Source organism: Ixodes scapularis, unplaced genomic scaffold (assembly GCF_016920785.2).
Source record: "Ixodes scapularis isolate PalLabHiFi unplaced genomic scaffold, ASM1692078v2 ptg001631l_1___fragment_2___debris__unscaffolded, whole genome shotgun sequence".
Lineage (NCBI taxonomy): Eukaryota > Metazoa > Arthropoda > Arachnida > Ixodida > Ixodidae > Ixodes > Ixodes scapularis.
The window spans coordinates 2358-74446 of NW_024610180.1; the positions used below are offsets into that span (position 1 = coordinate 2358).

The following is a 72089-nucleotide window of genomic DNA, read 5'->3' on the forward strand; positions in this document are numbered from 1 at the left end:
CCATCTTCTGTTTAAGTAATGTTCTGGTCCAAGAATATATTCATGATGAAGAAAACAACTGAAAAAATGCCTAAATGTGTAAACTTTTAAAAACCCCAAGCCATATGAATTTCAGCAGCAGTTGCTTATATATTCTGTCATGACAGTGTCCTCAAATGAAATGTGAATAAACGTTAAGTGTTTTTGTTAACAAATGAGGAAACAGTTACCTCATTTTGTGAATTTCGCTTGCTTGAACTTGTAACAGTTTTGACCTTGTCTTGAAGATTGACTTTCGAAGAAACGCTAGAAACGCATCTCCTAACTTGGCGACAAACAAAAGAAGAGACTGAAAAACTTTAAGAATCTCCTTCCACAAGTACACTTCTGATCACAGCCATTTCACAAATTGAATTTGTTCACGGACCCTGCAGCCTTCTACTTGTCGTAGTCGATAGAGGCTGAAATGACCAATGACCAACCGACAACCAAAAGGTTTTAATTGGACTTTGCGACATAAGAAATTTAACTAGCAATGAGGCAACGCAGACGAGATTTTAGTGGCAGGATATCTGTCACAGTGTGATCTTGGTGGAGAACTGCACACCGTTGCTGTACATATGCTGCCTGTGCGCTTGTTTATAGTTACCATTATGTGAGCCTGTTGAGGCATTTGACAATATTATTTGACAGGCACAAAGAACACTGGCCAATATAATGAATGCAACGACAAGAATGTGTAGTAATTAGAAACACGTAAATGTGAACCTCATTCGTGTACTGCTCAACACGGAGAAACAACAAGCTGGATCGCATAGCAGCGGCCATGGCACGCTAGTCCTCATACCATCTGTTGTTGCTAGTTCACCTTCTTTCGTCGAGGCACGACCACCAGGATTTTTTTGTCATCGCGCAGTCATTTTATCTTGTACTGTCCACAACTCGAGACAACCCCTAACATGCCCTGGGGCAGAGGATAAAAAGAAGGAACCTACTAAACCCTGTGGAAACATGATAAAAAATACTGCTTTAAAAAACAAAAACAGGCCTTGAGCCTATAACCCACGGAAAAAAAAAATCGTTGACAACCTCAAGCTTCCAAGAGCAGAACGACATAAAGTGAAAACATTGCGAAGTTTTTTCAAACACATTTCCATGCTTTATTATTGTAATTGATTCTTTCATTTTAAACCTGTGGTAATATCTTTCCTTCAAAGCTATTTCAGTGAAAAACTATAAACGGCACACAATTATTTTATAAATTTTGACATTTACAAGTGCCGATTCTTATTTTTATTAAACGTTTAGGACGAACACCTGCATTAACGATCTGTATTCAGCTGTGCTAAAACGAATGGTCTCATGTAATAACTGTGTGCCCTCATGAAACACTAGTGAAATAGCTTTGACTGAAGAAAATACCCATAAGTGTATATACTGAAGAAATCAATAACAATGAGGAAACCTAGAAAACTGTTGAATGCCTTCCTTTTGTTTTGAAATCGATTGGAAGAGGTTTCTTTGCATACAGTTATTTTGGAAACCTACGTGATATCCATCTGTTTTTGGAATCATGATGTTGCGCATGATATATTTTTATTTCCTTGGTGGAAATCTCAAGGGCATTCTTTGTTGTTTGTTCAATCAAATTTACCCAGACATTAGTTGATTGCTCCTTTGCGTTCATTGTCCGTGGGTTTGTTAGGGGTTGTGAACATTATAACGCTATAAGCTCGACGAAGCAACTACCTTTTGGAAGTGGTGGCAAGGAAAAGAGGAATTGTAAAGAGTGCCTTTGAGTGTTCCCCCACGTTTCCTCTTTGGGACGCGTATGAATTTTTTGGTCCACTAAACCTCAGCTGTGTTTGAAACTTCTCTGCGTTTGTGTCATCATTTAGAAAATAAGTCTTGAATAAATTAATATTGTTTAGAATGTACTAGCTATCTTGCACCCTAGTTGTTTTTTTATCACTAATAAACGAGTGTAGGATTTAACTATAAGCACAGTGTAAATGTATAGCAATTAATAGTAGCATAGTTTGTTGACAAGTGCTGATTATTGGACCAGCTGGTAGACGATTATTAAAACGAGATCGTGAAGAATATGGGAACAGAGGATATGAACACAGCACAGCGCTGCGTTCATCTCCTCCTTCTTGTCCGTGCCATTCACAATCTTTGTTAATTCGGGATGGTTTCTTTAGGGCCACGTCAGCTACGTCACGCAACCGTAGCTCAGCTGCAACCGGAATACCACTACCATGGTATAAACCGCAGTTCGCGTGTTCCGTAAAAGTCTGGTGAGTGGTGTACATTGATGCCGCGAGAGGTGATGGAGGCGGAAAGGCTGTTTAAACCAAATTGACAACATGGATTTATAGCTTGGAAAGGCGACGCTCGCGAGACTACTAGAGTCTGCAGCAGTTTGTGACTCGCAGGTGAACTTCCTCCCGCAAAGCCCTCTACACTTTCCAAATTAGCAGCGGGCACGTTGGAGAAAAAGAAGCCAGCAATCGTAGCAAGCAGAGGGTATTGTTGGAGGGAGGCTTGTACTCTTATTCTGAATCTGCAAAAGACCATAGCACAGTTTTGCCAAAGCACAAAAGTATGACCAAATTTTTTTTTGATGGCACTATGTAAACGTTCGCTTCCCAGTTAGTAGACCATGTCATCTGGCGAAATCTGGTAAAATGTGGGAGAAAATGCGTGATGGAATCAAGCAACTGAGACCACTACCGGCGCCAGACTAAAATAGGCATTGCTTAATCGCGCAAACAGCCGATTGATTAAAGCAGAACCGTAGAGCCAGACATCGAAAGGGCCAGATCAGAATATACAGTTTTCATAACAGCAATCAGCGAGGAAGTGTACATAATGGACCATTGTTATTTCATAGAAACTGACGTGTTCCAAGCGCATGAAGGATTTTTGTCAGACAACGAAAATTTCAACAATTATATTTTGCGCAGTTCGTAAGCGTTGCGCAAAATATTTTTCTTCTTCTCAGAAGACATTGCAACGTGCATTAAAGCATTAATGAACTGAAAGTAAGGTAGCAAACGAGATGGTGAATATTAAGAATTACAAAATGTCCGAGAGCGCTGATGAAAGCGACATATACACTAAAAGGTGTATGTGTAGTTTGATAGGTGAGACATTGAAAATCTGAGATTATAGGCCAGACATTTCCATGCATCTGTCGTGTTTGTCTTTAGTCTTGGGGTTTTTTTTCCTTTGTGATATCCACAGTCCACTGGTCCGATTTGTTTCACAGTGACTTGGTCACATCGAGCACTTTGAGAAATGTGTATATGTACCTAAACCTGACTGAATTAATTTACTTTTTTTTCTCCCAAAATTTTGCTCTGGATAAGAATTGTAAGTAAAAGTTTTGAAGACAATTTCGTCAAATCTGGTGAAATTTGAATACCAGTTTTGTGTCGGAGTCACTTTTCCATCTACCAACCCTGCTATAGCCCAAACACGGTCGAGCTTTTAGTCTTCCTACGAGACGCCAAAAAAACCGCAAGGAACCTCCAAGACATCACCAGATCATTAATCTTTAGAGGTTTAAAAGAAGCCTGACAAGAAACCAGCCGCGACATAAGCCTGAACAACGTACATTGCCTGCTGTGCCGGCTGCCACAAACAATTGAACAGGCGTTCTTGCATTGTTGGGATGCTATATTTTGAAGGATGTTTTACAGCACACGCTCAAAAAATACGTGTGCATTGATCATTGCGCCATCCGCTTTCTCCCTGTAGAAACGGGTGTAAATGTTTCATACGATTTGTTTATGGCCTTAGGCTTGTATAGACTGTGAATATCACTTATTGCTGTATGGCGTGTTGAAGTACGCCCTAACTTGGCATACTTATTTTAGTAGAACTTGTGCTACAGATCCACAATGTATTGGAACGTAGTCAGACCTCACCCGAGTTGATCGGTCCGTTAGATGCTTTAATAGACATGAAGGAGTTTTAACACTGAAAACGGCTCTAAGCATGGGCACGTGATGTATCTTTCAGTCCTAATGTGTGTTTTTCTCACAATAAAGAAAACAAAAAGACGTGTCGCGCAGCGGCTATCGCACCAGGCTTGCATTCCGCTGTCTCCGGTTCCATCCCATTCGAGTTCTTACTGCTTAGGGTGTACCGCGGTGCTATTGTGAACCATCATAGCGTTGGCATAAAATTTATTGTATTTTTAATTTTTATTTATTTTTTTTATTTATTTTTTTATTTATTAAACCTCAAATGCCCCAAATAAGGGGTATTACATGAGGTTAGTACGAAACATCAAAACATTTCTTTGATGAATCCCTTGAAAGGGGCGGGGTTGGAGTGGAGCACGGCGTCGGTGGACAGATCGTTCCAATCCTTCGCTGTCTGGCAGAAATATGAAAAAAAAAAGATTATTGAAAACGAAATTATAATGCAATTAAGTGCAAAGGTGCAAGCGAGCTGGACAACAATGACTACAATAATTCCCGGTAAAGGGGAACAAGAGGTAAAACAGAATATAGTTCTGTGTTGCCAAAGAATAAAAGTATGACCAGAAACTTTTTTTTTTCATTTGGTGGCATTTAGGAAAGGTTCGCATGCCAGTTAGTAGACCATGTCGTCTGGCGAAATCTGGTGAGATGTGGGGGAAAATGCCTGATAAAATCAAGCAAGTGAAACCATTACCGGCACCGGATTAAAATAGGCATTGCCTAATCGCGCAAACAGCCGATTGATTAAAGTAGAATCGTAGAGCCAGACATCGAAAGGGCCAGATTAGAAAATACAGTTTTCATAACAGCAATCCGCGAGGGAGTGTACGTAATAGACCATTGTTATTTCAAAGAAACTGGCGTGTTTCAAGCGCATGAAGGATTTTTTTGTCTGACAACGAAATCTTTCAACAATTATATTTTGCGCAGTTCATAAACGTTGCGCAAAACTTTTTTCTTGTGGAAATCGTCCTCTATGTTATTCTCTACATTTTTCTTCTTTTGACATTTGTCACATTTGTCCCTCTTGTTCTCCTTCTCCAGGGATTATTGTCGTCACTGCTTTTTATCTTCATTTTTTTATATATATTTCTCCCCGCATATTAAAAACTATCTTAATATTTGTTGTCACTTTGTCATCTCGCGGTAGGACAGAACCGCGAAGACCAAACAGGCAGGCAGGCTACCAGGGTAAGAACGCTTTATTCCGGGTAGGCATGAAAGTATATATAGCGCTGCCACGGGCCAATGGCAAAACAGTTAATAAAACAAACAAACAGTAGAAACAGTATCGTCATGCTTCGGTGACGCTGCCGAAGTGATAACAATATTGAAACAGTCTTTGCGCATCACTGCTGATGATTTATAACTTCTGTCCATAAATACTCATGTTCTTTTTCTCCACTCCCGCAAACGGGCGCAAAGTTACTTGGCGCGATCTCAATAGGGTGTGTTGAGGGCTTTTATTTTCGCGTTTCATATTTTTGAAAAATGGGGGAGTAGAACTCGGGCGGCTATTCTTACACCTGAAAATCCGGGGAAAATCGGGCTGTTCAAGAAGTCATTCCGGAATTCGTGTCTTGGCGGGTTATATTTAGAAACAAAATCAGCTAGTTCACATAAAATTAACTATAGCTTGTCGGTTTGAGTGTGTTAGTATTTTTACTAAGACTAAAAAATTTAAACAATCTACAAATAATACGCAGAAGCATAGTGTTTGAGCTCACATAATATTTCTTGTCTCCCACATTTTTGTTTTTACTTCTACATGAAGTCTATATGGATGGCTTACGGCCCGGCTCAGGCACCACTTTTAAGCATTTCACCCCCACCGTACTGCCCAGGTTTTATTTCCCCACGAATGACCTGAGATCATGGTGGCAAAAGAGCAATTCAAATCCGTTATAAAAAAATTTAATTTCCTCTTGAAATAGCGCAGGTCCTTTTATAACTTCAAACATTGCCGCCGCGATATTTGTTAGCTAGGGTATCGCGCAATAGCCTGATGCCAAATGATCACAGGGTCAGTACTGAGCTTCCACGGAATGCTTCCAGCCTCCAGGTACAATTTATGCTCGTCTGGAAGCGAAAATGTGTCGGTTGTAACGCAAACGAGAAAATATATGTGTTCTTCGAACTAGCAACTTAGGGGACAAATGTAACAGTGATTTTAGAACGTCTACTAATTTCCAGACTTTCAGGTGGTTTTCGGCTCCAAGGAAAGTGGGTTTTCTCGTAAAAATCGGGCTAGCCGGGTTTTTATCAAACTCGTTGCGGGTGCAAAATTTGGAAATATCGGGATTTTAGCCGAAAACAAAAGACCCTGGGTATGATTCATGGTGTTTCTGCTGCCATTTTACTGTGGTATCATATAAGAGCTATCTGGAGGTCCAGATAATATTTAAAGCAAGGCAACATGGCACTTCAGCTAACAAAAACGTGAACAAGCTTTGTAATATGATTATGGTTTTTGGTTCCCATTGCCAAAGTTGACAACATACGCCGATGCACAATTAGATAAGTGCAACCCACATATCTATAAATGGCTTGTAGAATACGTCTGCCATGCTTATGTCTGAAGCCTACCGGTAACGTAGTGGAAGGTGAGATGTTCCACGTCAACGAACGTCTCGTGACTAATGTCTACGCTGTCAAGCGCCCAGGTCAGATTTCAGCATAAAATGTAGGCTTTTGATTGTAGTTTGCCATTAACCCCTACATCTAAAAGGAGCTTTTTTACTTTTAGAAAAACTTGCATCGCCGTGACGCATTATTATGGAGTGCTGGCAGTATTTTTTAGCTACACGTGAAATATAAATATTCACTCTATATCTATGAAGACTGTAGTATAATATGAAAAACACCACTGACCGCCGGAGGACAGACGAAATATTTTCCTTGAACACATGTATCGGCAAACAATTCCATTTGTCAATGGTTTTTGAGAAACATAAATAAGCGAAGGTATCAGTGTGACAGGGGTATGGCTTGATTCAATGTGGTGTCTTGAAGCCTGTTGAAAATTCCTCTGTATAAAACTTACGATACGTATAGCCTTCACAGCTATCATTTTAATAAAATATTCTGGCGTGCTAGTTGGCTATACATACTAAATTACATATAATGCTGAGACAAGAACAGACTAAGAAGTGGATAGGATAGGTGCTAACTCAGAAAGGACGGGTTTATATACAACGAGAAAGAAAAGGTGAACGAAGTGGCTGGTGTTGAAAAAGGAGAAGAAATAATTCTATTTTTAGCCGGGGCGTTCTAAGAAAGAAACTTCTTTTTTATTTATTTATTTATTTATTTATTTGCTTACCCTGAAGGCCTGAGGCATTATAGAGTGGAATGGATTACATTTCATAAGATAGTACAACATTGCGCAGCTACCAGTATAGACATATAAGAGGCGCCTAATCATACAATATTAGCTAAGGCGTTCTTGAAAAGATTGTGGTCTTCGATGGCTGCCGTAGGTGCGGGAAGGCGATTCCACTCACCTGATGTGCGTGGGAAAAAGGACTGAAAAAAGCGTTAGTTTCTCAGAGTAGAATTCCAACCTTAAAAGCATGATCCAACCTGGATGAGGTATACTGGGGAGGTAAAATAAGATCGTGGCGCAGATATGGGTGATGAAAGAGCTTGTGAAATAGACATAGTCGAAATAACTTATGGTGAGATGCTAAAGTTGGTAGGTTGGGGCTAGATTTCATTGAGCTTATGCTGGCAGTTCTGTTATAGTTAGATAGGATAAAACGAACTGAACTATTTTGAACCGTTTCAAGTGAACCTATTAAGTTTTCTTGGTAAGGATCCCACACAGATAAAGCATATTCAAGTTTTGAACGGATTAGTGTTTTTGTATAAAAAAAGTTTTATGGACGAAGGGGCTTTTGAGAAGTTACGCTGGATGTATCCAAGCATTCTGTTAGCGTTGTTAATAACATACGAGATGTGATCGGTACAGGTGAGATCGGCTGTAATATGAATACCAAGGTATTTGTAGTGTTGCGATCGGCCTTGGCCGGGGCCGCGTCTCTTCCTTCGGCCTCTCTCTGAGCCCGCCCGACCGTCTTGTTTAAATCGGAAACCATCCGTCTGAGCCGTTCTCGGTGCTGTTATGACCCGTCTCGATCTCCCTGTGTTCGTGAAAATCGACCTTGCATTCCGGTGCGGACGACGACCAAGCCAATGTCGAGAAGGTTGGCGTGCGATCCGAACCCTTTTCGTACGTTCGACCGAAACCGGAGAAGCGTTTCTCTTGGGCTCAAGGGCATCAGAACCGACGTTCCCGTCGGTGTGCTTTGTCTACGGCGCCTGCCTTGCGTATGCCTTCCCCGAGAACGTTGCCGTCGGCGTGTTCTGTCTACGGCGTCTGCATTCCACGGAGGCGTCTGCATTCTACGAGAACACCAGGCAGAATCCGACCCTGAACAGATGGACAGTCTGTTGTGTCTACCATACGCGAGACCCTCCTAGTCGCCCTCAATTCGGAGAAGAACAACGACCGAGCATCGGGGCCGAGAGGAAGAGGCTGACGTCGAGGCCAACTTTGGAATGCGGCACGAACCAACCAATGGCACGGCAGCTCCAGAACACCAATTTTATTATATAAGGACCTGTTCGGCTGCCCATTCTGTGCTCTCCGACGATGTAGAAACTTCTGTGTATATGTAATTAAACAGAGTTAATCGTGAGAAACCCTCCCGTCTCCTGCTGATGTTCCTGCCTGGAGTCAGTTTGCGATCCGTGTCTTCGCCTGGCCCTGCCTGAGGCTGCCTCGGGAATTCCTCGGTCGCAACAGTAAGAAGTGACGGAATCAAGGGCACGGTGAATTAGAAAGTAGGTGGGAAATCTATTTGCTTTTAGTAGGGTACGTTGTTGGGCTAGTTGGTTCATCTTAGTAAAACATATAAAATAGCCCAACAGAAAGACAAGGACAAGAAGTATACAGCGCCTGTCCTGTATACCTCTTGTCATTGTCTTTCTGTTGCACTATTTTATATGTTTTACTATTTGCTTTTCTAGATACCCGCATATATTTGCATTCATTAACGTCTAGGTCCATATATCACGGTTTGCACCATTCAGAGATGGCATTAATGTCCGAATAAAGGTTAGTTATATCATCTTCGCAAGCTATTTCACGAAAGACCACGCAGTCATCGGCAAAGAAGAGAATCTTAGAAGAAACGCAAGAAGGTAGATCGTTTACGTAGATAAGAAAAAAGGACCAAGAACAGAACCCTGCGGCACACCGGAGGGAACACCAGTTGGCAGCGAGTTAGAGTTGTTAGCTGAAACAAACTGTGAACGGTTCAGAAGAAAACATTCGATTCATGCGAGATGTTTGTGATCAAGGTTAAGTTGGTGTAGTTTATATAGTAAATGTTTCCGGCATACCTTGTTAAATGCTTTAGAGAAATCTAAAAAAATGCGATCGGCAAATGAGGAATGGTCAAGAATTAGGTTTAGTTTATGCGTAAAGGATACCAACTGAGTTTCAGAGGAGTAAGTTTTGCGGAAGCCATGCTGTGAAGGTGTGAAAAAGCAGTTCGATTCAAGAAATGTAACGAGATGCGAAAACAGAATGTGTTCAAGATGTTTACAAGGAATGCTGGTTAGTGTAATGGGTCGGTAATTGGAAGGAGAAAACTTGCTACCTGATTTATGAAATGGAATCACCTCCAGACCTTCCATTCACCAAGAAGATAACCGTTGTCAAGCGACTGCTGAAAAATCTTAGAACATATAATAGAAGAATAGACACTTGCACTTTTCAAAAACTTGGGATTAATTCAATCGCATCCAGGAGACGAAGAAGGTTTAAGTGACCTAATGAGGCTCTCTACACCAGTAGGTTCAATGAGTATGGGAGACATGACAAGGCAGTCAAAGCCATGAGTATCGGGTATCGGGACACCTGAAGTTACAGAAAAGTTGCATGAAAACATTTCATTCAGCACCACTGCACACTGGCTAGAAGGAATTACGTTTCCAGTGCTGTCAACTAAATTGATCGTATCCTCATCTGTTGGTTGTATAACACACCAAATTTTTCTACTGCCGTTTATTAACATTGATGGCAAAGTGCTTTGAAGAAATTGTTCCCTAGCGTTTTTAGTGCAGCTACATATTCGTCGGAGGCTTGCTTGTAAGCAGTCCAGTGGGCACCGTTACCAGATAGTTTAGCTGATCTATATAAGCGCTTCTTTTTGTTTGATAAACGTTTTAGGTTACGGCTATACCACGGAACGTCACTATTAGATATGATGATGAAAATGGGAATGTATTTATTCGTTAAATCATTCACTTTAGCCTCAAAAAATGGCCCAATTTCTTCGTACAGTGCGATTATCAAAACCATTTAAACATTATCAAGAAAAATGGACAGTTCATAATTAATTGCTTCGAAATTTGCTTTTGTATACTACTAATATTTTTTTAAGGTTCTTTGGTCGTGACAAGCAAATCTGGAAAGTAAGCAAACAGTGATCGCTTAAGCCAGGCCAGTAACTAGTCTCGGATGTCAAAACAAGATCAAGGGCGTTCGCGACAGATTGTGTTGTCCTTGTAGATTGCTTAATAAGCTGTGTAAAGGAAAATACAGAGCACAAGTTCAAGAATTTATTGGCTAAAGAGGAGACGGGGCCGTATACTGGGCGGTTCAGTGTTCCATGATATACGTGTTCAGAATGTTAAAATCGCCAAGCAGAGATAAAGGAAGCGTGGGGTATTGAGATGAAACTATATTAATTACATCAAGAAGTTCATCTACAAAAATTGTTAGACTAATAGGACTAAAACAGAGTTGATCAAAACAAAAAATAGTAAAAATTAAACAAATGTAATGAATTTGAACTATATACGATTATATGTTTAAGAGATTGAAAACAACCTCTAAACCGTGAAAGACGAAAATAAGATTGAAACAATTAAGTGATCGCCCATAGGTCGCCGATCAGTGCCTCGTACAGCCTATTGGCGACCTGAGTGATCGAGAGTGTCGCAGTGGTCGGCCTTCCACGATTGGCCGAATGCTGACTCTGACCTGGGCAAAGGATTTCTCATCGACAGAAATAAGAGTAATGCAAGAACTTCGATTTTCGACGGTGTTGTTTGTGTTGGTTTAAAGCGCATTGATTTCCAGCTTCCACCATGCTAATTACAAACACCACCAAACTTGTTGTTCAGAAAGGAATGACGTCACAAGAGGTAACCATAAGAGGGCAACACCCAGACATCTCGCCGCTAATAATCCATTTTACACCAAACAGGCACCACAGCGAAGGTCATAACGGCGCGAGCGCAAGGACCCACCCAGTGCCCCCCCCCCCCCACCTCACGCGCTCTCGTGCACACGTAATTGCGAAGATCGTCATGTATACTGATTCAGACTGAACGCTGCATAAATACGCGCACGTGACGTGCACTGCACTCGTCACGTGCGTTTCTTCTTCGTCCTGGTCTTTTTTTCGCGCCAACTCGCCCAACTATCCATTCTTCTATGATAGCTGGAAAGTTTGTCGCCATCTGTGAGCGCGTCGGCGTGACGCGTCGGCGTCGCCGTCGGCGTAACCTCGTGGTGCATGATGGGAAACGTCCCATAATGCACCGCGGTCACGCGCCCGTTGCATTATGGGACGTTTCGCGTAATGCACCGCGCGGGAGGGGGGAGCGGGATGGGGGAGGAGGAGGATGGAGGAGTAGGTGAAAGAGGGAGGAGGGGAGGACTAGCAGGGAGGATGAGGAGGGAGGAAGGGTATACCCTCCCCTCAGTACCTTTCTTTCCTCCTCCTCGAGAGCCGCGCTCTGATGCCGTGTTACAGAGTGTTGTAAACGTCTTTCATTTTTTCCTTTCATCTTTTGGTACCTGCTCTCCCCCTCTATAATGACTTCGGGCCCTGACGGTGTGTTCAATAAACAAATAAATAAGGGGTAATCACAGGCGGCCATAACTGAGCCGGTGGCTGCCAATCCCGAGTTGACGGCGAGCTTTTCCTGTGATTTCGCAACGTGTATTCCACCCCGTCAAGATTGCCGGGCTTAGCAGCCTGTAAGTGTGACTTCTCTTTGAAAGTGTGGTGTGAAGAGAATACTCAGTAGACCTCTCCAGAGAATTCCAGCAGACCTCGCGGCAAGGGGAATCGTAGGGCTGTTCCGATGCATGCATGTGCCTAGTGACACACGTCGTATTTCCTGGAAGCGGCAGGTTTTATTATCACTTATCTTTAAAACCTCATAACCTACACAAGAAATAAAAAAATAAAGCGAACACAAATGGCAATTATATACTCTGTCTTGCTTTCCTACTGCCTTCTCTGCGTTCTAAAATCACGAAGGGTTAAACCAACGTTAACTTCGTCTTCGATTTCGGGATAATCTTGCGTGCCGTACATCGGAATTTCACAATGTCTTAAGCAGACGGCGGCGGCACCAGATGTTTTTTAAAGAAATGTATTGTGGCGTCTAGTTTAACATCTTCGTGTCGGAAGGAAGGTACAACCTTTTCTTATATAATACATTTCTTTCACGCCCTGTATTTTTTTTATGTTCGCTGTCGTATATTTCAAAGCTTTTCCCGGCATAAAAGGTAGTTACATCGAAGCATGTAAGGTACCCAAAGGGAAGAAAGCACCCTCGAAGTCCATAATTTTGTGAACAAGCAACATGGCGCATAGCCTTCAGCTTCACCTCCTTCTTCTCGCGTTGGTGAGTGCAAAACTTAGTAAATAGTGTACACCAGCTGCTGAAAAAAACGATTTTGCCACCTTTTGTGGAGAGTATCTTTTAACTGTCTTTGTTAAGAGGTTACGCGGCTTGACCATTTCTATACAGTGAGATTGCAGTTCTGAACAATCTGTTCTCGTTACAACGAACAGGATATTGGCGTAACAAAATGTACGAAATGCCGCCACAGCTATAACAGGAATTTGATATTTGTCTGACGCTTCCGGTAGCAAAGTTTGCTGCATGCCGCACACAACTGATGGTCATCACAGACATAGTCGTAGCTATCAACTTTACAATTAAACAGTACTTACCAACTTCAAAACCGCAAGTGTTCATGCTCATGAAAAAACTAGTATCAGCTAAATTTTAGTGGTGTATTTTATGGTTTTAATTATAGTTAATATTCTTCAAATACCTCTGAACAGGGAAGCCTCGTTTCATAATCATCCGCGCTTCCCCGCCGCTAGATTTGAGCTTTCTGCACGAGTGGAGTAACTTTGGTGCATTCCCGAGTTTGCCACGCGCTTCGAGTCGCTCTAAAATAAACTCATTTATTAGTTTTCGATGACGCCCATTAATATTTTAATTGTAACCATATGCTTAGTGACACCATCTTAAAATGGTAATTAAGACATTTTAGGTCATCATCCGACTTGCGTGGAAAATTAGAAGCCTAAATAATGCCTCCCCCCTGGCCGTGTAACTCACCTGCACAAAGCCCCTTTGTGTTTATTTTACAATTTGATCTAATTAATCAGTTCGAAATAAATAAAACACCCTGTTTATCGAATAAAGATAATATTCTGGCATGAAAGTCCGTAATGGAGTAACGCTAAAGCTCTGCGCCAGTTTACTATTTGATCTAAAAGCATAGTGTTCAACATAAAAAAAACACTGCGCTCATTCTACCAAACCCACAGAGACACACAAATGTGACGATATGTTTCAACTTCCGGCTTGAACTGTAAAAGTGATTAGCTTATAGAATATGCTGTTTTGTTCTAAAATCAAGCGATGTCCCTGTCCGGCGTTCAAATTTTCACCTCAGCGTGCTTCCTCTTTTATACAGATCCCCATCCAACAATGTAAGTACACACTATTCAGACACGCACTTTACAGATATGTTATCATTCATTACTGCCACGCAACTGGTTTTCGAACTACCAATGTTTGTGAAGAGCTCTAACAAGAATTTTTTTGAAAGAGAAATAGCTTACTGTGAATTGTTTTATGTTTATTTTTCTATATTTTAGTATTGTTCGCAGCTATTAAAAAACTTGATACATTACCTCCCCCATTCACTTGAGGATTTTGTTTTCGAGGTAAAATTCTATCAGTTGCTGATGATGTAGATTACTAAAACATATGACAATGAACAATTTAAGGCAAACAATAAAAAAGACACAGGATACTAAATATCAAAAAAAGGTTTTGCAACTATACGCGGAACGAATAAAGGTTCGTATCGTTACTACAATGTCAGTCAGTTAATTCCACTATTTGATGCTTGGCGAAAGTGAGGAAATTTTGTGCCGGTTAGTTCAGGATTGTAAGTGCTAAAGTTTGAGAGGATAGCCATACCGAAGATATAGATAGGAAGGAGGATGACAATAAGTGAATCTTAGTTGAGGAAGATTATCGTACATGTTATGAAAGAAGCACAGCCAAGGTAGTTTTCTGCGTGTAGATAAAGCCGAAAGAGTTGGTTAGATTTCACTTGTGACACGCTCGTGAGGAATGAGTAGTTGTGAAGAATGAATCGGGCCGCTTTGTTTTGTAAGGATTCAAAATTGTTAATAAAGTAGGCTTTATGAGGGTTCCAAGTTATGCTTCCGTGTACGAAGTGTGGGCGAACAAGTGTTTTATATGCGGTGAGTTGTAAGCTGCCTTCTTTAGCACGGTCGCAATATCCAAATTCAACGTTACGTCTTCTGTAATAGTTATTCCAAGGTATTTGTAAGAGGCCATATTTTCTATGCAGGACGAGTTCAATAAATATTATGCATTGCAGGACCGACTTATTGAATAAATGAGATGACTGGTTTTGAAATAGTTAATACTCATCTGGCAGGCTTTGCATCAAGCGGAAAAAAAATGTAAAGATCAGATTGCAACTGAAACAATCCTTCAGAAATGATAATAAAGCGGTAAATCACACAATCATTGGCGAAAAGGCATATGAATGAAGTAACAGAATACATCAGATCGTTGATGTATATTACAATTTTATAAAAAGTAAGGTACCTAAAACACTTCCGTGTGGGACTCATAATTAAACTGGCAGAGGTAGAAAATGAGAATTGTTAATACTAAGAGATTTATGACGATTCATTAGTAATGAAGGTATCCAGTCGATTATACTGTCTTCAATATTAAGTTGGGAAAGTTTCAGTAGTAAACGCTGATGAGGTACAGCGTCGAAAGCCTTGGAAACATCTATGAAAGTGGCACGGGTGGAAAGTGACTTGTTGAAAGTTTTATGGAGGTCAGATGCAAAAAAAAAAAGTTGAAAGTTTCCTCAGGTTTTTTCGGAAACCATGCTGACTTGGATGGAGCAGGTTATTTTGAACTAGGAAGTTTATTACGTGAGAGGAAATAATATGTGCTTTACAATTTTACAAGGTATGCTGGTAAGGGATATATGTATGAAGTTCGATAGAAGATCTCGGCAACCATATTTTAGCAAATGTATGGCGTTCCCATGTTTCCAGTCAGAAGGAATATCAGAGCTTAAAAGAGATGCCTGGTATAAGCGAGCTAAAATTACGAAAACTATAACAATTTCTTTGGTTACAGACAAAAACCTTGGTGATGATATGCCATCAACGCAAGGGGCAGAGTTAAGGTTCAACATTTCAATAGATTTGGCGGTTATATATATATATATATATTGATACGCTAGCGGTTGCGGTAAGGCGCCCGCGCAATATTTCCGTCTTTTATCTAGCCACAGCCTTATACCTGCTCCACCAGTGGTACCCTATTGAAAATATTTCTAAAGGGCCCGTCAGCCTTGAAGGATTATGGGACCTCACAGGCCTTCAAAACCCTTCAAAAATACCCTACAGGAAAACCCTTCAGGGATGCCCCATAGAAAAACCCATTAGCCCCACAGCCCTTCAACCCGTCAGACCCTTTAGCCCATCACCCCTTTAGACGCGCAAATGACTGTGAACCATAGACAAAATGTAGTTCAAAACATTATTCAAAATTTATTGCAAACATTTAGTTTTACATGCATATTATAACTCAAAAAGGTGATAAAAAGCAACGTTTGTTGAAACCCGGCGCAAGGAGCGGTAGACGAAAGAGATCACATCAAACAGGGACAACTGACTTCTTTATCACAAAGAAAAATATATTTCGAAGTACTCACAATGCCGCTGGGTATATTCCTGATGTGCGGTAGTTCAGCTAATAAAACCGAGAAGGTGCACCTCCCGTACACATACACAGTCTTAGTAAGCGCGTTTAGCGAAAACCACGAAGTCGCAAGCGCTAGCACCCGCCGCCGTTGAGAAATCCCGAGCACAGTCACGGTTTCGTCCATGATGACAATACGCCGGCGTCTTCGGCGTATTTTTCGCTCGCTGGATGCTTCTGAAGTCGGACGGACGAAGAGGCGCAAAAACCAAGTCCGGACAGCGACCGTCATCCATCGTCTCAGGGCCCACAGCGCCATAATCCCGGTGCGCAGGCACAACATGCGGTGGGACGCTGAACCCGACTGCCAGGCTTTGCAGCGAGTAAGCCGACACCGGCCACCATCTCCTTGAATGCGCTGAACACGACGGCGCTCGAACGGTGCTGAAGGCGGCCAGCGCCGAACTATGGTGCACCTGCGGAACCAAGGAAGAATCAAAAGAGACCAAGGGGCGAGCCCTGAAAGGCATGCATGCTCACCTTGCTGGAGGAAATTGGTCCGCTCCAAAAATCCGCTGTGTGGGCTAACCGGAACTGTCCACGAGCAGAGAGAAAATGGCTATACTGGCGGCTGGCCTCCCCCGCTTGCACACACCACCCTCTCCCGCCGACCGCTGGGCTGGCAGCCCTGCACCCTCTCCCCATCGCCGGGCGGAGAGAGGGGCAGTGTGACTTGCTTTTGGGGACCGTCTCCCGTGGAAGAACCGGTTCCCGGAACGAGTCGCTCCCGCGTGGGTTCCTCTTTCTGGAAAGCGCGCAGCTTGTTTATTTTTTTTTTTTTTTTATTTATGGTTCCACGGATTTCGCCTCCAGCGGACAGGATTGCGTTCGCCTCAAAACGCCGCTCGGTCAACACCACTCGGCCAGCGGCTCGTTGATTCTCTACGTGGGGCGGTCGCCCTCAGTGGCCTCCTTGGCGACCGAACCCCCGGGCAGTGACAGACGGCCCACTCGTATTTGATAGAAGAGCAGTACTACAAATCTGACCGTACATACATACGATCGGCATTCTCCAAATACTTTTTTTCCCCGTAGCGTACAATAAGGTTATATTCTAATTCTGCGAAATGTGTTTTCTCCACCTAAGCCGTGGCCCGCCGACATCTCAAGAAGCCTGAAGGTTTTCCCGACCCCATTAGAAAAGTTCTTGACAGGCTTCCAGACATTTCAAGGCATTGTAAAGGGGACTTCAGACATTTCAGGAGAGCCTCTGACGGGGCCAACGAACCCACCAGGAAATATCGGTGCACCTTTCAAACATCACAAGAATTCCTGAAGTTCCTTTCACACCCTTTAAAAAAATCCTGAAGTCCCATCAGAGCGATTTTCAATAGGGTTTAGTGCACTACTACGCTTCTCACGTGCTCAAAGTATTTCTGAAAATGACTGATTTAGTGGTTTTCGATGACGCTGAGCAAATTTCTAATTGGAACTACATGTATATTTGAATTAATTAAAAAGTTAATTAACGATTTTTAATTAATTAGCCGACTGATCGTTACGATTAGCCCCCTATACGTACTATGTCCCCCTGACCATATAACTCACCTCCACAAGCGGCTATTTTTAAACAAATGTGTTAAGCATAAGAAAACACCCTATATACAGGGTTGAAAGTAAACATATTCGACAGATATCTGCCTGGTTGGGTGAGAGTTAAAGTCTGAAAATGAAAATGTATACAGGGTGTTTCACGAAAAGTGGGCAAACTCGATATTGCGAAAACTACGCGTCGCAACAAAAAAAGCTTATGTCGTTTTGGTCGTGGGCCAGGTGCCTACTTAGGAAGATTATTGAACTCCTGGATAATTAGATTGTTAAATATTTTCACGTAATTAACTTTTTTGATATCTTATTTAAGGGCATGGTTTCAATTAGAAAATTGCTCAGCACCATCGAAAAACACTATATCAACAAATTGCAGAACGATAGAAGGCACGCGAAGCATTTTACCGCTTTCTGAAGAACCGCACAAATTCGACGGGTTTTTAGGTTTCGGTTTGCAATCGCTTGTCAGCCCCGACGGCACCGCGCCCGGCAGAGAAATAGTGCAACTAAGCTCTGCTGCGCTTTCCTCGCGCAACGCGGCAGAGGCTGGTTGCATATATATGAATATATGCAACCAGCAGATATATATATATATATATATACAGAATTTCCTGGTATATATAGTGAAGATTGACAAGTGCAGCCGTAGTAATGTTGTTAACGCAGAGGGGAGAGAGTGATCATTCAATTTATTGCATTAATGTTAGGGGAAGCAAAGGGGAAAGAGAGCTGGCAAAAAATTGGGCCAGGAGTGGGGATAGAACCCGCAACCTCCGCCTATGCGGGGCGATGCGTTAATCAATTAGACCGTCCCGGCCACTGGCTTCGGCGGATGATTAGATCATTATCGCGTTCCGCCACTGCTAGCTTGGTGCCCGCTTGACGAGTATAAACTGTGGCGCGCCCCTGAGTTCGCCACGAGCCTCAAGTCGATCTAAAAAGAGTTGATATAGTGGTTTTCGATGACGCTCAGTAAGTTAAAAATTGGAACCATATGTCTAGGCCATGGGCACTGAAGAAATCAATAGTAGGAGGCTAGTGGCGGAGAACTCAATGTTAAGGGGAAAGTTTTCAATTATCTTGACTTAAGAAGTAATAGAAGAAATTGTTATGTCTGGTGTCCCTGTGCAGTCGCTGCTTATCTGCGCAGCAAACTCAGACTTCGGTTTTTCGTGGCATCCGAAATTTTGCTGAAGCCAACTTTTTAACTTAAAAAAAACCTTCTATGTTTGTTGATTTTCAATTGCCGCTTTGAGGACTACGGGGCTTCTTTTCAGGTTCTAAAAAAATGAAAGACGTTTACAATCTGCTGTAACGCCGAATTAGAGCGCAGCTCTTGAGGAGGAGGAGAGAAAGATACAAAGAGGGTATGCCCCTCCTCCTTACCTCCCATTTAGGGGAAAAGTATCCGCTAAATTTAGCGGGGAAAATCTTCCGCTAAGTTTGACGGGGAAAATTTTCCACTAAATTTGGCGGGGAAATTTTTCACTAAATTTATCGGGGAATTTTGTCCGCTAAATTTGGCGGGGAATTGTGTCCCCTAAATTTGGCGGGTAATTTTTTCCGCTAATTTTAGCGGGGAATTTTGTTTGCTAAATTTAGCGGGGAATTTTTTCCGCTAGTTTTAGCGGGGAAATTTTTTCCGCTCAACTTCGCGGGAAAGTGTTTTCGCTTAATTTAGCGGAAATACTTTCCCGTCAAATTTAGTGGTGAAAGTTTTTTCGCTAAATTTGGCAAGGAAAGTTTTCCGCTAAATTTAGCGGGAAATTTGTCAGCTATATTGAGCGAGCAAATTTACCCATAATCCAGCGCGCAGTTACGCCGACGCCGACGGCGAAGGCGACGCCACTCAAGTTGGAAACAGGCGCCTAAGATTTGTACTCTAAAAAATTTATTTACCTTTTTACTTTGTTTTAAAAGTCGAACTTTCCGCACATTTAGCACCCTTCCCACTCTTGGGCCCTGGAAGCCTAAAAGTGCAATATACTTCTTTTCTTTCTAGGCGGCGGCCGTCTCATTGATCTCGAAGATATCGTTTACAAATTCCTCCTGCTAAATTGCACTAACAATGAAAGGCTAGTAACTTATGATGTCTTTGGTGACAACAAAACACGAGGCCCCCATCCCGAACAAGACCTTTTTAAGTATGTTATATACTACATTTCTGGCTCGAATAACGAACGTCCAGTCATTAAATAATAAAATTATTGGCGTAACAAGATTCAACGGCAACCGCTTTTTATTACTGCTAAAAGAGAACGGCCGTGCAGAATTTCCCGGTATCAAAAATTTAATCGGCCCGCGCAGTGACTGCATTCCCAGTTTATTTCGTCCAAGGCAATAGGCGTAAGCCACGAAACCCTGCAATTAATATTTGATTTCGCAAGTAAAAATACTTTGATCGAATAAAGTCAAGCGCAGTGTAAATCGCTCACCGCTAGCCGGAGGTCTTGGAGATACGACGTTGAAGCCCACAAACAAACATTAACTTCCCAAATTCCTTCTAAGAAAGACTGCATCGGTTCTTCGCCGTTATTCAATTGACCGGTCGATTTGTATCGTATTTTGGTGTCAAATTTTACATTATTCATTACTGATTGAATCTTGCAGTACACCACACTATTGCCTTGCGACCTAGCAGCTATTGTTTGTGTTTGCTTATAACTGAAGTCTACTTTTAAATTGTGGCTCTAATCTGTGTACTAGTCGAGGACACTGAGCTTGAGAGTAGCGCAAAGACCCTTACGTTCGCATTGAGTACGAGCACGCAAGCCCTCAGCGAAACGCTGCTGAGCGCGTCAAACCAGCGCTTTTAGTACAGCGGAATGCAAACTCATAGGATGGATGGATGGATGAATACGCCTGAGCCCTTTGGGTCGGGCGGTAGCTTACGCCACCTAGCCATTTTGTTTTACCATTGCATGCGGTGCATACGCGAGCACATGCAGCGCCATCTAGATGTTTTCATGCAAACTGCTGCAAGCAATCTGAAACCAGTATTTGGTCCAGCCAATCTAAGTCCCGTGCCGTCCCGCGTGCGATGATGCCAACGAGACGGGAACGCAAAGAACCGCCGCAAGCAACCATGGATAGTGAGTGTACGTATGTAAAGCTCGTGCCGTTGCGTGAGTGTAAAGCAGGGGTGGCCAGAGTGGAATTAGGTTAAAACCGCGGATAAAACTACAAAAGTTTAGAAGCCGACAAGAAAAAAACAAAAGGAGGGGTGTGTGTGTGTGGAGGGGCGGGGGGGGGGGGGGGGGAGGGGGCTTACTTTTAACAAGGAACAATATGGAGAGAACAGTCCTTTTCAAAGAGGACAAGTATAATCGTCGACTACAACAAATAACACCAGGCATCATAATGTTTCTCAACCGCTAGGCAAAAATAAATGTATGGTTCGTTATCCAGCCACTGTCTCCTGATGTCCGTTATGCGTATACGGTTCGAAATTCTTTCTCGAACAATAAAGGAAACATGGACACCGGACACATCGGTGTGTCAAAAAGTTTGTGCAGCTGTATGTGCGTAGTGTAGTACAAAGCTGCAAAGACTGAGTTTTTCTTTCTATTTTAGAACTTTGTTTGTCCTAGGGACACAGGAAGGGAAGAAGGGCACTCTTACCAGGGAGCCGCGAGCCGCACTTAGTCCTGCAAAGAGCCACAGGCGGCTTACGAGCGACAGTTTGGCCACCCCTGGTATAGAGTATGGGCAGTGTGGATCTTGCGACCCTAACGCAAACGCACAGCACTTGCTTTTTCTCATATACGCAGTACTAAAACTTTCTACTGTCAGCTCATGTGTACGGTGCTTGCAACGCGTTCAAGCAAAGTCACAGGAAGCAGTATTGTAACTGACAGTATAAGAAACGCTGAGCGTAACGAGTTCGCAGCATCCCAATATCGCGCTACAGCCAATGAGATTTCAGCATTAGCCGATAAGAACGCCGAAGGGCAAATCACGAAGCAAGAATCGTGATCATAAACCACGGCCCGCGCTTCTCAAGCTGACAGTGAATGTAGGCTTTCACTGCATCGCTATGAGCTACAAACTAAAATTGTATGTCAGTATTAATCATCCCAAGATCTCAACCGCGATCACAATTGTGCTCGAAACAATATTTGGCTTCAGTTTTTGTAGCGCAGGCTGCGTGGCGATGAAAGGTTTAGGCGACAGCAGCAGAATAAACTGAAGGACGCAGTTTTTACCATGTAATCTGCATCGTAATGCGGGTGTTCTTTTCTGTTGCTTGAAAAAAATGTATGAATCCTTTTACGTCATAAAGGATAATATTGTCAATGATAAATAATTTGGAATAATACTTAATTGCTTTGACTTTGCTATAGAGATCAACCTTCACTAGAATAATAAAAAAACTACAGCCATGTCCCTAAAGGGATCAAGCTGCCGAGCAATGCGCCTATTCTTCAATGCAGGAACCCACCTGTGACGATTGAAGTCGGCCCGGTGACTTACGGCAAGGCTCAAGTACAGTCGCTACAGATTTCTGCTGTTTATGTACAGATTTTTCACAACAACCAGACTGATGAGGTAGGTAAGGCTCAGATATCAGAGCAAGTAGAGCACGAAGACGAGTACATCTGGACCGTAGACAAGGGATTAGAGTTCACTACTAAACTCACGTTCAGTGTAAACGTTCCACTGGTATATCAATTCAGCTCGGAATTTTCAACATCAGTGAAGTCGAGCACTGGATCCACAACGGTCGAAACACGCACAACGAAGCAATGGATTAAACAAGAGGTAGAAATACCCCCTTTATCCACCATTGAAGCCAAGTGGTATGTCAACGAAGCAAAAGTGGTGCGTACAATTCGACATCTATAATGAACCAACCGTTTAAATGTTACAATGCGAACACGCTATAGGTCTAGCTGCATTGTTTGTTGGACCACCCTTCTAAGAAGTGATCGCTATAAAATTTGCGCAACGGCATTTTTTCCCATTAAAAGCAAAGGAAAAAAAAAAGGAGTTTTGGGGTAATTATGTTATAAGACGCCATGTTCGAACTTAATCCTCCTGGATGTATTATCGTGTTTTACGTTACTGACCGGTTAATATTTTGTTTGTTTACGAAGCGTGTACAAGGGGCGAACTATATTGATTAACAATTTATAATTTGCTTTGCTGCAGATACCGGTCACTTACTGGTATGTGCCCAATAATATGTCCATCCTCTCGACAGACTTCCCCGTCTAGCCGCGATTTCTCTTGCTCCACCTCTGTGGCAGCCTTTCCACGCCCTGCCGGAGCCACTTTTTGGGAGCACCTGACACCCAGGCTCGAACAGCTGCTTCCATTTTATTAATGGCCAAAAATAGTGTCCTCGTAGGTAATTTTGTTTTATTCCACCCAACAGATGATAGGCACTGGAGGCCCGATCAAGCCATATCTATGCGTGACCAAACGTTTGACTGGTCGTACAGCCTGCCAAGAAGACAGCGGAGTCCGATGAGACGCTGGCGGATCACGCCTTCACGCGAATGCGCACGACGCTATGATTGACCGGCACCTGGTCGGGTTTGGCTGTCTTTGTCACACATCGTGCGACCAGTCAGACCTTCGATCAGGCATGGGTATGGCCTGACCGGGCTCCCAGTGGTTATCACTTGTTGGGTGTCATTACAAATCCCATTCTAGGACGCTATTTTGCGGTAACTGATAAGCAGGAAGCAGCTGTCTAGGCGTGGGAATTAAACACTCCCAAAAAGTGGTTCCAGCAGACCATGTAGAGGCTGCCACACATGTCGTGCAAGGGCACTCGACTCCAAGAGGAGTCCGCCGAGAAGGATGGCAGATATATGCACAGATTTCTATGTTACCGGTGTCTGCAGAAAAAAAAAAATGTAAATAAATATTTTACTTTCCTCTTACTATGGTTATCAAAGACACAGCCAATCACAGCACAAATGATTAACCTACGTGCAGAAAGCTTAAGAAAATTTGGAGAGATACAGTTTAACCATACTGGGTAGCTAAACTCAAGCATCGCACAACTCTCAACGTAAAAAAAAAAAAAAAGAAACGTTAGTCCAAAATTAGCATTATAAAAAAAAAGAAAAATTCGACTAAATGCGAATGCGCAGTGGGAATGCATTCAACGTGGATAATCTGTGAGTCCTATTCGCGTCACTAATATTTCCCGACATAATTGCTGGTTCTCGAGTGCAGAGGGACCACTGCCATGTTTCGGTGTGAAGTTACAGGTACGGGTGCAGAGCTAATGACTTCACAACTGCATTTTAATTTGCTAAAGCCATGACTATCTGAAGGACGTGACTATTTTTGTGGCGTTCATTATTCCCCGGGAAATGTGTTAACGTTCTCAGTGTGTCTTTTACTTCGCCAACATATTTCAGTTAATTGGAACTGAACTCAATCAGCCGTATTCACCATCGTGACTAACTAGCGCTGTTTAAAAGTTAATAGCGCGTCTACGTAATCGCAAGCTAAGTGAAAAATCAGCGACTACGGAGCTTCTAGACCCTGCGGTAGTCACGAGCAGGAAGCAGGCGAGTCATCCTTTTCGGAGGTACATTGGGGGATGGAGAAGGAGCCACCAAGATGGAGATCATAACTGGGATATATAAACAGAGAGTAGTGGCCCAGAGTATGGTGCGGCAGCTTACGAGACCGAGCCTGATTTGGCGTATTTTGGTACCTTTTATTAGTTTGATTTTTTGCTTCTTTTTGAGGTACAGCGCATTTGCATAAATCTCATTTTAAAATAATTTATCTTCAAATCAAATACTTGCATCGGTCAAATTAAAAAGAGCCAGAGATTTCATATTGCTCCTGGGGCTTTACTTCTCCTGTATGGTTCCATGCATAATAATAGCACAGCCTGAAGGCTTCGTTTTGTGTGAGCGACTTTTGACGTAACAAGAGCAATGAGCGCTCACTGGAGCAAGGCAGCATTTTTAAAGAAATGTTGATGCTTCTGAGGAGGAGCTCCAACGTCAAGGATCTGAAAAGGCAAGGTCTTAAAGGTTTTGTTTTTTCTGATTGCTTTCTTTTTGCATCTTAGATGGTCAAAAAGGCGTCGGGCTGTGTCCAGTTTTATTACGAAAAATAAATTATCATTCTACCAGCCGCTAAAGTTGTCAAATTTAAATATAAGGCCAAACTCTCTGAGCTTAATTTAAAAAAAAAATTCTTAGAGTTGGAAACTTTTCCCCCAAAATGAGCTATATGCGTGTACATTCCCTTTTTTATATGTTCATTATTTATTTATATTTTCTTCACGGTCACCGCGACAGTTAAATCCGCTAGTTCCAGATATCAACCAACATACCTTAACACCTCTGCGGTTCTGGCTTGCGCACGCAACGAGGGAAATCATTTTGTGTAAGCCCTTAAGTTAGTCAGCCTATGTAGGCGTAGGTGTCTCAGCTGTAAAGAGAAATTTAGCTAGTACAGTACAACCGCTTGCCTCGAATTTTTAACATGCATCACGTAGTAGTGATTCACGACGGCTGCACAACATTAGAGCGCACGACTCAAGAGCGCCGACATTAGAGCGCCACGACCTTAGCGCACGCGACACGAGAACGCAGTGAAATTATCTCGCGTGTCATTAGAGCGCCCGTCACGAGAGCGCACAACCAGCCCAGCGCGAGTGGCCCGACCCGACCGACCTCTTGTTCGGACATCGCGTGTTTTATGTGAAATTGGCGCGGATTTTCGCCGCGGCATTCAGGAAAGACATTGCGAAATGAGTCGACGAAATTTTTGCTTGTGGCAAACCAAGAAGTGTTGCAAAAAGCTGACAGCAGAAAAAAAAGAAGAAAACAGGAATATTTGTTTTGCCCATTTCAGCAGAAAAAAAGCATTGCAGCCATCTAGCTTCATTAGCTCTTTGATTTTAATTGATAAAGTTCACCACCGACCTCACTAATTTTATTTTAAATTATTTTAAAACGTTCAAAAGGAAAGAAGCATCATAAATACTGCCAAGAATATACGAAATATATGCTTCCCCGTATTCTGGGGTTTTTAAGATCAATTTTGGGAAAGGAGCTCTCGTGCCAAGTGTCATATGTCAACCATTCATATTGTCACAAATGACAATATTAAGGTTTCTCTGTATCCGTCAAAAGCCTGGAAAGCTCGGCATCCAATAAAATTGCCCTCAATTTTCCTTCGATGAGTTTTTTGCTGAGTTTTTTAGCGGTGAGCTTTCTTCATTACAATCATGGACGTCACAATAGTATTTACAATTATGTGAGAGACGTCTAAATAGCCACCTAATAGATCGGAGCTTAAATACTGCCAAGAATAGACCAAATATAGCAAAAAATAAACTATTTCTAGTATATTCGAGAGGCGCACCGCAGCACCGCGAAGAAATCTTAGACTCGCTGCTCCACCCAACTGGAGACATTCCCTGTACCCGTGTACGCCACCCCCCCTCCTCGGCCCCTTCCTCTCTTCGATGTGAGTGAAGAATTGGTTAGAAAGAGTCGTACCTGATTTTTTTTTTTTTTTATGAAAGACATATTCAATCAATCGATAAAAGCAAACCCTCCGATCCGAAAAGTCGCACAATTTTCTTCTGTCGACATGTGGAGCCGCGCGCACACCACATATTTGTGCGGTGTTCGCTCAACTGGTTGTGCGCTCTCGTGTCGCGCGCTCAACTGGCCGTGCGCTCCCATACACGACCCATCCAGATCAAAACTGGCAGGGGTGGGTTTGTGCCCAAAGTACCCGAGTTTCGCAGCGCAAGCGTTAGTAAAATGGGGTTCAAATACCTGCTTGTTCAACTACGACAACTACAACTTCTACTACTAGTACTACTACCACCACAACTACTAAGGATAGTATTATTACTAATAATAATAGTAATAATACAATACACATTTATTTTCGAGAGCTATATTCATGACGAAGCACTCTGGTTCATCAAAGCCGACAAGAGCTTGTGTGACTAAACCCTTTTAGGTAGAATTCAGGCACGTAGCTGGATTTTGTTTCGGGGGGGGGGGGGGCACCCATGACAAAATGTTGTATGAGGGGAAGGGGGGAGAGGAGGTCCCAGCAAAATGGAAGATTTCGGGGGGGGGGGGGGGGGGGGGGTACGTGCCTGGTAGAATTAGTAACATAGTCGGTCAAGAAAGAAAAAGTTAAGATACTAGAAGACTACAGGGTGATTCCACGTCAATTCATGCAATGATGGTCCGGGTCATAATTTAGATATTTTTGTTAAAAATATGTATGAAAGCCATGTTTTTGGGAGGAACATTCAGCTAGATATGAACGCCATAACAATTGTTTTCGCTGAGATATAAAATAGAGAAGCTTGAGGCGTGGAAATTGAGAAGATTTCACAATGCTAATTTGCACAGTCGTCATTTCCTTATCGAACCTTTCACGGCACCAAAACGTTTTTAATATGTTTTACAAACGTTATACAACACATAGATAAAAAATTAAAAATATCAATACAATATTTCTATGCAAGCAAAAATATCAAAAATGGCATAAAAACGCGTTTTAGAGACATATTCACAATTTTTTTTTCAAATAAACCATCTTTCATAATAGTTCACAAAACATATCAAAATACGGGTATTTAAATATTCTTTACAGATATGTAAAAATTATATGCCCACCCTTAATTGTCTTTTTGTTATTAACGCGGAAATGCGGCTGATTTCTCAAAATGTGGCAAGATTGGGCGTCCATACTTAAAACAACTCCATCTTTTATTTTTTTTAACTCCCCGTGGCACTTTACAGTGACTTGAACTAACCTTTGATGGCAAAAGATTGAGTAACATATGAGCTCCAAGCGGGAAAAGCTACGACAAACCTTCACGGAGCGAGTCGACGTCTTCGTCAAGGCGGCTTTGCCGCACAGCACCAAACGTTTTGAGCGTTAGTTATGGCATGTATTTTATATTATTAAAATTCTTTTTTTCATAAGGGCTGAGTATTAGTGACGCTAAAATGGACTTTGAGCTGGAATACCATTAATTAGCTTACAATTCACAGGAACAAAACGGCCCCACTGTGCGAATTCGTTAACTATGCATAGATAAGCTTAATACTCTCAGTTATGCGAGTGGCCATGTATACATCCGGCCTCTCGGCATATGATGACTTCCACAGATGAGAAGCCTGGATTCCTCTCACAGGTTTTATGGTGGTCCACTCTGCTTGCTTTACCGCACGAAACTCTCGAACCCGTTCCACAGACAGGTGGAACATGCAGACGTTTGTTACTTTTTTACATAGCACTTCCACAAAGTCTTTAGCGGTGGCAATCGTTGAGTTGAGCGAAGATCTCAACTTGGTGAGCGTTGGTTCTTCCACCTACTTCATCACAAGCGCTTTCTCCGTGTCCAGTGGCTGAAAAGATCCATCTTGCCGAAGAGTGCGGCTTCCGAGACAATTCGTGGAATTGGAAGCGATTCTTGAAATGCGCCGCCGCTCCGTCTGATACAAGAGTTATTTCAAAAAAGACTGAGAAATGAACATTAACATACTCTTTTATGGTCTATGTGGCTAGAAGAGCGTGAGCTGTGTCATGTGTCGTGTGCCATCGGTGACAACGGCAAAGCTTTGCGTGCCTTGCGTGGACGTAACCACACTTGTGAAGAAAGACACTTGAGTTTTTTTTCAATGAAAACTCTGCACTTCGGTTGGAAAGAGTACTGTCCATTTTTCATAAAAATCGAAGTGGAACATCACTGCCTTGGGTGGTAAGGCGGTTCTTGTGTCATGTATCAGGCTTCGTTCAAGGTCAAGGATGTAAGAATGCCTCATATACTTTTCGCTCTCCTATTGCCCCAGAAAGGCAGAAGTGTCCATAACCTTTTTGACGAGTTCGCCAGCGTCCCATAACGCGAAACAGATCTCTTCGTCTTCGTCGAGATGAAGCGACTGCAGCGAGATGCTCTGCGTTTTTGGGCACTTTTCGCAACGGCGCAGAAAGCAATCGTTCTGTGGAGCGCAGAAGAGGTAGATGAGCTTGGGGTCGTCTTCAGTAAATGTCTTCTTTGGGGCATTTGTTATTGCCGTTAAAAGCAACTGATAATTGACGCAATATATACATGTGCACACCTCGTGCTCGGGACTTTTTTTTTTACCCGTTTTGGCCGTAGGGAATAAAATTTGGAGATGCCTAGTTCGGGATGGGGATGGTCCTTCCTAAACAGCTGGTAAGCTGCCTTAATAGAGCGGGTCATAAACCTTTTTACGACTTTGAACATGTCGTTGATCATGGCTTTGACGACGTCCTTTTTGCTGGGGCTTTGAACAGAGCATGCGAGGTCGTCGCGTGTGTAGTACTCAATTGCAACCTTCACGTCTTCGGCATTCGCCTTTTTCCCCATGTATACGGATCAGGGGTTGCCCAAACACCACCTTTGCGCTTCAGTTTTCATGTTTGATCAATCATGTAGGCAGTCGCTTCCGACACCAGACGCAATATTGTTTTCTTCAGGATGATTGGTGGCAGAAGCACGTACAATCGCTTGCGTTCCTGGTGGGCACTACATGCCTTCAGCACTTCGCAAAACGCGTCAAACCACTCTGCGCAGTGCTCACAACTGTCTTCGAGTTCGAGAGTTTCGTGCGGTGAAGCAAGCAAAGTGGACCACCGTAAAACCTGTCAAAGGAATCCAGGAAACTCATCTGTGAAAGTCATCATATGCCGAGAGGCCAGATGTATACATGGCCGTTCGCGCAACTGAGAGTTTTAAGCTTATGTATGATGCATAGGTAGCGAATTTGCAGAGTGGGGCCGTTTTATTCCTGTGAATTGTAAGCTAATTAATGGTATTCCAGCTCAAAGTTCCTTTTCACGTCACTAATACTCACCGCTTATAAAAAAAGAATTTTAATAATATAAAATACATGACATAACTAACGCTCAAAACGTTTGGTGCTGTGCGGCAAAGCCGGTAAGACGAAGACGTCGGCTCGCTCCGAGTGAAGGTTTGTCGTAGCATTTCCCGCTTGGAGGTCATATGTTACTCAATCTTTTGCCATCACAGGTTAGTTCAAGTCACTGCAAAGTGCCAAGGGGAGTTTAAAGAAAATAAAAGATGGAGTTTTTTAAATATCGACGCCCAATCTTGCCACATTTTGAGAAATCAGCCGCATTTCCGCGTTGATAACAAAAATATATTTAAGGGTAGGTATACTATCTTTATATATTCGTAAAGAATATTTAAATACGCCCATTTTGATATGTTTTGTGAAGTATTATGAAATATGGTTTATTTGCAAAAAAAATGTGAATATGTCTCTAAAACGCGTTTTTGTGCCATGTTTGATATTTTTGTTTGCATTGACATAGTTTATGGATATCTTTAATTGTTTGTGTATGTGTTGTATCACTTTTGTAAAACCTATTAAAAAAGTTATGGTGCCGTGAAAGGTTCGATAAGGAAATGACGACTGTGCAAAGTAGCATTGTGAAATCTTCTCAATTTCCACGCCTCAAGCTTCTCTATTTTATATCTCAGCGAAAAAAAATGTTACGGCGTTCATATCTAGCTGAATGTTCCTCCCAAGAACATGGCTTTCATATATATTTTTAACAAAAATATCTAAATTATGACCCGGACCATCATTTCATGAATTGACTTGGAATCACCCTACAGTAAATGTTCACTTCAGTAGTACTGATCAATATAAATCATTAATAAAAATATCGTTAATGTCAAACGCACCGAGACAGGAGAAAAAAGTTGAACTTGGTTCGTCCGTAAGGTCAAGGGACATAAAAAATAATAATACTATTAATAATAATAATAATACATTTATGGACGCATCGGGACTGTTGAAGATGGATATGTCTAGAGGCATATCAACGCCAGCGAAGGGCTTGTGGGATGACACCATAAAAAAGCAGAAATATCCGTACAAATGCTAGCTAAAAACAAATATGAAGCGCCCGCAAAGAAGGGCTTTTCGTCGTCTCTGTCACAATATCTGCTGCTCCAAGCCTTTGTAGATGTGTCCCCCGACGTGCCAAGACAGTAAGTGCTTCGTTAACGCTGGCGGTCAGCGTTGATAGGAGCCATGGAGAAAAATAAAGCATTTTGATTTGATTTGATTTGATTTTTGAGCCTTAGCAGTGAGTCGAGTCACACTCTCAACATCGGATAAACTATCCCTATCCCCTAATAACCCCTTCCTCTGGCAAATAGCGAGCGCTCGGCACGCGCTTGCCGAGCGGATTCTTGTTTCCCTCGATGAGAGCAATCTCTCCACGTGCCGCTCGTAGATCTGGAGCCAGTGGGGCGCTCGCCGAGCGGCTCCAACCGCTCCGTGGAAAAGTGGCGGAGCGCGTCGAGCGGTCCGGAGTAGTTCCCCGCGCAGCCTTTTTCGGAGGAGTATACGATCTGTAGTCGTCACTCGCAACGTTTCAGTTTTGTTATCGACATTCCCGCGGGGGAGTGAAGGAGTTTGGCGGCTTTTTTGTTTCGATTGCTGGGTGGGCTGTCTTGCTGTGCTGGCTTTCGTTCCCCTCGTCATGACCGACTCGCCCGAGCAAACTGCGGCGATGACATCGTTGCAGTTAATTTCAGGAGGTATAATAAAACGCAGTGACAGCGACGAAGATAGCAGCTTAGCTCCAGCTCGAGTGACGACGAGGCAGCCGTTCTCGGCGAAGTGTTTGCCGAGTCGCTTGCCTGGCCAGCGAAGAGGCCCAAGATATCGCGTTACGTCGAAGGCGTTGTGCGCGCCTATTCGGATGAAGATGTAGATAGGTAGGTCGTTTGTTCGTTTTGTGGTCTCGGTAATGTAATTGGAATAATTAGAAGACAACACGCCAAATACTCCGCAGAAGGACGTCGCTTTTGGAGATGACGATCGCTCGTACAAGTACTTCTAGTTGTCTTCATCGGGCCTATATAACTGTAAGGAAAAATAAATTCTGTCTTAATGTCGGGGTCACCGTTAATCAAGTAGTGAAAAATCCATTTTCTTTTTTTCTTTTTTTGTCAAAGCATAAAGTTCCGATCAGAACTTCATGCTTTCGGCAAGATAGCGATGGGAACCGAAACTGTTCGAAAGCGAGAGCAGACGCTCTGGAAGCGGTGACGTTGGGAACGTTACGCTCGATTTGCTCCGCAGCGCGTGCCACTGGGATGGATCACGTGATTGATCCCTCACGGAGGCCGACCGCTCGACGACCGCAAGCGCGGAGCGCTCGGCATTTGCCAGGGGAAGGGGCTATAAGTCATTTCAGTCGCCTTTTGAGTCTCTCGGGGTGACTAGGCCCTAAACATGATTGGTGAATACCGAGTGCTTACTTAGCTGTGATTACAACTTGCCACGTGATCATTCTAATCGAGGACGTTGGTAGTCAGCGGTTAAATAGGTGTAAGTCACGTTCGGTGAGTAAGGTTGATTGTCTTTGTTCGTTTTCTATACCCGACTAAACCAATCACGTACCGAAATTGTGCCGTGGTCCTCTCTTTTTTGTTTTTTGTGTGCGATTGATTTAGTCGGTGTTAGCGTACCTACAAAAACAACGAGCGCCGTGACGGTGCACTTTTGGCGGGGCGTGATTGGCCGCATCGGCTGCTTCCGGTTTTAGTTGAAATGGACCATAGTTTAAGATCAAGCAAACATTTTGCGCCATGGTGGCTTGATCGGGGTTCTTAAACTGACGAGTCAGTCGAAATTATCCATATTGTTGTTTTCAATTTTTTTTTTTTTTACTTTTTAGGTGGTGCCGTGGGTATTAGACATCACCTTGAAGGGAAACGTTGCAGCGTTGTTTGAAAAGCCAGGCAATCAACTAACCTGGAGGTACATCCCCGTAAGCGGGATTGAACATGAACACATCACAAAGAACGGATCTTCCGTCTCTGTCCAAGCTTCAGGGCAGTTTACAGCAACCGTTGCTCAGAGCTATCACCTTTCTACCAGTGAGAAAAAATTAACGCAGCGCACTGCGAGATTGGCTAAATTTGTTTTTGAGCAAGTGGATGAATGAACCGTAATCAAGAGGATTAATACAGTCCTTCAATGAATAAAGACCTAAAAAAAAGTCCCAATCTTTACTTTGGCCCAATAAACATTAAAAATTCTCCATGCAGTACTTTCGGTATTTCGTTTATTGAAGCCAGGGGGACTAAAACCCCAAAGCAGATAAATAAACAAAATTCTAAATAACATGTGACTTTTTAATTTACCCAACATATAAGGAAATTCTGAAAAGCAAGAAAAAAAACAGTAAGAAAACAAAAAAGATGTGTGCGAATATTATGGTTTTTGATGTTGTTGTTTTACAGAAAGAGAGCAAAATTTATTGGGTATGTGGTGTGCAGAGGAGGTCAAATTACTATTTTTTGTAATGAAATTAAATTACATTACTAATTTCTTTGTTTAAGAACTCTGAAATGTAATTCAATTGCATTACAAATTACTGCAACAGAAGATTAATCAATTTTAATCGTAAATTACCGGAAAAAGTAATTAAATTCATTTCAAATTACTATTTCATATATTCACAATTTAATTTCACACCAACTTTTATTAAAATGCTACTTACTGTCAAGGAGAGCCGACTAGAACTCCCTCTTACAGGAAGTTCTAGTCTCTAGCTAGTAAGGAGCACTTGAGCTTCAAAACTTTTGTCTGAGAGAGATCCTCTTTTGAAGTAGGGTGTGTCTCTGGCCATGCTGAACAATCTCTCAGCGGGCGCCGACGACTGTAGTCGAGTGTTAAAACGGACGAAGCGTTCTTTTATACTCGGAGAGCTCTCGAAAGCGGGGAAGTCTGCCGTCTCGCTCTGCGTCCAACGCTGAAACTCTTCAGCCACAGGAAAACGGGCTTCTGACCACCTGATGTTCAAAATATCGTCGACTGGATCCTGAACTTCCGAGTTTAGCTCGATTTCCTCGCGTTCTTGTGTGGGAAATGATGCATAATACGGCACTGCACCAGTGTCTACTTTTTTAGCCTCCAGTTTCTTGTCTGCCCGCCATGTCAGCTTGAACTTCGAATGTGTCGCGGCCGCAATCATGTTGTCCGGTTCTTGAAGTTGTTTTGAGAAGCTGAAAGAATTTGTTTGATGATCGCCGTGGAAGACACACACACGAGGTGATAGCTCTCGCTGGCATTCAGCAAATGATGTGCGGCCTACTCACCACGACGTTAGTAGGTCACTCAATGCACACTTGATTCATTTCGGTTTTAGAATTACACCATTCTGAGCGTGTACAAAAACAGGCAGGATATTCAGTACAGTCACTTCGAGATACAAGCGAAGGGATCAGTCACATTGTAGATAAAAGGAAACATAGTTCTGAAGGTACCTTTTTGCAACACCGGTTTTTGGACCATCAAGGAGGGCCCTGCAGAACTGCAGCTCCCACCTCTTATGTAGAGGACGTTGCAGCGACCTTAGCGTCGGGAGCAGAACGCCCATTTACATATACCCTGCAGAATGTCCAGGGACTGTACCACTGGTTTCAAAATCTAAAACATATCATGGAAACGCAGTAAATTACCCAAGAACTAAACACACTCAATGAAGGAAATGGGGAACAAGAGTAATAGCCAGCCCATACGATGATATTAATATATCAAATTTGACTTGCCGACGTGAACTCTTAAACAAAGGCCAAGTCTTCAACGGCGATCCTTGGAAGGTTCAGGTCATCTAGAAGCGTGTTGATGCCGCTTCCTAGTCCTCGAATTTGCTCCAATTCTCGGTAGATGCAATTCCATCGTGTCGATTACGGTACAAGGAGAAACCGTCCAAGGTGGCTTTTCACTATACTAAGGAGAGGCTGGAGTGATGCTACTTGTTCCACAACGCTTTGCATTTTACGATGACGCTCGTGCAGTCGCGTTTGTATTGTACGTCTTCGAGAGCATAATCTGCGTCGACTGTGGCCACCATGGTTGAGAGTGCGGGCAGCACACCGCCGTTCCGTCTGCGTCTGAACCAGATCTCGACGAAAATGAGACCGCAACTTCTGGATCAAATCGAGAGCTGATAAGCCCAGTCAGCGAAAACTTTCAGCTTTTGGCGAAGGTTGATAAAAAAAAACACACGCTAACAAAGGAATAGGCAGAAGATGCATCACTGCAATCGTGCAGGGAAAAAATTGGATGTAAACGCAAAGGCAGAATTTCTTTTGTTATGAAAGACGGTCTGTTGTACCGAATATTCAGGAACAAGCAAGGCCGTTCTTTCGAACGGGAACAGGCCCACTCGTCACAGCCAAGTCGTCATAGGTAAACTGGTCATAGGTGAACTGATCAAAGAGGGCATCTCGTTTTAGGTGATCCGGTAGTAGGGAAAGTGGTAGCAGTGACCATCTCGTTCTTGGAAAATTCGTCACAGATTTTTTTCAAGAAGGTGGGAGGGGGGGGGGGGGGTGGCATCAACCTGAAAAGTGTCTGCATCGAACTTATCGGAGTTTCAAACTTGGCCTCTCCTTTTGTTTGTTTGAAGGGGGTGGTTGTGGTCGGCTTTTCGGTGTTGTCTTTACTTTCGACGTCCCTTCGTTATTTCACCCTTTTTGGACGCTTTGCTAGGTCGGGAACTTACTTCGCAGTGGCAAAACAGGGGTCACCCTGTGGTATGCAGACCTCCGCACCAGGGTGCTAGGAAGTGTAGCAGTTAGGTTTAGTCTTTAGTGGCGTCTTCTCAGTTCTCTATCACTCCTCGAAAAGGGTTTTTCATTCAAAGTGGCTTCGAATACGTTTATATATAGGGGCGAAATGTGCGGACCTTCAGAGAGCGCGACCGCATTTCGTATGATTGACCGAATTAAAACCCAGCGTGGCGCTCCCATCTTTCATGCTTCTGTACGAAGGGTATTCGTATACGCGTAGCCGAGAAGACTCCGACGCTCTGTAATGGGTCTGTAGAGATAGGAAACTTTGCAGGGCCAAAATCACCGTACTCAGATGCCCTACGACGAGTTGGCTTGGGACGAGTCCTCCTAGACCCAATATTTTCATGTTTCAGAGTTGTCGTTATAGTCGGTCATGGGCTAATGAGTTGGCTCCCTTGATAGCACGAGCGCGCACGCCCAACCAAAGCACGGCGGAAGCTAACGTGCGCGTTCTTTACTTGTCGCCGACAATACGCCATTCTCAGGTACGGCACAGCGTGCGATATTTACAACCCAGCACGTGCGTGTTTGTCGCTTCGAAAAGCGAGAAAAGCACGCGCCATACGCACGAACTCCCGAAATTGCAACTGCGAGATGTTTTTTTTTTTTTTTTTTTTAGGTGCAAATTATTACTTGTTATAGTTATCGAAGCTGAATAGACTGATCCCACCAAGCGTTCCACGCATGCGTGACGCCGCCATAACTGTAGTTCGTAGGAGGCAGACGCCAGTTCACGAGATAGCTCATGCCGCCTCGTGCTCTGCTCGCGCAGACCTCCAGCAGGGTTGTCGCACGTGCAGAAAGACTACAGCTCCCACGATGCACGTCGGCAGCGGTGGCGTACTCAAACTAGCTGGTGAGATCGGTCTATTGCAAACGCAGCATCGGCGAAAAAGGTAAATTGTGACGAAGCAGACAAGTGCCCAGTTGCCCTCTGTTATGACTTCCCCGTGTACGAGATGCCCTATGACGACTTGCCCTATTTGACGAGTTTACTATTGGACGAGTTGGCTGTGACGAGTTGGCTTGTGACGAGTTTTCCTAGACCCCTTTCGAACAGCTGGTTGTGCCGCAGAAGTGTCGTACAGCACTTTTGGGCTTGGTTCACAGTAACAGTTGGGCTGGTCATTTAGGGATAAACAAAACCAAGAACAGGTTGCTAAACGACTACTACTGGCAGATGTGCTTCAAAGAATCTGAGAACTGGGTACGTTCGTGCAATGTTTGCCAAAGGACCGGTCGACCAAATGAGAAGGTCAAGGCACCTTTGGTTCAGGTACCCATAATTGGTGAACCATTCCGTAGGTTGGTGGCAAACGTTGTTGGCCCGTTACCACCAACTGCAGCAGGCAACAAGTACCTGCTGACGCTACTTTGTCCTGCAACAAATTTCCCGGAAGCGGTCGTTTTACCCGAGCTAAGCTCTACGGCAGTCGTTAAGCGCTGCTAGGCGTCTTTTCGAGAGTGGGATTTCCAGGCGAAATCCAATGTGATCAGGGTTCGGTCTTCACACTGCGCTGCCCACAACCTTCCTAGAGAAATGTGGCATAGCCATCCACCACAGCTCCGTGTACCATCCGCAGAGCAATTCTGTGGAGAAGTTTCACTTCGTAATGAAGCGCATTTTGCGTGCGCTTTGCCACGAAAAGAAAGCGGATTGGGACACAGCTGTTCCGGCAATGCTTTTCGCATTGCGCTCTGTCAGACACGAGGCGACTGGATTTACTCCAGCAGAATTGGTTTACGGGCGCGCACTGAGATCTCCGTTAACCTTGTTGAAGGACAAGTGGGAAGACAAATTCGTCGACAAGACGGTCGTCGCGTATGTGCTCACCCTGTTGAAGCGCTTGCGCGAATCGCAGGAATTAGTGGAGCTGAACATGAAACAAGCCCAGCAGCGTGGAAAAAAGTACTACGACAGGAACGCTGGGAAACGAACATTTAAAGAATGTGACAAAGTACTTATTCTCAAGACCTCAAAAGCAAATAAGCTGGAAGTGGCATGGGATGATCTGGTGGTGGTGCAACAAAAGATTTCACACACTAACTACTTGGTGACGTCTCCTGGCAGACAGAATGAGGTGATAATTTATCACTGTAATTTAATGAAGCCTTTTCTCGAACGCACCGAGGTTGTTAGTATCGCTCTAAATGAGACTGAAGAAGTTGTCATACCAATCCCACCACTCCCATCCCCGTGCTCGCTTCCTTCTACAGAAGAGATATTAACGGGGACAACTGAAGGTGCACGGTTGAAGGCACAACAAAGGAAGAATTAAGAGAGGTGCTAGACTCGTACAGGGCCTTGTTTAGCCCGCGTCCAGGTAAAACTAACCTGTTGCAACATGACATCGAGTTGACCTCTGATCAACCTTTCCGTACACGAGTGCGCAGAATTTCACCCCGTCATGAAAAACTGTTGAATGAATCCGTCCAAAACATGCTGGACTTGGGTATAATTGAGCCTGGAGAAAGTGATTACATCTCTCCGATGTTCATTGTCGAGAGTGCTGGTAAAGAACCGCGGCCATGCATAGACTACCGCAAACTCAACGCGATAACTAAGACAAAAGTGTTTCCCATCCCGAATGTTGAGGCACTCCTTGAAAAAGTGTCGGCGGCGCGGTACGTGTCAACACTAGACCTCGTGCGGGGCTATTGGCAAGTGCCTCTCACGGAGGACGCTAGTAGGCTGGCAGCTTTCATTACCCCTCTCGGAACGTTCCGCCCGCTTGCCCTTTCTTTTGGACTTAACAACGCGCCCTTTGTTTTTTCCAAGCTAATGAGCGAAGTGCTCAGGAGTGCCAAGTCTTTCGCAGTTCCCTACCTCGATGACGTGGCTATCTTTTCCAGTAGCTGGGAGCAGCACTTGCAGCACCTACAGGAAGTATTCGCTAGAATATAGAAAGCAGGTTTAACTTTGAAAATGGCCAAATGTTATCTCGCCAAGGCTGAAGTTCAGTATCTGGGCCACGTTGTGGGCCAAGGGAAGCGACGCCCGTCCGAAATAAAGGTTATGGCCATAAAGAATTTTCCTTTACCGAAAACAAAGACGGACATGCGTTCTTTCATCGGTTTACTCCCTGATCATTACCGGAACTACATTCCTAACTTTGCGCATATCGCTGGTCCACTCACAGACGCTCTTCGCAAGGCAGAGCCAAATGTCGTGCGCTGGACCGAGGAACGTAAGAACGCCTTTCTCCAAATCAAAGAGCTCTTAGCGAGCGATCCTGTGCTGGCTTCACCAGACTACACGCGCACCTTCATAGTGCAGTGCGACGCGAGCAACCGTGGTTTGGGCGTCGTCCTCAGTCAGGTAAACGAGAAGGACGAGGAACATCCTGTTGTATACGCCAGCAAAAAACTAACAACACGCGAACAGGCATGCAGCACAGTAGAGAAGGAGTGTGCTTGTATGGTATGGGCTATCGAAAAACTCTCGTACTATCTCAAAGGATCTTCATTTATTTTCGAGACTGACCACTGCCCTCTCGTGTGGCTTAATCAGATGTCGAACAAAAACGGTCGTTTAATGAGGTGGAGCCTGGCCCTCGAACAATTTACTTTCACGGTGCGGCACAAGAAGGGCAAAAATCACGCCAATGCCGATTGCCTGAGCCGCATTCCTTAGTGTTCCTCTAATTCTGCGAGAAAGTCCCCACAGAATGTTTTTTTTTGTGGAAATTTTAGTTGGAGATTTTGCGATGTTGAGGCTCTGGCCTTGCTAGGTTGTGGCGCCGGATTGCTTCCGATGTCGTTTCTGCCGCTCGTCTACCAAGTCATTTCAGCTCTTCGGCTCGCTGCTATCCTGCCCGAATATCTGGGTCCTTTCCAGCTGCCTTCTTCGTTCAGCCCCAGTCCTGCCTCTTCGAAGCTTCCCAAGCGCAGCGGCGTCCGCGCTTCAGCAGCCTTGCCCGAGAACAGAGCGGCGTCCGCACTTCAGCACCCTGGCCCGAGCGACCCTTCCAAGACCTGGCGACTGTGGCCTTCTAGCCTGGTGCTGAAGAATTTTCTTTTTGTAACCAAATGGATAGTTTCAATAGGTAGACATTTGCAGCACTTTTGAGGCATGTTTTCGTCCCACCAGAGAAGAATACGTTGGTATCGTCTGCATACATTAATAGATCGGGGGAACCGGATATAGTCGTTATATTATTGACATATCTAACAAAAACAAATGGACCTAAAATTGACCCCTGAGGAACACCATGATGCATTTTTAAGTCTTTTTTTACGATTCGCCGTTTATTAGTACATATTGGTAACGATTTGCAACATAGTTTCCAATAATTTTAGAGCTACTCCGCGTACACCGTAAATTTCAAGCTTTGTAATTGAAATATTGTGCTGCACAGTATCAAAAGGTTTACTTAAATCTAAGAAGAGACCAAGAGTAAATAATTTGTTCTTAATATTTTCAACTATTTTATCCTTTATGTTAAGAACCGCTAGCTCCGCCGATTTTTTACTTTTGAAAGTCGTATTCGGACTGCGTTATTATACTATGCTTCTCGAAAAAAGGTGTTAATCTATCAGCAATCACACGCTCAAATATTTTAGAAAAAACTGGGAGAATTGAATAAGATCTGTAGTTTTTAATGCTTGTCTTACCACCTCCTTTACACACTGGAGTAACCCTGGCTATTTTTAGCTCGTCAGGGAAATCACCAAACTAAAGCATCTTATTTACTGTATTCGATAGAACTGAACTATGGTCACAGTGTACTTCATAGGTAGGGTTATTATTTCAACTATTCCAGCGGCGGCGTCATTTTTTAGGTTCCTGATTATTTTATGAATTTCAAATGGTGTCGTTGGGGTTGGAGTAAGTATAATCGACCCAATTTGGTTTCCTGTGTCAATACAGTCACCTTGGAAGCCCTCCCAGTGTACGCACTCGTGCTAATAAAATACATATTCATTTTATCGCCAAGTTTTTTCCCAGTGTCACGCTTATCATCTATTGGTATTTCTTTCAGATTACATCGGGCCTGCTCTCCGTTTGTGAGTTTGTTTACCGTGTCCCACACTTTTCTATGGTAATTCTGTATACCTAGAAGTTCTTTTTCATAGTATTCGCATTTCGCTTTCTTTAGGTCGGCATTCAGTTTGTTTCTGCATTTCTTGAAATCCATAAGCAGCCGCCGATCACGACGCCGAATAAAGGCATGGTACTTGGCATTTTTCTGCCTTATTCTTCCACATACAGGTCTCTACTCTCTAGTCATCCAAGGCTTTCTCATTTTTCTTTTTACATTTCACTCTACGTTCCTGAAGAGGAAAAGCTGCATTATTGTACTGTCGGACTTTCATCGGGAATATTTTATAGGTATATCTAGGGTTGCACTCAGCGTAAACGTTATACCACGTTTCAATTTCCATAAAGCAGCCGAAAGTTCTTAGCGTTTCCTCATTAATAGTGCGATGCCGAAATGCATCTATGTCGTTGTTATTTTCTCGACCAGGCGAGGGCTCTAGGTGGAAGTATTCGTTTCGTATAACAGAGCAGAATTACTCTGGAAGGACTGTCGAAAAGAATGTTTCGAAAAATAAATGTTAAAAGTGTAAATATCCGCTTCGGTTGTCTACGTCAGTGGTTTTTTCCTCTACATTAAAATATTTTTTTCGTAATCTTGAGAGCGCGAATTAAAAAAAAAAATACTAATATCTTTCGGCTCATGATTTATTGAGCAGGGGCAGATTTTAAGTGAGCTGAACTGAAATATGAAACTCTGTACGACGCATTTGGTGTTACGCAAGGCTACGAGGGTGGGTCGAAGGATGATATTAAGCCTTACAATGTAAAATCTGAATTGTAGACAATGTCTCCAGTCTCTATAAATGTATTGTGGGTGCACCGATTCAGTTTCATTGCCGCATCGGGGTTTCTGCCGTGGGTGTCAAGCTTTGACCGGACGCAGTACAATGATTGTCCAAATGCTGCTGTATGGCTTCATTCTATTTACTGCAGCTTTCGTAAGTCGAATCAACAACTTTTATGCTGCATTCATAATGGTGTTCGAATCGCAACCGCGAAGCGGATTCGCTGGTCGTCATCATCAAATGCACGTAAATTTCTACAGCTTTTTTAAGTAACCGGGTTCGCAGCCGCTTAGCGAATGCGGCTCAGTCGCCAGTGTGAAAGCGGCCTTAAAGGCGCCTCAGTAGTTGATTGTAAAACCTTCGTGCGCGAAACGTGCTAGAAAAATTGTATTCGGTACTCGGTCAGTAGCGCCCGGAAGATATAGAGTGTGAAGGGGAGTAGCGTTTTAATATTTTTTTAATGCTTAAGATGTTAGAGCGTTGCTATACTTTAGTTATTGCGAGCATTTGGGTGCATACCTTCATGGGGGAAAAAATAAAAGTATTTGGTAATCCACAACTTCAGTGGCAGACATTTTAAAATAAAATTGCATTCTTGGAATGAAGATCGTGCTGGTAGGGGTAAAATATAAAGAAGGGAAGAACATAAAATATGTCGTCTCTGTCCTCGTTTTTTACGTTCTTCCCTTATTTAAATAAAATTGCATTCTTTTCGCACCGCTACTTGATTTGATTTTAAACTTAAATATTCGCACAACCATAGGTTTCAATCATCTTGCCTAAGTGAATAAAATAGAACGACCCGCTTCCACTGAATCTTTCATAAGATTCTAGAATGAGACAAATATTAGACCATGAATACAATAAAGAAGACCATGCGAAGGAATGTTAAGGTATCGCGTTTTAATGTTCAATATAGGGCGACAATACGTCCATCATGCAGTGCGCAAGAAAAGGCCGTTTCTGGTCACGGACAACGGACACTTTTCAAAAGTGTAGCGTATTCGCGTAGCTGCTTCGCTAATTGGGTCATTCTTCCGAAAAGTCAAACATTGGTGCAACTGATCTTTGGCTTTAATAATTGTTCGCTGTGATCATTTTTTATTCACTGTTGGGACAACATGACGCTCTAGGTTCATAAGAACAAATATTTTCGATTATTTCTAGTTGGCACATATTTGGAGCACATTGATTTTGGAATCTCTCCTGTGGGTAATGACGGAAATTAGGCTGAATCTGTTAACTATCACACAAGTTTCAAAGCCTTCTAATTTAGTTCTAGCAAACTGATTTCTTAGCAACCTGATTTTAAAATAAGACGTAGAAATTGTGAGTCATCGTTTATGAAATGAGCACTTTGTTCAGTGTTGCCAAAGTATTTATGTTCTCATAATTAGTAACAAAAAACGGCTGCAACCTATTAAAATATCAATGGTGTAACGAAGATATGAATAATATAAGCTGCTTTGTCCACGGTATTCAGTACGTAACCAAGCCCACTATTGAACCCCCTTTCATGGCAGCCTTACCAAAACCGATGATCGCTTCGGCCAAAAAGTTTCGTTCTTATACGTCAAAGCTAAGTAGGAAGAATTTCATACGCTCTGAAGTTTCAGTGGTGTCGCACATAACTAATGTCCCACTTTCTTTAATTTATTGATATGAAACAAGGAGGATTGACCAAATAAATATGCCTTCCTACAGTTTTAAAACTATTCAATTGCTGCGGAGAGTTCAGTTAAACATTTTTATTTTGCTCGAAATGTCAGTAGTGTCATAAGTCCGTCGAGTCACGAGTCAGTCGCTTCACGGGTCAGTCGTGTGACGGGTCAGTCACGAGGCGCGTCAGTCGGGTTAAGGATTGATCAGTGGCACCTGCCGATGGCGCGCGCCGCCACTGCTAGTCTTAAACGACGTAGTTCCGTGCGCGCTCGGAATCAATAAGCAAAGTCATATGAGAACGGTAAGTGCTAACTGTCTTTTAAGTGCACTATGTAATACAGAGCTACGCATATAATTAAAGGTTGGTGTAAACACTCGGGAATACTGCGCTCGGCTTTATTTCTAGAAACAGATGCCGCTACAAATTTGTTTGTATTTTTCTCCAAAATATTTTTTTATTTTGATTCAAAACAAAACAGACGATCGAGAAGCTAAAGAAATTAATAGGGTACTTTACAAGCCTTTAAATAAAGGCAGGAGTATTGTGGTAAATTGAAACCTCGCAACTATAGTAAATGGTTCTAAATTGTTGCGTTTAAATACAAACAAGTGTGCTTTATGCTAAGCTATACCACGCAAACAACGCACACAATCATGCTTCCGTGCTTGAAAATTTGTCCGCACTTGCTATCGGCACTCTGAAGCAGAGAGTATTAAATGACTCGTTAAAGCAGAGTGCATCAACCGGCACTCTGCAGCGAACAGTATTAACTAACGCTCTGAAGCAGACGTATCAACTGACGCTTTGCACTTTCAAAAAAAGGGGGTGTACTATTTTCACACCTTGGTACCATATATCGCACCCCAAAAATTACTATTCGACGTTCAGTCCACTGACGTCGATCCGACCATACTAACTTTCACGAGCGGCTTGATAGTGGAGTGATTCAACTTATTAAAATAGCTAATGTACCCATTAAAGACTACAGAAAAACACTGCTGCAAACACTTTTGTTGACCCTGCTGCAAAAGCCCGGGTTTTTTTTTTGCCGTCTGTGATACATGGATTAGCTGTTGGTAAGTTATATCACACATCTCTCAAGCCGCTCCAAAAAATTGGTATCGTCTCTTCTACGTCAGGGGACTGAACGTCAAAAGGTAGTTTTTGTGCGTTATATGGGACAAGAGGTGTAAATACTACACCCCCCCCCCCCCTTCCCCCTCCCTTTATTTCCGAGTGTTAGGCAGACGGTATACAACCGACGCTTGAAAGCAGAGGACATCAACCGGCGCTGTGAAGCAGAAGAGACCGACGCTCTAAAAAAAGGCATCAACCGGCGTTCTGACGCAGACAGCCTTACGCTTGGTTTGACCGTCTTCTCGGGTTGAAGGTGTACCTCCGTCTGGTTTTTGATAAATCCTTTCATCCGTCTGATTTCTTCACAAGGTTTACGTTTTGGTGTTCATTATTAGTCTGCGTTCACCAGTTAATTTTTGGCCTCTCTCCTGTCAGTTTATTTATTTACTGTTTTTCACGCCTTACTTCTGTTTGCTTGCTTTATTGAATATTTAATATATTAATTTCCGTTTTGACCATAGATAGGGCCCATCTGCTGTGTCCGTCTTCTTTGTTAATGGGGTTTGTCTTGTTCGTCAGTTTTATACTTGGCTGACTTTTATAGGCCTGTAGCTCTACAGTTTGGAGGAGCGACCCTGGCAATCAATATCAGATTTGTTAAAGCTGTTTTTACGTTGCGCGTCAGCACGCTCAGTCAAACGGTTATAAATATGAAATAAACGACCCAGAAGAAAAAAATGTTTAACAATAATATTAGCGCTTTGATGATCCCCAAGTGCAATTATTCAGGTTCTCCCCGCCGCCCACGTCAATAAAAAAAATTGTCGCAGCGTTTTATAGAGATTTAAAAAAAATAGTGATTGTATATTTGCTCCGGCGCTATACTACTTTTTTTAGTTTATGCAAATATATCTAACTGTGTAACATAAAGTGTATGTGCTAATAAAAAAAAAACTTATTATTCTTAGTGATTACATTTCTTGGTTTTCAGACACATTTCCCACTTTTTTCATTTGTTTACAAAATATCAGATCTCACCAAAATACTTCTTTGGCTCAAAACAAAACTGACTGTATATATTCAGAGCATGATATTGCAGATCTAGATCACTCCAAAATTTTCAATATTTATCTTGTCATAAGCGCGAGAGCAAAAAATAATATTTTAGAATGCCGTTATTCATTTTAGTGGGGTACATTCTGCAATATACTGTTTATTAATAAAAGAAATTAAACATCTGGGAGCACAGCCATATTTTTATCAAGATTACAAATGGTTCACCTAATATTCAACAAAATATTCAAATCTAAAATGATGTCGGAACATAATCCTTTTCTTGGACCAAAAGTTTGCTCGGGAGAATGACCCGATTCTTCGAGTCAGCCATTATTTAGGCACGTATGCTGAGCACGTATTCAACATGATGGTTCCATTATCGTTTGGCGTTGACTCAGCTCTGGCCGTATCGAGAACGAGTGCTGAATCAGTGTTTGGCGAAGACTCGGATTCAGTTCCATGTTTCGTGCCCAAGTAATGGCGACAGTCAATGTTGCCTGGTGGCCTTTTGAAAAAGGCTCTGTTTGGTGGAGGAAGTAAACAAAACAAACATGGAGAACCGACGCCTTGCAACATTCATTTCACAACGCACATTCCTGGTCTTTCAAAACCATTATTTCACAAAATAGTTTAAAAAAACATTGATCAAATCGAATATGACAAATCGAATATGACAATATGACGAATACTTTAACATCAACTTGGCAAATACATTGCACATATGTTACGGTAGGCAACATTTATTTAAAAAAAATAAAGCATTCCACATATTTTCGTTAAGTTTATTATCACAAAGAAAGCTTATATTCTGGATATATCACTTATATGGGCGCATTATTACTCGCAGAAACGTTAAATTTCTGCCATGTGTGTAAAATATAATATATATTATTCAGTTGCCACTACACTATCTTTTTTATCAATTTCAGGCTTGGAAAGGAGAAGGTGAGTTATTTTTTTTTCAATATTATTATTATAATCTATTTACATATTGCCACGCGCGTCGCAGAGTGAGCGCGTGCGCTGCCGAATTTTTACCATGCTTGGCTATCGCGCGCAGGCGCTTTTTCGATTCCAAGGAACGGACTCCTCTTTTATTCATTCTTTCAACTTGACGTTCTCGTAAGCTCGCAAGCCTTGCGCTCGATCGTGCTACTCCGGTGACCTTCGACGCCTGCGACGCTACCTCTGTGTATTTTTGTTTTCGGAACAAGTTCGCCAAATTAAAAGTTTAGTTTCTGTTCATTCGTCGCCTCATCATCTGTTATTCGTGACAGTTGATGAGGCGATGATTCCGCCCAGATAATGTTCAACCGCAATGAAACTTCGATTTTTTATGCGTGTAAAAAGTGGAAGCAATATACGTAACGACGCACCTTCGACTATTTCAGTCAAGAAAAATAATGAAAATCTCGCGCAAACTTTAATATGCGAAAAATTTAACACGTTAGTCACTGACAGCCGAAACAACGCTGGGCGTGACCTCTTATGTTTACGCGTTTTGATACGTAATTCTTCCTCCATTCTTCTTATATTCTAATGCCGCAACCTCATGGGCTGCTGAGCAATTACAATACTCTAAGAACCCGCTACGCCCTTTGTTTCTTAAGGTGTCAGTAACATATAGCTTGACTACTAGCTTCATCACATCCTAAAAAAGGCCATATTTTTTTTTTTTTTTTTTTGGGGGGGGGGGGGGGGGTCAGAGTGAACGCGTATACCCAAAGACGATGGAAGTTCGCATCACCTTGCTGCTGTCGGAAAAGAGCTTCAAAGTTTCTTGGCAATTTTAAAATACCAAACAAGATTCTTTACAGCGAAGCTGTATATAACACGTTAATCGTTGTTTTTTTTTTCTTTTTTTTTTTTTTTTCTGTTGACGGTATGGTTGGCAGAAAACCATCGCCCGCGTTTTATCACTGTTCGAGCGCTCCTTATCATCTATTATTGACACTTTTTTTCAATAAGAAAACCACAAAAGAAGTGTGAAATGCACATGATAGATCATGAAGGCGCACGCGAACGATGACAAACACGTAGTGGTCCCCACATACGCTTCTCGGTAAAAATTGCGGTTGCATAAGCTGCCGCGTTAACGGCAGCGTACCAAGTCTTTCAGATATAAAAAAAAATGTTTTGGTGCAGTGCATTTACTTTTCTTTCTTCAATCATTTGGTATAGACCCTTTTACTGTTTAAAAACATGAACTGCCGCTTGCGTCCCAAGCGACTTCCGGTCGCGCCGTCTTTGCAAGCCTATTGAGCTTCCTTATGTCACCAGTGCTAGAAAGCATAGATAATACACGGACAACAAAGTTCGGGATTTAACGAGGGCTTTCGACTATACAATATTACATCTTGGAGGACGCGAGTTGTTTTACAAGAATACTCGAAACATTTGAACAGATCTCGCACTCCTTCGTTCTTTTGGCGTTCACCTGGAGAATGGGTGGTTAAACGTTTCATCTACATTTCAAGCAGCGGTGTTAAGGTGGCCTCTGCCCTGTCTTCTTCTGAACTGGTAGTTCTCTGGGACGTCAGACTGTAGCACCATTTAGTGGCGTTTGCCATAAAAAGGGTCTGCAGTGCAGTGGGCAATCGTTGCAGGGGATACCACAGCTTTGCTCTCCTACCACTTTCACAGCCTGTATTTGAGCCTAAACTTTTCTAATATTTTTTTTTATTTAGATAAATCATGAATTCTTGTAAACATATTAAGATTCAGGTGGGTGTGACATTACGCTACTCAGCCCCGATTAATACATAACGTAATGTTAAACGAGCTTGCTTATATGGTACTCTTTTTTTCAGCGTATTTCAGAGCAAAGTCAAAGCACAGGTGACACAGATTTATTTATTTATTTACCCTAAAGGCCCAAACGGGCATTACGTAGGGGGGGGGGGGGGGGGGGTAGCGATAGTACAAATTTTAATACAATTGGGTAAGTGAAAATCAATAACAAGAACACTAGATGAAAACATGACACAAACCAACACTATATAAGTTGGTCCATATTACTTAAAGAACTAATGAACGTATCGGGTGAAGTGATTAACGCGATTTCTCTGGACAGGCTGTTCTATTCGGAGATGGCAAGAACCAGAGGGGAATTCTTGAACAAGTTAGTGCGGGCAAAGATGGGCGATACTTTAAAGTGTGATCAACGCGAGACGAAACACGATGAGCAGGCTGAATGAATGAGGTCCTATACGGAGATGATCTATGATAGAGCTTGTGGAAAAATGACATGCGAGCAATACATCTTCTGTACTGCAGTTGGGTTAGGTTGAGGTTACGTTTTATGTTAGACACACTGGAAGTACGGGAGAAGTCGCGCGCTATAAATCTTGCAGCTTTATTTTGAAGTGCCTCAATATGGTTGGTTAAGTAAAGCTGATGAGGGTGCCATATGAGGGATGCATATTCCAACTGTGACCTGACGAGGCCAGTATAGGCGAGGAGTTTAGTTTCTTTGATGGCTTGAAATAAAGAGCGTTTAAGAAAACCAAGAGTTCTGGAAGCGTTGCGGATTACATGTTCAATATGAAGGTTCCATGATAAGTTAACTGTTGGGTGGACGTCGAGGTATTTAATCGACGTAACGTTTTCAATGCGGTCCTCTCCAATCATGTACGCGTGATGAGTGGTTTGTAATTTCGTTGTAAAAGTGACAGCTTTAGTTTTGTTAGTGTTTATTTGCATTAACCATGTGGTACACCATTGCTGGACAATGTCTAGGTCCCGTTGGAGTATGCGAAAATCCAAGGGGTTAGAAATGACCCGATAAATGACCCAATCGTCCGCGAAGAGACGTATGGTAGATTGAATGTTAGGGTGAAGGTCATATATAAATAAAAGAAACACTACCGGACCGAGGACAGAGCCCTGAGGGACGCCAGACTTCACCGGCAAAGGGGAGGAGACACACTTGTTAATTAAAGCAGATTGAAAGCTGTTTGTTAAAAAAGCAGTTATCCATTGAATAACTAGAGCGTTTATATTCATAGTTTCTGATTCGTATATTAGTCTGTTATGGGGAACCCGATCAAAATCTTTAGCAAAATCAATACAATTAGCATCGGTATTACAAGAGGAGTGAACAGCAATGTGAACGTCAGTAATCAATTCAAATATTTCTGTTTCGCAGGAATGACCGCGTTGAAACCCATGATGATTTGAAAAAATAAGGCTGTTTGAAGATAAGTAGGTCATAATCTCTGATGAAAGTATATGTTCTAAGATTTTACATGAAACGGAAGCTAGCGATATGGGTCTGTAGTTATTGAATTTATTTTTTATATCCGGCTTTGAAAATTGGAATGACATGAGCGAGTTTCCAGTCATCAGGTAGTTGACCACTGGAGAGGGATCGTTGGAACATCCTGCGCAGTAGAACTCCAGATGTGTGTTTGGTTAATTTTAAAAGCTTAGTAGATATTCCGTCGGGACCTGGGCTAGAGTTAGTTCGCAAGCGAACAATGGCACACTCAACTCCGTAACTAGAAAGGACAATATCGTTCACTATATTTTCGGTAAGTGAGGAAATAAAAGTAGGATGTGGAAACACGTTTCTCTGTAAAAACACTGCTAAAAAAGTATTAAAACCAACAGCTAATTGATGTGAAGTTTGTACTGATCCGGTCGTCACAAATAATACAAGGTAATACTGGAGTTGGCTTTGGATTTATTACGTTCAAAAGCTTTTTTGCGCCAGTTCGAAGCATGTTTGAGACAGCGTCATCGAAAAAACGTTGCTTGAAATTTTTTATTATGTTTTTGTAGAATACTTATTGAGCATGATAAATGGTCCAATTGTGCTGACTGTGTGAAAGCACGGCAAAAATCTACAGACGTTTCTTTTTTTTTCTTTTTTTGTAGGTAGCGTTTAATTCTTGTCGTAAACCACGTATTGTGCAGGCTAGGGGCGATTTTTATAGTGGGTGCACATATACAGCCTGAGCCTCCAGTTACTTATCCCAAAAGGATCCAATTGTCGTTTAGACACCGTTCATCAAACCCACTCTGGAATGTACGAGAAAATTCACTTAATACAGAATACAAAGTTTCCGTGTCAACTCTCTTGTAATCAAAGATTTCTTTGTTAATGTGGTCCCGTTTGTTTACAGTCAGGGCAAAAGCGCAGTGGATAATACAATGATAACTAATTTTGTCGATGACGCGTACAGATGCATGCTCGGGATGGGTGGTGAAAATTAAATCTACAACTGCATCTTCAAGAGTAGGCGTGGTGATCATTTGCTGCATATTAAATTAGTCGGCCATTTCCAACAATTTCCGGCACTCATTTTTGGGGGGGGGGGGGGGGGGGTTCATTCATCGGACACTGCACATGCAGCCCAATCAATACGGGGGTAGTTAAAATCGACAGCTAATATGAGAGGGCCGTGAGGGAATTTAGAATGAACTTCGTTCATAACTGTATTCTTATTTTCAATAAAGTCGGCTGGAGGAGCTAGGGGGCCTGTAACACACCCCGTCTGAAAAGATAGTTTAACGGTAATCCATAAAATTTCGAGAGAGCTATGAAAGGAAAGCAAAGAGGATGGAATGGTGTTTCTGACAGCTGCCATAACTCCGCCCCCCCTGGTACCTGTTCGATCTTTGCAATAAATAGTAAACGAGTTAGCAAGAGACAGCTCTGATTTCGCCATATTCGAAGCAAGCCAGGTTTCCGTTCCCAAAACAACATCAACAAAACAAGAGTCACTACAAGCCATCAAGTCATCTTGCTTCGGCAATAGACTGCGGAAGTTGGCTACCAGGAAAGAGAGCGGGCCAATCTGCGTAGTGGGGCAAGAGTTTGTTTTATATTTATTTTGAGGTCATGGGCGGTGGTCTATCCTACTGCCTCGGGAAACTTAGATAACCTTATCACTGTTTGCATCATAGGAGTAAACAACATCGTTCAATGTAAGCTCATCGTATGATAGTCGGAATCTATTTGTACCTCGGTTTTCTTTGCATAGTCACGAAGTTTTTTGCGGGCAAGCTGCACACTGGGCGGAAAATCCTCTTCAATCCAGACTTTAGGGGAAATCAGGTTTTTCAACCATGGAGCATTGCTTAAGACCTTGCACTTGCATTTGTAAATCAGAAATTTTATAACTCTCGGCCTATTTGTCGCAGCCCTAGGCCGCCCAATCCGGTGCGCGCGCTCGATTTCACCGGAGGTGAAGTTTAGATGGGTTGAGAAGAACACGTGAACGTTTTTCTCTGTGTCGTTCCAGGTTTAGTGTTCTTGTTCAGGTAGGCCTTTCGTTATTAGGTTATTTCTACGAAGACGATTGTTCAAGTCGTGAACGAATCCAATTACATGTTCCATTCTGTGTTGCCTGGTGGTGTTGCCTTTGATCTCTGTTTTGAGGTTAGAAACCGTCAGATTCAGAGATTTCACTTCCTCTTTTAAGTGAGTAACCTCGCGAAGAGATTCTGCAAGATACGACACATGCCGTGATATGTCTTTAATTCCTGCGTTAATGCCCGCTAGTGTAGCTGTAGTTTCTCTCTGGTCCTTTTCGTTCGAAGAAATGCCACCCTGAAAGGACTCTCGGACCAGATCCATCTTGTCAGATCCCGGATTAGCCTTAACATCTCCCGCGCAAAGCAACAGTTGCGCAATGCATAATGACAGAAGCAGGATTTTCGCGCTGGGACACACTGATTTGACGTTCAAAACATGGCGCTGCGAACTAAAGGGACGATTACTTTTTCGTGCAACAAAACATCCAATACCAACTCTGTACGTGCCCTAATCAACCCCCACGACAGTACAAAGGAATCACAGATATTCACACGGATTTAGAGGGATTTGCGGACACAAAAACTTGAAGAATATTTTGAAACAAAAGGAAGATTTAAGTTCTGTTCCCTCAAAGGAACAAGCCAACATAGTATGGTGTACACCTGGCCGCTAATCCCTCGTCTGTGATGGACGACAGTCCTTTTGAGCACTGAGACGTCTTGTCCACCAGATGTCACTTCTTGTGTGATTCTAAAGTCGACCAACCGGAGCCAGCCACGACCCGAGCTTGACGGGTGGTGGAAAGGGCGACGGCACAAGGCAGATAAAGATGAGTTGACTCTATAACGAAGGAACAAGCCAGCTTAGTAGGCTGTACACTTGGCCGCCAAATCCCTACACATCCTTACCCTTCACAGAAGAGTAAGAAAAAGCACATGGTCAAGGCACATTCACGGCGCTTTATTAGTTTAGCGGGGATTAACATGTACCGACAAGAAAGACAAACACCGTGACATTGAGTTTTAGGTCCTTCTTGATTGGACTCGGTCTCGTAGTATCGGCTGCACTTTCACCTACGGCGAAATGCAGTGCAGTATTTAGAAATGTTCATACGCCAGGCGCGAATAAAAAAGTAAAAAAGAAAAAGAGACAGAACGAATTGTCCGCTGGCAACTCAAAGTTTATTCTGAAAAAAAGAAAGAGATACAAACACGGCACTTCTATTTCGGATGAGCGTGCACATTCCTGAGGTCCTTGTCAACCAACGCGTGACTTGGCGAGTGCAGAACACGTTAACGTCGCTTTCCAACCAATAAGATTTGCGACGCTAGCTGATAAGAACGCGGAAGAACGAATCAAGGGGCAATCAGTCACGCCGTGCGTTTTTTAAGCTGTCGCCGAATAGTACATGGTATAATGACATTATTTCCGAACTCGAGACCACGCTAACAAAATAAGTACCGGAAAAAAATAACAAAACGAAATCAAAATGCAAAAAAAAAAAAAAGTGCCAACTCGTTTTTTAGCAGAAGTATTGAAGGTTGGCTTACACAAAGGGACTCCTATTTTTATACCAGGTGATATTTGTTATTCCAAACAGTCTTTTTTCTTAAAAAAAAAAAAAAAGAGGCGTATTTACTGCTACCTTATTGCCGTCTTCACTATATGTTTTCTAAGCTCGGCGGACGTTCGAGGGGCAAACAACCGTCACTGTCTGGAGAGTAATTAACTAAAATTCGTTATCTTTTAATTAGTGCAAATATAGTTATGGTTTCGATTAGAAACTTACTGAGCTCATCAAAAACCACTGAATCAACTCTTTTTAGAACGACTTGAAGCTCGTGGGAAAGTCGGGGGCGCGCCAAAGTTACCACTCGTGAAGCAGGCGCAAAGCTAGCAGTGGCAGAACGCAGATGATTAGTTCGTTATCGCGTTCCGCCACTGCTTGCTTTGCGCCTGCTGTGCGAGTGGTAATTTTGGCGCGCCTCCGACTTTCCCACAAGCTTTAAATCGTTCTAAAAAGAGTTGATTCAGTGGTTTTCAATAACCCTCAGTAAGTTTCTAATTGGAACCATAAGTTTATTTGCACCAATTAAAAAGTAAATTAACGAGCTTAGTTAGTTACTCACCAACCTGTGACGGTTGTTCGCCCCTCGAGTATCCGCCAAGCTCAAGAAACCTATAGCGAAGCGGCATTCGGGTAGCAGTAAAGACGCTTTTTAAAAAAAATCTGTTTCGAATAAAAAATATAACCTGGTATATTATGCGTCAACTAGCCTTCTTGATGGTGGGTCTGTTTTAAATGCAGAGCCGAGTCGCTTGCTCCTCCCCTTTGGATCCCTTCGTCCTCGTTTCTGTTCGCGTTGTCTTTAGCATGGGCGTTCACCATCCTGACCAACATTATTTTCTGGTGTGGATATTGAGTTTCATTTTTTTTTCTTTAGTTGATACTTGAGTTTTTATATTAAGATACATTTGTGAGCAATTTAAACCTGACCACCTCGACCTGTTTGCTCGCTTTGCTTCTCTTTGCAGAGACCACCCCGAAAGTCTTCAATCTCGAGGATGCGTTGAAGAAGTTTGTTGGCGTTTTTGAAAAAGTCTACAAAACTCCAGTGAAGTGGACTGATTTGTGGTCGAAGGGCAGGGAAATGAAAAATCTCTTCGCAACTTCAAAGTAACTGAAACTCAGGCTTAACTTTCGCGCAATTGGAAGTATATTACGAAATTTTTATTCTACATAATGTATTTTTAATGCGAAAGCATTAACTGTTCTATGGAGCGAACCGACGTCATCAGCTTTGAAACCACGCCTAACGTTGGCCAAACGGCACCTAAAATCCATTTTCCCGATTGAAGTCGATTTCTGACGGATAACGCTCCCATTGGCAGGCGCGCGTCATCAAGGAACGAGGCTCCCATTGGCTCTCGTGCGGCGTAAGTTAAAAGAGAATCCACCAGAGAAGCCCTTTCTATTGCGGCGCAGCGCTCGCAGCGGCGCGGCCGCCGGTAAAGGTGGCGGCGGAGCCAGAGCCCGCCCGGGCAGACTCCGTAGAGGTCGCACGGCCGAGCTCTTCCAAAACATGGCCATCTACGCCATTACGCCGCAGACGAACTAAGAGAGCGGAAGAATGACATTCATGCTTTCGAAATCACAGCTCATAACAAATTCATGCTTAGGTGTCCTCGAACCTTTTTCATTTTTTTTATTCCGGTTTTGCAACACGGTGTTATCAACATAGCAAAACAGCAGTCGGGTTTTTCCTATATGATATTCATATCGAGTGACTCGGCCACAACATAGAAGCACCTGATTTTTGTTTTCCACTGAAACCAACAACAAAAACAAATATGTTAAAGCTCCCTAATATGAGGCGAGATAACATTTTACCGGAAAACAAAGCGCACTGGAATGGAGAAACTCAGCAGGAAGAGACAGATGTGTAACTCAGAGAACGTTTGACCGTTATAGACTTAAAAATTTAACATATACCGATAAAACGATTTGCCTGCCGATATTCCTACGGCGTAAGGAACACCAGTTTTGTCTTGCCTCCCCTCCCGCGTATTGCCAGAGAGTGTGATATTGCCGTGCGCGCTTTCCTCTTGGCCAGCTACGCGCGCGATTACTGATCGACGGTTTATTAATTGCTGCGTTAGTTTAAAAATGTATATGGTCACCGACAAAGTGAAAATAGCAGGGCGCGTCTTCCGAATGTGCGCGGCCTCCAGTAAGCGCCTAACGCCTTTCACCGTGCTTCGACTGCGTGCGCGTGCTCGAGGTGCACGAACAGCCGAAGCATAGTCGAGGGTAGGAAGCTCGTACTGGAGGCGGGACAACTGAAGCTCTCTCTCCTACTGTAGCTAACACAGTTCCTTAGGCCAAAATTATGTTTTTGTCTGGACAACTTGGGCTTTACAAGCGCAAAGTAGTATAAGAAGAGCCAAACTTCACCTTCTCTGGCTAGAGTCTGGATTTCTTGGCCCTAAATCTCCGAACAAGTGCACAAGTTGGGCTTTACTGTCGGTAATTTGGCTGTCATCTGACATCTTTGGCTCTAAATCGCAAAACAATTGGCAGGCATATAGGATTCACTTCTTGTTATTCGGTCTTTATCTGGCAACTTTGGGCCTAAATATTCAAACAAATGCTAGAATTTTGGCTTCGGTTCATATGTGCACATCGTTTGGCTCAGGTCTGGTACTTGGGTAGCAGTTATATGGCGAGCGAGAAAAAAAGCCTTAGAAACTTCAAAGGAAATTGGTCAGGCGTTAACTAACGCCTTCAACTAAAACCGTACAAGGCCGAAACTATAGGCCCCTAAGATTGCCACGCTTGTGCCAAGTTCTGCGTTTCTCTGACGTGCTACATGGGGCCGTTTTTACCTTGTCAATGACTGTAATTGAATTGTTTTAAATATGTCTTTTGTTTCAAAGATTTCAGGTAAGTGTCCAAAGCGGCCCGATAACAATTGGTGAGCCAGAAGCAAAGGAGAAGATCAGCACTCTTCTCTACGCAAACCTCTATGACAATGAAGCGAATGCAAGTCAAACGTATACCGTCACGCATTCTACGAGTCGCAAAGAAAAATCATCTTACACGGTGAAACTAGGATTCAGCCTCGGCCTTGTGTTGTCGGGAGGTCTGACATTTGAAGAAACACTAGGAGTGAGTGGCAGCGTTGGAATTAAGACCGAAAGAGAAACTGCCAAGACAGACACTAAAACGACGCTCAAGACGTTTTCCGTCGCCACAGGTGTCAGCGTTCCTCCTAACAGGACCGTTCAAGTGGAGTGGTACGCCACCACCACCCACAAAGTACGTGATTTGCTATTTCTATCCAGATTGACACTGGCAACTTTCTATTTTCGGGGAAGGTAGAAATGCACGTTCTGCCTCATAAATGTTGACGATATCAATTAGTTGCACTAAACATTCTGAGTTGTTATGTAGGTTGTTGTTTTGTTTCATCATAGCCGCTTTGTTTTACCCCTGTTATATGTTTGTCTGATCAACTTTGTTCAGCCCCTTATTATCAGTCTTCCCTTTGCGATACTTTCCTGTACAGAAGTCTAATATGTTTTAATCAAAGCGAATAATTGTTGTTGACGCTATCTCCGCGAAACGCGATTTAGCTGCGCTCGGTAATATTTCACAATAAAAATTTGTTTCCAGTTGTTTGTAAGAGAGGTAACGCGTGATCAATATGAATGTTGTGAGGCAAGCGTTTGAAGCAGTTTTAATTGAAAAACTAATATTTCGAAATAGGTAAGCTCTTGTTTGCTATGTCTTTGAAAACATATAACGATATTATCACTGTGTGTGTTGCTATGCCATTGCATATTTTGACTAAGACTGGAAGACCTCCAGTACAACAAGTATTTTTATAAAATCAAGAAGCTCATATTTGATGTACCTCACTTTTACGGGAAAAACCTCCTTGCGCATTACTGTAACACCGAACGCCGGTTGAAAATGGCCGGGTTCTGTTCGAGATACAGACGTATTTTTTAATGACGCAACCAACTGATTATTCAAGCTTTATTGATTGCTCTTTTTATTTTCAGGATTATGTGTGGCGCCGCAAAGTGACCTTCAGTGGATATTTTGCTATGGGGCTCGCGACCCCCTTGAAAGACACCAGCGTGTTTGTCATTCCAGTGACTTACCTCGCCCTTGTCAACCCCGAAATGAGAGTAGTAGGCGACAGGCACGTGCAATTTGAGGCTTATGGCATATTAAGAAAAATCACCGTGCCGGAATCTGACATCTACACCACAGATGTGACGGGCACTTTAAAGGACAAAATAACGACGATTTCTGGAAGGTCTCGGATTGTTGGGTAAATGTTAGAAGCAGGCGGGTGCTTTCGACATATTAAAGCGACGCTTCCAAGTCCGCAACGACAATACTGGTGGCTTCTGTGCTCAACATCGCGACGAAGATATGCCGTTTAGGCGTGTGTCAAGATTTTTCTTTTTCTTTACTTTTTTTCCAATAAAAAAAATGTGTGTGTGTGCGCATAATCCAATATTTATCTCGCAAAATGTAGCTTGCAACAAAGAAAACATAAAATGTAAGTTTGGGAATTATTAAAATCATGGTTCTACGCAATCTTGGCTTCTGAAGTTGTTTTTCAAACAAGTGGCATTCTCCATTTATAGAAGGAAGAAGGAAATGTTTAATTTTGTGTTCACGTCTTCTGTTTCAAATTGGTGCATGCATATTTTGCCATATTTATTTAAAAAGTATTTTTTTATGAAAAGGCAAAGTGTTGTATCTCGTGTTTCGCGTGGTAACTCAGCAACAAAGTTATAAAACAGATTCCCGTAGACCTAAAAGTTAAACAAAAACTAACACCAGAGGCGCAATGCCAGGCGCTACTTCATAAAAAGTATGTTTGTACAATAAAAAAGATTATAATTCCCATTTCACGAGATTTACGTTAATTTCTAGTTTAAACGAAAAAACTCTTATTTTATGTTTTAAACATTTTATGGAGTACCAAGTTGTTCAGTGTTATGAAAACCTGCGTTCGGGTTAAAGTAAAAAGTTACCTCCGGGCAATTATTAAATAATGTTTCGATCAATCTGAATTTGCATAAGGACTCAAGGGGGATTCATTCGATTAAGTATCTTCGTTTTCCACAAGAGTCGGATGTGTGCATCTTTGATTTCAAAATTAAGCAAACCTATCGTTGAGCGTGAAATTGAAGTTCGCGTGGCAGAGACGGTTCGCGCTCGAGAGCCGCGGCTCGCTACATCTTTTATTTCGCGGAGATCTGCCGTAGCAAACTTGCCCAGTCAATTGCTAAGCATTACGGCACTTCAGGAAGCCAGTGGAAGAGGAAACGTATTGAAAGATACGATACGATATGAGTTTATTTTTCACCACAGATACATGTGGTGAATGGGAGGCCGGAGACTAAGCACCGGTCCCCCCTTCAGCAGCTACGACAGAGCACAGGAAAATCTATATACAAAGTGTGTGAGCATTACATATAATGGACAACGTGCAACGCTAAATGAACAGTTCAAGGATAGTGTTTTTGGATAGATGTAAAACATCAATATTTCTATCAAAGTGGCTATTGAATGAAACAGGCAAAGTGTAACTTATTCTCTGGCTACCCTAATTGGTACTACACTTCGGATTCTGCCAAGGCCGGTGACGTCTACATGAATAAAAGTCAGATTTCTTTTTTAAATCAGAAAGTTTTAGAACAATATCTGAGAACCCAAAAGCCGCATATTTATACGCCATAATTAATCGATAATCATAGACCTGTTGCATATTCAGAATTTTGTATGATTTAAACAATGACTGTGTTGGGTGTATGTAGGGGACATTTGCAATTATTCTAATCACCTTTTTCTGCAGTAAATGCAATGTGTTTAAATTCGAGAAAGATGTATTTCCCCAGACAAGATTACAATAAGACATATGATAATAAAGTAACGAAATATATAAAGCCTCTTTACATTTGATGGAAGAATATGTCTGTGTTTATTAATAATTCCCACGATTTTTCTCAGCATAGTAGCGCAGAGATATTTAACATGATAAGTCCAAAGCAACGTGGTCCAAAGCATATTTTCCGAAAAAACAATTGCAGAACACACGTAACATAGAGGTTGTGTTGCCCTTTAAAAGCATGCAAACGACACCCGAACCGGAAGTGTTCTCGGCTCCCTGTCATGGCGGCCCGAAGTGGCCCGAATAGAACGTATACTTTATTTTCCCCTTTTATGTCCTAGCGTAGCCTGCAATGCGAGCCGAGGGGCCAAAAAACCAGCGCCAACGTGCATCGTCTCGGCGGTCGTGGTCTCTCTGCGAACGGTATCTCCGGTTTAAATAATCATGAACAGAAAAAAGTGCAGGATCACGGAGCGTTCACTCTGCGTGCTTCGTTTAGCCGCTGGAAGCAAACTTTAAAAACAACGGACGCCGTGACTATGCATTTTTGGCACTGCTTGATTGGATGCATTAGATCGCAGTAACGGCTGTGCCAGGACTTAGTGTGAAATGGAGAATAGCGAGCTTTCCTTTTTTTCAATGCCCATGGTCACGAGCGTATAATACAGTGTAATTCGTTCACTTTAATTTGCGAACGGCGAAAGGGTCGAGAACTTTCAATATAGGTAGAATACAAACTCGCCCAACAATCAGAAGTTGCAGAAAAGGGTTCGTTTCTAGAAGAAGTCAGAAGGAAATATATTAATTTTTATTCCGTTAGATTCGATCGACCGACATTTTCATGTTCTTAGCCAAATCCAAAAAAGGGCCTGGCAATCTGCAGCAGTTCCAAGTCATTCTTCATAACGCCTAGACCCTAGAATTAATTCTCTTTTTTTCGCGTTGTGTTAAACGTATTTCCTAAACGTACATGCCTAAAATTGAGAGCGCAAACAAAGATTCTCGAAGAGTCTATTCTTCTGAACTCAACCCGCAGGTGGTGAAATACAGACACTTGAGCGAAAACGGCGGCCTTGCATCTCCTATCCAAGTGTTCGTCGTGTGCGCACTGGTTTGCGAGCTTGCTTCCAGCTGGTCACCGTTCTTATTTTTTTTTTATTCTAACTTAACGCGATTGTCCTGCTCTTCGTCAGCCTCTCTACTCCGGCGTTATTAATTTTTTTCCCTTCAGCAAGCCACTGGAGGCGTTCATTGTTCCGCGCAATGTCACTCAGGAACATACGCATGCATCGAGATTGCCGTCCCAAGCCCCAAGACTGCCCTTGTTAGGCGGCTTCAACGTGTGTGCGTGCTTCCGCAAGCCGAGCGTGAAGAAAGCAGTTACTTTCAGGCGTAAATGTCAAGGTTCCATTCTGCGGAGCATAAAGAATTTGAAAACAAGCTTCACTTCGCGCTGACACTTCAATCGACTTGCAGGTGATTTGACGTCAGTCTGAAAACGAACACCACGACAACGGCTTTGAGAAATCCAAAAGACACTACGAGATTGGATTTCAAGACGCGAGTTCATAATGGATAGAAAAGTACAAACATATCAAGCCTTGTGTTCATCAATAACTTTGTTAAAAAAGGCAACCCAGAACTGATTTTTAAGCAATGCCTCGGATCCCGCCAAACTCCCGCGAACCGAGTGTACCTTGAAAGATGCCTAAGTGTCCCCTAACAAAGTGGCTTCACGTCACATGGTAAATGTTCCCGCTAAATTTAGCGCGGAATAGTTAACGTCCCTCACGTCAGACAGATCTGTAAGTGAGGTTAGATCTCTCTTTAGAATCACACCCGAGGGTGTAACCATTTTGTGAAATGAAGTGTTCTGTATAATATTTAATAAAGGAAAATTACTGGTTTAAATTTTAAAATAGGGATAGGTGGTCGAGTGGGCCAGCGCACACCAGCTCGGAGCACGTGGAGCGAAAGCTCCCGCTGCAGAACTGAGTGATCCTGGGTTGAAGCCCTATTCCTGACCGTTTTTATCTGGATGAGCATCTTACCGGCAGGATTTTGTGCATCACTACAGCGTGGTGTATGTTAAAGACTCCAAGCTAGCGGCCGTACTGCACTGCCTAAATTAGTCAGCTACAGTTGAGAGAGAAGTCGCCCGTTGAAGCAAACTAACTTCAGGCTGTCTAAAGATACACCCAACACAATTCAATTTTTTAATCACCCCCGAACCAAGGAATAAAAAAACGTGTATGTGGCGTTTACGGATAAGGCCCACGCGTAGAACAAAACCAGTAACTAAAAATACTGTCAGTTGACTGCGATGAAGAGCAACGTAGCTTATGTGTACTTAGTTTATTATTGGCAATGGTTCTCTTCATTAAAAAGAAGCTCTCGCAATTTGTTTTATTTGACATTTCATCTTGTTCGTGAATGCAAACAATCATTAAAATGTAAAGACACTCCTTCTGCTATCGGAGCATATCATTACGAGGTATTTCATTTCATTTCATTTCATTTATTGTTCTCTCAGGGCCCGAAGGCATTACAGAGAGGAGTGGGTTTTTTTAAACGGAAACATATGAGTATAACGATACATAAGGCAAGACATAAAACAAAAGTTATTGAACATCAAAAAACTTAGTAATGGCAATTTTAAAATCAGTAGCATCAGTTATCGAGACTATGGGTGCAGGAAGTCGATTCCAATCTATTGAGGTCTGAGGGAGAAAGGAGGCATTGAAAGATGAGGTGTTACACTGGGGGACGCCCACTTTTAGATGGTGATTAGTTCGTAGCGAAATGTAAGATGGTTCTGAGAATAATGTTTGACGAAGTGTTGGATTAGAGTGAAAAATCTTCTGAAAAAGACAAAGCCGGGATATTTTCCTGCGAAGAGAGAGGTTAGGCAAGGAAAGGGATGCTTTCATAGATGTGACGCTGGATGTGCGATGATAGTTCGAGAGGATGAAACGAGCGGAACGATTTTGTATGGACTCAACAGCAGATGAAAGGGTGATACCGGGGTCCCAGATAGAGGCTGCATATTCCAGTTTAGTACGGACTAAAGTTTTATAGATTAGAAGCTTTAATGAAACAGGAGTAAGCGAAAGGTTTCTTTTAAGGTAACCTAGTAAGCGATTAGCGCTATTAGTGACATATTCGACATGTAAATTCCAGGAAAGGTCATTGGTTAGATGCACACCAAGATATTTATAGGAAGTAACAGAAAGTAGGGGGGAGTTAATGATGTTGTAGGATGGACAAATGTTATTATGCCTGGACACTCTCATAGATCTACATTTAGATGTGTTGAGTTCCATATGCCATTCTGAGCACCATTGTGTGACGTTGTTTATATCAGTTTGAAGAACAGAAATGTCAGAATCGTTAATAATTTCTTTATAAATGACACAGTCGTCAGCGTACAAGCTGATGGAAGAGGAAACACGCGTAGGAAGATCGTTAATATAAATAAGAAATAGTAGTGGACCGAGCACAGAACCTTGAGGAACACCAGAGTTAACACTTGATAATGATGAGTTAGTTCCGTTGGCGCAAACAAATTGAAAACGATTTGTTAAGAACGATTCTATCCAATTGAGTATGTTGTTATCTATGTTTAAGTTACGAAGTTTATGGAGAAGGAGTACATGGGGTACTTTATCGAAGGCTTTGGAGAAGTCAAGGAATATGCAGTCTGTCCTGGAACCCCGGTCGAAAACGACGTGAAGGTCATGGGTAAAAGTTAGGAGTTGTGTTTCACATGAATAGAATTTTCGAAAACCATGCTGTGCTGGGTGAAAAAAAGAGTTCGAGTCCAGAAAGTTAATAAGATTGGAATATATTACGTGCTCAAGTATTTTGCATGGGATGCTTGTTAAGGAGATCGGACGGAAATTCAAAGGATTATGTTTATCACCGCCTTTGTGGAGAGGAATCACCCTCCCCACCTTCCAGTCTCTAGGTAGTATCTGTTGTTCAAGTGATTGGGTAAACAGTTTTGATAAGATGATGCTTGAATACATTTTAGTATTTTTCAAAAACTTTGTATTAATATTATCGATGCCTGCTGAAGTTGATATTTTTAGGGTTTCAATAATATTCGCAATACCCTCGCAATCAACAATGACTGGATTCATTTGCAGATACTCACAAACTGGGAGAACCGGATGGTCAGAGGTAATAGGTAGTGAAAAGGATTTAGCAAACTCATCATTCAATACAAAAGAGCACAAATCACCTTGAACTTCAACTCCGTCATTATCCCTGAGCGTTACGTCCTGACTGTGACTGGGGCTAATAACTTTCCAAAATTGCCTGTGATTATTAATTAGCATGAATGGTAGTGTACTGTTGAAAAAAAATGGCTTTCGCCTCCTCCACTGCTTTTCTGTACTCCGCGGCAGCAAGATGATATACTGCCCAGCGTTTATCATCGTTCGACATTTTAGCAGAACGAAATAGCCTTTTCTTTTTATTTGACAACCTCTTTAAAGTCGTACTATACCATGGTGACTGGGGTGACAGAGATATGCTTCGAAGGGGCACATGAGCACTCATAAGTGACGCAACCTTTCTTTTGAATAGATTCCAGTTATTTTCAACAGAGCGCTCCTCAAAGCCATGTGTATATTTATCTAGAAAGAGGCATAATTCGTTATTTATAGATTCAAAATCTATAATCAAAATCGTGAATTAAAAAAAGGAACTGTAAATCGTTATATTTTCGACAAATATTGATCGTTTTAATGCACTGTCTTTAGCTTGGTTTGATCTGTGCTTCTACTGCAATACGAGTTTGTGTGTTAGTTTGATCTCTGATGAAGGAACGTTTGTGTTTTATATCTGAGCTCATTTCTTACCTGCGATTTAAGGAAACAGAAATGTTCATACAGTTACAAATTATTAGGGTAATAAACAAGTTCTGAGAATCGAATTGAAAAAGAAAGGGACGAGAATTAATAATTGCACACTACGACAAATATTACGTCGGCTCCAAAAAGGAGGATTACATGCTGACCATCGGCGAGTACAGTAGGTATCTGAGCTGTCGCCATTACACTCGCGCTGCCTACAGCGCTCCGTTCGTGGGTGGTTGCCGGGACATTTGCAGGACGCTGTCTATAAGTTATAAACAATACCTAGAAATTAAATACTCCCATCAGTGTCTGGTGACCCTCCCCATGGTTATTTGTGATCGACCCGAGCGTGCACCCTACTCACCCTGGTGTGAACCAGCGTTACTAAACCAAAGAAGAACGTTGGCTTGAATCGTGTCTGTCACGTGCCAGAGAGAAACTAAAGTAGCAACTTTCGAAACTGTATCGATCACGATAAATCCAGCATCCTTCTTAAACGAAAAAACAAAATAGTTTCATTTTCATAATTTCACAACACACATCAATTTTTCGGCTTCCGATAGCTGCTGGTCAACGGTACTGAGCCCAAAACTATGTCACTGAAATGGTAACCAAAAACATAGTAGCAAAGGCAGTGGCGAATAAAACATGGCGCGTAAACAAAAATCTGACTGACGATGCGATAGAAAAATAAAGTCAGAAATAAAACATATGTCCCCTTAGCTCATACCGCGCTTAAGTGCAGTGGATCGAGCCATGCGACTTTGGTCGGTTTCGCTTCGATAGCATCCTGCATTCACTGACAAGCATCTCATTCTCACTCCGCAGCCACTGAGATTGCAGCATATCAGACGGTAAGAACGCTGTACAAAGACTCCCGAAGCCAAAAGCCTGAATAATAGGCTCATCCTGACACCAAAAGTATATTTTTGGTGGATGATTTTACCAAGGAATATTAATTATTTATTTATTTATTCATTATTTTATTTCAGAACCCTAAGGGCCCAAGGGACATTGCACAGCAGGCATTGCTGAAAAATCAGTCAAACAGGAAATTCAACACAAAACAACAATACCATACAAAAACTGTCAAAACACTCTATGACCATCACCGAACATATTCAGAAACAAAAAAGTCATTTGAAAAGAGAGGTACTTTGATACATTCAAAGAAACAGAAAGGCGGCGTACTTCTGCTCCTGAAAAAATAGAAAAAGAGAACCTCCACATTTTCGCCCCTCCCCCTCCCCCCCTCCCCCTCCCCTTCCCCAATGCAGACTGCTAACGTAACTGAGAATTGTGCTGGTGGTGCCATCTTCCAATAGTCACAGCGAGCACTCAAGTCGAAACCCGACGACGCCGTCGTCTGCTTCTTGAACCTCCCTAGAGATGGAGCCCCAATCGCCCCTCTACCAGAGTATACGGCTCTGCCCTCTACTAGAGCACTGGATATAATGTATTCTACCCAGGGGGGAGGGGGGGGGGGGGGGGAAGGAGGGAAAGGGAACGCGGCGCAAAGCGGGGGCGGCCATATTAAAACCGCTTACGTTGCACGCATAGGTTTTGGAGCGAAGAAATTGCTGCCATATACGGGGGACTGAGTTTTACTTTCTTTTTCGTTTTGGAAAGAGAATGTATTGTTGTGTTACATAAGTCCTCCTACATACAAACAACCAAGTTTAATTATATTTGTCTTGTTTACTTGGTTTGAAACCCTAAAAAAGGGTTTTTGACGACTTATTGCTTCCATCATTTTAGAGTGTGCAAGGCAAAACGATCGTAGTTCCCGCCTTCAGTATACGTTGGACACCTTCCACACTTTGACACCGGATAACTGGATGAGCGATTTAGATTTACCTACCTCAGAGGTCACCTTCACCGCTTCCTCACCATCGAGCAGCCGGATCAGCTGGCAGCAAGCAGCGGATGAAAGGCTTGAGCATCAACAGTCTAGGGCAGGGGTCTCAAACACTCGGCCCGCGGGCCGCATGCGGCCCGTGATTCGCTGGGACGCGGCCCACAGGCAACCGGCTACGAGTCGCGGACTCACGGTTCCCATGTCTCGAGCGCTAGGAAAAGCATGCGGCTTCGTGATCTCTTCTGGCAGATTCATTTTCGCACGAAAAGTAGCTCTGCTCTTTTAACCCATTCACATAGTTTATACTTATGTGTTTATTTGCCCTGTGTTTCGCTTCATTTTTTGCTTCCCAGCTTTTTTGTAATGTACAACTGTTCCGCTACCAGGCCGCAAGCGCGAGCTATTCGTTTAAGGGTGCATCTCGGCTGCGCGAACTATCGATTAGCTGGAGCAACAGCCAAAAATAAAGCTACGAGCTCGGTATCCTCGCCTTCAAAAAATGTCACAATGAAAAGACAAGCATTTCCTCAGTGTTGTAATAAAAATCCTAAGGAAAGCAAAAACTGCCAAATTAACCGATTTTTTTTTTTTAGAAATATGTTTAGAGCTTGGGAAGGACAGTCTACACCTTCCCTTGTTTTATTAAAAATGGCAGCACGTTGGTGGGGTGGTGTCATTTTAATTCTAGTTATCACATCACGGCAGGGCCCAGATTAAGCAAATCTGGGCCCTGCCGTGAAAGCAAAAGACCTCACTGGCAAAGCTGTGATTTTACAAAAAGCATAGAAAGCGAGGTCTCTTCTCTATAAAATTTTATGCCCCCCGCCCCCCCCCCCCCCCCTCCCCCGGTCTTACGTTGGCTCGCGACCTTTCCGGTGTGGGCTATCTGGCCCCCACACCCGAAATGAGTTTGAGACCACTGGCCTAGAGCCACTACAACAGCCCAAGTGCACTGAGTGCCGATGCGGGCGATGCGGGCTTCTGTCAACCGGTAGCCCAGCACAAACCGTGAACGTTTCAGCTCTTCGTCATGACACGGTGTTGCAGAGAGCAGGGCAAAATATAACTACACGGACCACCGAATCAAACGCACTGTTATCGTAAATTTTGGTGTTATTGCGCCTTTGTAGATCATCTTATTCGTTTTGCTGGAGAGACGCAAACGACGGGCATAACAAAATCATTTGCATGTTCCGCATACCTCGCAAAAGCACTTACCCAGTCACCTTGCGAAAAGCGCGAGACACGGAGTCCGCAGAAACGGTTGAAGTGCAGGAGAGTTGGTGTTGAGACTGTGCTTCGTTCATGACTTTCCGTTTTTCAAACCACAGTCTCAGGTTTTCAATCACCACGGAGTCCGGACCGTCCTGACTTACCAGTCTTTTACCTGCTTTAGAGCAGTTTGTACCTGCTAGAGGTATGCCTACTGAAACTGCAACTTGAAACTAGGGGCAATGCCAGAGAGAAAAGAGACAAAGTTGGGAAAGCATGCTCGCTCTCTCCAATTTCTGAACTCTCAAGTGATTGTACCATGATAAATTCACCAACACCTCTTCCCAAAATAAAGAATCACTATGCTCACTATACATAAAAAATAGTCTCAGTTCATGCATCTGTAGGCAGGTGGGAAACGTTTCCCTAATTTATTCACACCGCATGATGAGCGCAACAAACTCACACGAGATTTACAGGAGAATAATTCTGTATAACCGGTCCTTTGCAGGACCGAATCATCTACTCGAGCGGTGTGCGTCGCTGTGCAAACGCTGTAGAACACGAAGAATAAAAACGGCAGATTTAGGACAACAATCCGAAGTCGATTGTTCAATTAAAATGACGTAATTTTGTTGAAAACGCCCGCAGCTTTTTGCTCACGGTATGCGTCGAGAATTTTCCACATTTTGAAACGGAACGAAGGAAGATTTACTTTTAAAAACTATCACTGCGTCCTCCCGGACCAGCTAGACCGGATCAGCTGACGACGACGGGACTAACCCGTTGAACCTCAAACCCACAATAACCAATTTGCGCCATGGGCTTCTACCTCCAAGCACCGCACCACACACCACGAACGTTTCAACTCATTGTCGCATCGCCGTGTTGCACACACCAAACAGAACGAGATCGCCGAAGTCAACGGAGCGCTGTCGTGAACCTTGGCTTGTGGTTGCGCACTCGTGGACTCTGTGACTCCCTTCGCTTTCAAAGCACACACGACGATTACGAATGATACTTTCCGTCTTTCGGAAACATCACAGGGGCACTTCTCCGGCCACGTCTTCGCTACATGTGCTCGAGAACCGCGTCAAACCAAAACAATACCGCCATACCGCCGCCCCGCCGCAATGTTGAACGTGCATTGTTGCTAGATTTTCTCCAAACAAACAAAAACAACGAAAGCAAACCGGCTCCAGCTTCCAGCGTACACCGGCGGCGCGCTGTGGCCAGATTTTCTCCGTCAGCTCTTACTTAAAGATAACCTACAAATGCAGCAACGCTGGTATCAAGTGTTAATATGGCGGCCCCCACGGAGCGCCGTAAATTCTGAGGAGGTTGCATGGGAAGCGGCGGCACCTTCCCCCCCTCCCCCCCCCCCCCCCCCCCCCCTGATTCTACCAGAGCCGTATATGTAGAGAGTTTGGCCATTCGTTAGGAAGTATAGGAGACAAATGAGGAGGCGCATAATAATTTATGTAAATGGTCAGCTAGAACGAGAGGGACAAACACAGACAGGGAGAAACAGAGACATATACACCGCTGTATGTCTCTGAGCCGAGGAGGCGCCATTGGCCGAAAGCGGGCTGGGTGTGTTCCAGGGCGTCTTCAGAAATTCGAATGTGACCAACCGGAAGCCGGAAATAATACCCTGACGGTGGTCGCGAGAAACAAACCTGATAACTGCATTAGAGTAACTCTCGATGACTGAAAATATGGTACACGTGATGTTTCAATCACGCTCATCCAAAATGATGGTGGAAGAGTGCGACTAGCGGCATGATCGACATAATCCGTACGCCTAGCGCCGAGGGCCGGGAATCTGCCGTCCGGGCGGTCACACTCTGTCCGAGCAAAACAGAGTTGAGCGGCGCATTCGTTTCTTATATCTTTCTGCATGATCATGATCAAAACAACACGTGCACCCCATTTTCAACCACAAAGAGTTACTACACTTCACTCTTACGCGCTTATTAAAACCATATACGAACATAGACCTTTGATCAGAACTGTTTCTGGCTACCACGGCTTGGGGATCCTTTTCGGCTTCAGGTTGGTCAAGAGAGCATGCGAAGCCCTCTTTCCGAGTCTGCCGCACGCCCTGACTTTGCCCGCGCCTCCCATTGACCAAACTCTCTACATATACGGCTCTGTATTCCACCAAGTACCGCCAATGATTGATCGTGCCGCGCGCGTTCCGATTGGCCACAGCCGACACGCCGCCATTTCTGGCTCAGAAAACAATGTAGCAGACGACGCTCCGCTCTGGCTCAAGGCTGGCTTCGGGGCACTTGGGCGGAGTGTCGTCGCCAAGGAAAATACCGAGTTCAACAGAGCAACTATAAAGCGTTATATGATATTCAGTACTTTACTAAAAGGAAAATATGACTGCACTCTGAACTTTTGAAACTTGTTTAGCTAGGCACCCTTTGAATTGTTTAAGACATTCCGATCGACAGCGATTTCACTGCATCACTTGGCGCGCTTTTGTGGCGCGCTTCCTCTTCGCGAAGTCGCGATCACTGTGGTCGCGATGCCGAGCTGCTGCGCTATAGGGTGTACGACTCGCCCTGGACGTGGCAAGACACTGTTCTTGATTCCCACCGGGACAAGGAACAAAACACGACGGAAGGAATGGCTCCACAAGATAAGCAGGGTTGGATTTGCGCCGACGCCAAATTCGAGGCTTTGCGAAGTATGATTACAGTTGAATGCGGGTTTATTTGACGTTGCAGTGTTGAGTGAGATCGGCACTGCATACTACGATAAAAAGTGGCAGCCTCCTAAACATAACATTAATCCACGAAGTTGTAATTACCACCTTAATGCTCTGACTATAAGGAAAGTGCCAAATTAAATGACGTGGTAGCCGCGCTTAAAATGCTTCCTGGGGTGTCGGGACTGACAGGCCCGTGAGGTTTGTCCTAATTATTCACCTTATCACCAAGAACATGCTGTACAAGCCACCGAATGTGTTTGTTTCAATAATGCTAACATTAAAACTGCTACATTTGCTTATATTCAAACATTAAAAAAAAACTCCCTCTTTAATCAATGATTCATGAATGAAATGCAGGCACATAATATTGCATTCACTAAAAATTATATTTCACAACTGTGTGATAACTGTTTCCAATAGGTGCAATATTTACAAAAAGAAATAGTCGTGTATATCAGCACGCAATGGGGCTGCTAATATTTTTTAACCTTGTCATGTCCTGTGCGTTTCTTTTTCAATTCTCTATATTGTAGGCCCCGAGGCTATATTTAGCCTAGATGGGCCTACAAGGGCCCCCCTAGGCTAAATATATATTAATTTTTGCTTACGCTCTTGCTTTGTGCCAATGATTGTCTTTATAGGACCACCTCACGAGTGACCAGTTCGAGCAGCACAGAGCTGACGGTAGCAAAATGATTTGTTGACCTAGTTGGTTAAACATTACGAAAATTAAAAAGCGCAAAAGGCAAGGGCAAGAGGGAGACAACACAGGACAAGCGCTTACTCGCAACTGACGTTTTAATTCGGAAGATGAGGAAGATGAAGAACCCTAACGTTAAATGCTAGAAATATTTATGAGAAAGGAATGAAAAGATCTGAAAAGACAGAGAATTGAAAAAGAAAAAAGATAAAAAGGAAATTAGTAAAAACAATAGGAAATGGTGGGCATGATTAAAGTAACAGTGAAAGAAATGACAGTGAATATATTAAGAAAAAGGAAAAGGAAGGTAAAGCAAATTAAGAATCTCTAAGGAAAATGTTTCATGTACTCTAATTCTTTTGATGACAAAGTCACCGAAGGAGCACTGATGCAGGCGTCTCCTTTGGTCGCAATCACTTCAGCCTCAAGGATTTCTCGAGTTCGCTTATCTGGGCACCTCTTCAGGATCCTTGTGCTGGACAGTAGCGGGGCGCATTTACAGTCCCTCAGATGTAGAGCGAGATGCCCCGACGGAGAGGATTTTAAAGATAGCGCATGTTCTCTGAGCTTTACGTTGATGCATCTTCCCGACTGTCCCACATATACTTTCCCACAGCTGAACGGGATCAGATACACTACCCCGCTGCAACAGTTGTCGTATTTGTTGCCGTGCCTAACACTGCATTTGTCAGGCTTTGTGCGCGGGGTGTTGACTTTGGGGCAGAGCTTTTTAAGCTTGTCGGGGGCTGAAAACACAACCGGCACTTCGTATTTAGAGGCAATTCTCTTGAAGTTGTGAGAGATGCGGTGTATATAAGGGGCGACCGCCGGTCGACTTCTTCTTCCTCCACTTCTCTTGCTTGTACTGTTTGGTTTTATCATGCATTCAACAACGTCAGACAGGATGGAGGTGGGGTAGCCTGACGCCTTGAGCCTTGATACTTGCGCGTCAAAGCTTTCCCTTGCTGAATGAATACAAGACTTTTTCAGGGCAGCGCTCAAACAACTAGACACAATGCTCCTTTTGACAAGTTTTGGGTGTGCAGATTCATATTGAAGTATTCGTTTCTTGGATCTAGGTGAATACAACCAACAGACGTGGTCATTTTGAAAGGTGAGTCGCGTATCTAGAAACTGGAGGTTGTTGTTAGTCGGAGTCTCGTGGGTGAAGTTCAATCCGGCCTGACCTAGGAATATGTTCTTGATGATGGTGATGTCGTTTGCGTCAGGGATTTTTGTCATGAGCACAAGATAGTCGTCAACGTATCTGAATATGCGTGCGACCGGATAGGACGTCAAACCCTGGAATATGCCCCTGTCACACTATGAAAGAAAAATGTCACACAAAATGGGAGCTACGCATGACCCGATGCATATTCCTTCTTTCTGTATGTAAGTTTCTCCTGAAAAAGTGACAAACGTCGACCACAAATAAAACTTCAAAAGCTCTAGGAAAGACGCAACTGGTATGCCGCAGGTGTTTTGCAAACCTAGGGCTCCATTGGAGTCAATGCATTCGCTGACGATGTCAAACAATTCTTTGTGTGGTATTGAATAAAACAAGTCTTCGTCTTCAACATCTAGGGAGAAGGGATCTTGGCAGGGTGAAATGTCGCGGTACATTCTGCGTCATTTGTCTGTCCTCCAACTTGATGACCCATTCTTGATTTCCAAATCAGAAGTAATGATTCAATACCTGAAAGACGACTCAACCCAAACACGATATGGGTTCCTGCGGTACTTCACAAGGGTGAAACGGAGCGGACAGAGATGACAAAAATCAGCACATTGACACTTTAGGCCCACATTCTCAATAAAATGGAACATGCTCAAGCTCAATTCTAAAAACATGTCTGTCGTGTAAGGTACATCACCATATTAGGCACAGGAGAAAATCAGCCCTCAGCATTAGGTCCTCATTTCGAACCCTTTGGTGTAAGACAAGGTCCCCTTTCGCCCGAAAGGGAGAAAGGGCACTTTGTCTTACACCGCATATGTTGGGAGATCATCATCATCACCACCGCCGCCGGGTGACCCTGGACTCTGCCCACCGCTTCCGAGCGAGGACCCTCTCTACCAGATCGCGACCAGACATGGCACGACTCACACCTGTATTGCTATGCTACACTGTTAGC

At 43.0% G+C, this 72089-nt stretch overlaps 1 protein-coding gene and 1 pseudogene across 1 annotated transcript; both read left to right on the forward strand.

The window, feature by feature from the left end:
- The first annotated feature begins 12560 nt into the window (after positions 1-12560).
- On the forward strand, positions 12561-32618 carry LOC120845908 (annotated as a pseudogene).
- Positions 32619-45598: 12980 nt separating this feature from the next.
- On the forward strand, positions 45599-57181 carry LOC120845913. Its single transcript, XM_040217476.1, has 5 exons — positions 45599-45649; positions 45850-45865; positions 53718-53859; positions 55620-56001; positions 56751-57181. Exons 1-5 carry the CDS (start codon positions 45599-45601, stop codon positions 57027-57029), a joined length of 870 nt encoding a protein of 289 aa, XP_040073410.1. The 3' UTR covers positions 57030-57181.
- Positions 57182-72089: the final 14908 nt, after the last annotated feature.

Coding starts and splice junctions, on each gene's coding strand:
- LOC120845913 (XM_040217476.1), top strand. CDS start 45,599: ATGACGAATACTTTAACATCAACTTGGCAAATACATTGCACATATGTT. Junction 53,860..55,619: donor AATCTCTTCGCAACTTCAAA/GTAACTGAAACT, acceptor TTTGTTTCAAAG/ATTTCAGGTAAGTGTCCAAA. Junction 56,002..56,750: donor ACGCCACCACCACCCACAAA/GTACGTGATTTG, acceptor TTTTATTTTCAG/GATTATGTGTGGCGCCGCAA.